Source organism: Lepisma saccharinum, chromosome 26, assembly GCF_977018435.1.
Source record: "Lepisma saccharinum chromosome 26, izLepSacc3.1, whole genome shotgun sequence".
Lineage (NCBI taxonomy): Eukaryota > Metazoa > Arthropoda > Insecta > Zygentoma > Lepismatidae > Lepisma > Lepisma saccharinum.
Window position 1 is genome coordinate 19,140,045 of NC_139254.1, and position 72,089 is coordinate 19,212,133.

At 38.0% G+C, this 72,089-nt stretch overlaps 1 protein-coding gene across 1 annotated transcript; it reads left to right on the forward strand.

Annotated features, from left to right (window-relative positions):
* Positions 1 to 2,826: 2,826 nt before the first annotated feature.
* LOC145979422 (uncharacterized) lies at positions 2,827 to 60,203 on the forward strand. The gene is made up of 5 exons (XM_083112307.1): positions 2,827 to 3,102; positions 48,699 to 48,816; positions 50,138 to 50,265; positions 52,713 to 52,961; positions 56,017 to 60,203. Exons 1-5 carry the CDS (start codon positions 3,030 to 3,032, stop codon positions 56,097 to 56,099), a joined length of 651 nt encoding a protein of 216 aa, XP_082968433.1. The 5' UTR covers positions 2,827 to 3,029; the 3' UTR covers positions 56,100 to 60,203.
* The last annotated feature ends 11,886 nt before the right edge of the window (positions 60,204 to 72,089 follow it).

The window sequence follows — 72,089 nt, forward strand, 5'->3', positions numbered from 1 at the left end:
CCCACCATGTTTCACGGTAGGCACTAAGCAGTCAATATCAAATGCTTCAGCAGGAGTTCTCCACACATAAACACGTCCTGTGGTCTGAAATAATGTGAAAGACGATTCATCTGACCATATCACATGTTTCCATTGCTGCTGTGTCCAATTCTTGTGCTCTTGGCACCACCTTCTTCGTGTCACTGCATTACGTGGAGTCACCAACAGTTTGGGGATGGCAACTCTGCCATGAATGTTCACAGAATGCAGCTCCCTTTGAATGGTTTTCGTTGATACAGGGTCCTGGAGGTGATTGTTCATCTCTGCGGTTATCTGGGACAGTGTTGTCTTGTGCTTTCGGGTCACTATTCGCTTCAACACACGTCGATCCCTGTTGGATAACTTTGTTTTTCGCCCACTATTCTCCTTTGCAGACGTTGTCTGTAGGCTGTCAGAACAGTTGACACTGTGCTCCGTGCTACACCAACAAGTGTAGCTGTTTTTGTCACAGATGCTCCAGCCAGGCGGGCTCCTATGATCATGCCTCTTTTGAAGTCTGAAAGGTCGGACATACCTACATATATGTGGATATCTGAATTATTCAGATACTAATTAAATAAATTACACAGATATCTATAATCTACAATCTAGATAACCTGTGTCTTCATGTAATAGACTGTCTTAATGAACGGCCTGCAAAATTAAGGGTTATTGTCGATTTTTTCTGACGCTGTTGCCACATTAAATTCACCTCAAAATGCTGTGGAAAATGTAGCTCTAGCGAAATTTTCGCTACAACTACAGGAATTTTGTAGATTCGCTACCGCTACAACTACAATTTTCAAAATGTAGCGTCGCTACAGCTACAAATTTTGTAGCTAGCTACAGTAGAGACGCTACAAGTAGCTCGCTACTTCTGACCACTGCTAAGTTGTTACGTTAGGTTAGCTAGGCTTAGTTCTCCTTTTCAGTTCTTACGTCGTGCGCTCTAGAATCTGGCAGCCACAGATTAGAAATAGCTGGCAGCATGGTAGATAGAGCTGGCAGGGGAAGTGGGGAGCGGGGAACATGCCGCTGACCAACCAGAGAATAGACCACCTAGCGGTGGAGCCGAGAGTTACGCAGTCGCGGGAGGAAGCTGCAGCGCTAACTTCGTTCTGCACGTTGCTGTGTTGCCAATTCACCGCGTTGCTGATGGTGTTTTGCCCAGTGTTGATTCCTGTTTGTTATGAGCGGAATGTAGGAATGACATACGTGGGAGTAATTGTTGTCGCGTCCTGTATTGCCTAACTGCATTGTTTCTTCGATAAACGTGTATATGGCATGTGATGTGACGTTTATTTGTACTCTCGTTGTTCCATTGCTAGCTTTGTATCGTACGATGGCGAACAGAAAGGAGGTAGTTCGTAGCCAAGGCAGGAAAATAATGTGTAGGGTTCATTTATATTTTCAAAAGGAAGCAGAAAACAGTGGTCCCTTGGTAAGTGTGCACAAAGTGCAACAGAGAGTGTCGGAAGCTTGTGGAGTGTCGCGAACTGTGCAGCATATTGTTAGGGAAGGCAAAGATAGGCTTGAGGCGTCGGGATCCATGTCATTTGAATCACCGCGCAAACGAATCAAAAGGAACAGTATCACAAAGGCAATCGACGGTTGCGATAAAGATATAATAAGAAGAATTATCCTCGGGTTTTATGTAAAGGGTTAATATCCAACACTGAACAAGTTTTCGTTGATTTGCATACACAAATAAGCTTTCAGTGGTGAGTTTCGTCGTTGTGGAGGATACTGAAGTCTATGGGGTTAAAGTACAAAAAGAGCAACGACGGCAGACGATTTCTGATGGAGAGAGCCGATATAGTTACAGCCAGAGTAACGTTTTTGCGAAAAATGCATCTTCTAAAAAATAAGGAACCTTTGCCCTATAAGTATTTCATTTAGATGAAACGTACATACATCAGAATTACGCTCCAACGAAAATCTGGCAAAATGAAGAGGGTACAGGGGGTTTAAAAGTGCCTGTGGGTAAAGGTGGACGCATTATTGTTTGTCACGTAGGTTCCAGTCACACTGGTTTTCTACAGGAATGTAAATGAGTTTTTAGTGGTTTTTGCAGTTTTTAGATACGCTTGACGAAAGGAACATCAAAGACGCAGTGATTGTAATGGACAATGCTAGCTACCATTCGATACAGTTGGAAATAATTCCTACAACGTATACACTTGATATCATACACTTATCGGTATTCTACTGGCCACAAGATGGGGATAATACGCATTCTCAGGCCATACGCGAACAATGGGACGTCTGTATTTCATGGTTCTTTCGATTTCAACTCGCCTTTCCCGCTACTCTGGCAACGCTGCAGTCTCTCTCTCTAACCGGCCTGTCTCGTTGCGCTGGATAGGTCGTTTCCCCGCTCTCCACTTCCCCTGCCAGCTTCTAGAGCGCACGCCGTAACAACTGAAAAGAGCTATAGCATAAATAATACATTTGCAGTGTATTGTATTAATGCTAAAAGAGCCAAACCTAACAGCTAATCTAACAACGTTGTTATTCCTCTTCTGACGTCAGAACGCAAGGTTGTCCTAGCGTTGTGCGATAAGGGAGACCGCGTTAAGTGGTGGTTCTTGTATTTCAGGAATAAAAGCAGGCAATGAAGAAAACATCGAGAATTGAGCACTTTTAAACACGATAACTTGGAATTTCCAGACTGTTCGGTGCCCTGAAAAGTCGAGTAATCGTTCTCCGAAGTCGGAACCGAGATGGGTAACTTTCCCCCTTTTTAACCTCCCACTTACTTCTACTCAAAGTTGGCAACTCTGGTCATGTGTATGTCTATGGTCTTACTCAGCTGATCGTGATGTCGGGCTCTCTGGTCACGATCAACTTTCTTCCTGTCAGGAAGTGCAAAAGGTCGAAGAGCAATGATCATGTGAATATATTTCGTCACGAATCGGATCTCTCTTGTATGTCGTCATTGTAAAGGACTGAAAGAAGAAAGTCTGAGAACATACCTGCCCGTGTATTTGAGGACTATTAATTATCAAATCATGGATAAGAAACAATTTTTACTCTGTGCAACAGCAGCGATATTAATTTGTACTGTCGCTGAAGCTAAGGATCGTAAGTAATCGACGGATTTTGCTTTAATATATATATTTTTAAAATTGTTCATGTTGAGAGACTTACGAGACTGTAGTCATCGTAATTTGGAGCAGTTTAACTGAATGTGCCGAAAGAATTGTAAGGTAAATAATTCGGTAGTACTTGCAATCAGGATATTCACAAAATCATCCGATAGCGTACGGTTTTTGTGTGTGTGTTTGTGTTTGTTTTTATCTTGTACGATTCTGCAGCACTATCCTGGGGAGACATACTGTAAAGTAAAAAAAATTGCATTTTTTTTTTTCTTTTTTGGAGTTCACTTTGTTCAGATAGGCACGTCCGTGAAGTTAGCACCGAACTGAAACGAGAACTAAGCGACCTGAACGCAGCTGAAGCTAAGGATGTAGATGGTAGCTCAGGGTTGCCAGGAGTGTAAAAAAAAGCCATCCAATTCGAGAGAGCCGGAAAATTATGCAAATAGCAGTTTATGAATTTATATTTGTTTTCGGGTGGGGGGGGGATACACGAAAGTCACCGATATTACAAAAATGTATGCACGTACGGATACAAATGCAATTGTAATGGGTAAATTGAAAAAAAAAACCGCAAAAAAAAAAAACGTAGGATTTCATAACTACAACATTTTTCTATAAGCCTGCATACTCAACATCATTCTTCCTACTATATTCTAGCATCTAGAGTACTCCCACCGAATTGAAATGTCACAAAATAACGTATACGAGGGAATAATGAAAAACTTAATGTCCCGCGGTGTCCAACCTGTGGCCCGCGAGGATTTGGTTTCCCAAAGAAATCAAAGCAGGTTCCTTCCCCAAAAATCTTGTATGCTCCATATATATCTTCGAATCGGATTCTAGGTTCTAGGGCATTTTCAATGGAATCCTACGTACCGAGTATAAGGGGGAAATTTTAAAATTCCCTCATGTCCAAACTGTGGCCCGCGAAGATCTGATAATCAAGGGTGTCGTAAGCACATCCTTTGTTTATCACCCTGTATAGTCAAAATATTTCTTCGAACTATATTCTTGGTTCTAGGGAACTAGCACCGAACTGAAATGTCACAAAATAACGTATACGAGGGAATAATGAAAAACTTAATGTCCCGCGGTGCCCAACCTGTGGCGAGCGAGGTTTTGCTTTTACAATGAAATCAAAGTACGTTCCTTCGGCAATCACCCTGTATGCTCCATATATTTCTTCGAATCGTATTCTAGGTTCTAGGGCATTTTCAACGGAATCCTACGTACCGAGTATAAGGGGGAAATTTTAAAATTCCCTCATGTCCAAACTGTGGCCCGCGAAGATCTGATAATCTAGGGTGTCGTAAGCACATCCTTTGCTTATCACCCTGTATAGTCAAAATATTTCTTCGAACGATATTCTTGCTTCTAGGGAACTAGCACCGAACTGAAATGTCACAAAATAACGTATACAAGGGAATAATGAAAAACTTAATGTCCCGCGGTGCCCAACCTGTGCCCCGCGAGGATTTGGTTTCACCATGAAATCAAAGTACGTTCCTTCGGCAATCACCCTGTATGCTCCATATATTTCTTCGAATCTGATTCTAGGTTCTAGGGCATTTTCAATGGAATCGTACGTACCGAGTATAAGGGGGAAATTTTAAAATTCCGTCATGTCCAAAGTGTGGCCCGCGAAGATCTGATAATCTAGGGTGTCGTAAGCACATCATTTGTTTATCACCCTGTATAGTCAAAATATTTCTTCGAACGATATTCTTGCTTCTAGGGAACTAGCACCGAACTGAAATGTCACAAAATAACGCATACAAGGGAATAATGAAAAACTTAATGTCCCGCGGTGCCCAACCTGTGCCCCGCGACGATTTGGTTTCACCATGAAATCAAAGTACGTTCCTTCGGCAATCACCCTGTATGCTCCATATATTTCGTTGAATCGGATTCTAGGTTCTAGGGCATTTTCAATGGAATCGTACGTACCGAGTATAAAGGGGAAATTTTAAAATTCCCTCATGTCCAAACTGTGGCCCGCGAAGATCTGATAATCTAGGGTGTCGTAAGCACATCCTTTGTTTATCACCCTGTATAGTCAAAATATTTCTTCGAACGATATTCTTGCCTCTAGGGAACTAGCACCGAACTGAAATGTCACAAAATAACGTATACGAGGGAATAATGAAAAACTTAATGTCCCGCGGTGCCCAACCTGTGCCCCGCGAGGATTTGGTCTCACAACGAAATCAAAGTACGTTCCTTCGGCAATCACCCTGTATGCTCCATATATTTCTTCGAATCGGATTCTAGGTTCTAGGGCATTTTCAATGGAATCGTACGTACCGAGTATAAGGGGGAAATTTTAAAATTCCCTCATGTCCAAACTGTGGCCCGCGAAGATCTGATAATCTAGGGTGTCGTAAGCACATCCCTTCTTTATCACCCTGTATAGTCAAAATATTTCTTCGAACGATATTCTTGCCTCTAGGGAACTAGAACCGAATTGAAATGTCGCATAATAACGAATACGAAGGAATAATGAAAAACTTATTGTCCCGCGGTACCCAACCTGTGGCCCGCGAGGTTTTGCTTTTACAATGAAATCAAAGTACGTTCCTTCGGCAATCACCCTGTATGCTCCATATATTTCTTCGAATCGGATTCTAGGTTCTAGGGCATTTTCAATGGAATCCTACGTACCGAGTATAAGGGGGAAATTTTAAAATTCCCTCATGTCCAAACTGTGGCCCGCGAAGATCTGATAATCTAGGGTGTCGTAAGCACATCCTTTGTTTATCACCCTGTATAGTCAAAATATTTCTTCGATCGATATTCTTGCTTCTAGGGAACTAGCACCGAACTGAAATGTCACAAAATAACGTATACGAGGGAATAATGAAAAACTTAATGTCCCGCGGTGCCCAACCTGTGGCGAGCGAGGTTTTGCTTTTACAATGAAATCAAAGTACGTTCCTTCGGCAATCACCCTGTATGCTCCATATATTTCTTCGAATCGTATTCTAGGTTCTAGGGCATTTTCAACGGAATCCTACGTACCGAGTATAAGGGGGAAATTTTAAAATTCCCTCATGTCCAAACTGTGGCCCGCGAAGATCTGATAATCTAGGGTGTCGTAAGCACATCCTTTGATTATCACCCTGTATAGTCAAAATATTTCTTCGAACGATATTCTTGCTTCTAGGGAACTAGCACCGAACTGTAATGTCACAAAATAACGTATACAAGGGAATAATGAAAAACTTAATGTCCCGCTGTGCCCAACCTGTGCCCCGCGAGGATTTGGTTTCACCATGAAATCAAAGTACGTTCCTTCGGCAATCACCCTGTATGCTCCATATATTTCTTCGAATCGGATTCTAGGTTCTAGGGCATTTTCAACGGAATCCTACGTACCGAGTATAAGGGGGAAATTTTAAAATTCCCTCATGTCCAAACTGTGGCCCGCGAAGATCTGATAATCTAGGGTGTCGTAAGCACATCCTTTGTTTATCACCCTGTATAGTCAAAATATTTCTTCGAACGATATTCTTGCTTCTAGGGAACTAGCACCGAACTGAAATGTCACAAAATAACGTATACAAGGGAATAATGAAAAACTTAATGTCCCGCGGTGCCCAACCTGTGCCCCGCGAGGATTTGGTTTCACCATGAAATCAAAGTACGTTCCTTCGGCAATCACCCTGTATGCTCCATATATTTCTTCGAATCGGATTCTAGGTTCTACGGCATTTTCAATGTAATCGTACGTACCGAGTATAAGGGGGAAATTTTAAAATTCCCTCATGTCCAAACTGTGGCCCGCGAAGATCTGATAATCTAGGGTGTCGTAAGCACATCATTTGTTTATCACCCTGTATAGTCAAAATATTTCTTCGAACGATATTCTTGCTTCTAGGGAACTAGCACCGAACTGAAATGTCACCAAATAACGTATACGAGGGAATAATGAAAAACTTAATGTCCCGCGGTGCCCAACCTGTGCCCCGCGAGGATCTGGTTTCACCATGAAATCAAAGTACGTTCCTTCGGCAATCACCCTGTATGCTCCATATATTTCTTCGAATCGGATTCTAGGTTCTAGGGCATTTTCAATGGAATCGTACGTACCGAGTATAAAGGGGAAATTTTAAAATTCCCTCATGTCCAAACTGTGGCCCGCGAAGATCTGATAATCTAGGGTGTCGTAAGCACATCCTTTGTTTATCACCCTGTATAGTCAAAATATTTCTTCGAACGATATTCTTGCCTCTAGGGAACTAGCACCGAACTGAAATGTCACAAAATATCGTATACGAGGGAATAATGATAAACTTAATGTCCCGCGGTGCCCAACCTGTGCCCCGCGACGATTTGGTTTCACCACGAAATCAAAGTACGTTCCTTCGGCAATCACCCTGTATGCTCCATATATTTCTTCGAATCGGATTCTAGGTTCTAGGGCATTTTCAACGGAATCCTACGTACCGAGTATAAGGGGGAAATTTTAAAATTCCCTCATGTCCAAACTGTGGCCCGCGAAGATCTGATAATCTAGGGTGTCGTAAGCACATCCTTTGTTTATCACCCTGTATAGTCAAAATATTTCTTCGAACTATATTCTTGGTTCTAGGGAACTAGCACCGAACTGAAATGTCACAAAATAACGTATACGAGGGAATAATGAAAAACGTAATGTCCCGCGGTGCCCAACCTGTGCCCCGCGAGGATTTTGTTTCACCACGAAATCAAAGTACGTTCCTTCGGCAATCACCCTGTATGCTCCATATATTTCTTCGAATCGGATTCTAGGTTCTAGGGCATTTTCAATGGAATCGTACGTACCGAGTATAAGGGGGAAATTTTAAAATTCCCTCATGTCCAAAGTGTGGCCCGCGAAGATCTGATAATCTAGGGTGTCGTAAGCACATCATTTGTTTATCACCCTGTATAGTCAAAATATTTCTTCGAACGATATTCTTGCTTCTAGGGAACTAGCACCGAACTGAAATGTCACAAAATAACGTATACGAGGAAATAATGAAAAACTTAATGTCCCGCGGTGCCCAACCTGTGCCCCGCGAGGATCTGGTTTCACCATGAAATCAAAGTACGTTCCTTCGGCAATCACCCTGTATGCTCCATATATTTCTTCGAACCGGATTCTAGGTTCTAGGGCATTTTCAACGGAATCCTACGTACCGAGTATAAGGGGGAAAATTTAAAATTCCCTCATGTCCAAACTGTGGCCCGCGAAGATCTGATAATCTAGGGTGTCATAAGCACATCATTTGTTTATCACCCTGTATAGTCAAAATATTTCTTCGAACTATATTCTTGCTTCTAGGGAACTAGCACCGAACTGAAATGTCACAAAATAACGTATACGAGGGAATAATGAAAAACTTAATGTCCCGCGGTGCCCAACCTGTGGCGCGCGAGGTTTTGCTTTTACAATGAAATCAAAGTACGTTCCTTCGGCAATCACCCTGTATGCTCCATATATATCTTCGAATCGGATTCTAGGTTCTACGGCATTTTCAATGTAATCGTACGTACCGAGTATAAGGGGGAAATTTTAAAATTCCCTCATGTCCAAACTGTGGCCCGCGAAGATCTGATAATCTAGGGTGTCGTAAGAACATCATTTGTTTATCACCCTGTATAGTCAAAATATTTCTTCGAACGATATTCTTGCTTCTAGGGAACTAGCACCGAACTGAAATGTCACCAAATAACGTATACGAGGGAATAATGAAAAACTTAATGTCCCGCGGTGCTCAACCTGTGGCCCGCGAGGATTTGGTTTCATCATGAAATCAAAGTACGTTCCTTCGGCAATCACCCTGTATGCTCCATATATTTCTTCAAATCGGATTCTAGGTTCTAGGGCATTTTCAATGGAATCCTACGTACCGAGTATAAGGGGGAAATTTTAAAATTCCCTCATGTCCAAACTGTGGCCCGCGAAGATCTGATAATCTAGGGTGTCGTAAGCACATCCTTTGTTTATCATCCTGTATAGTCAAAATATTTCTTCGAACGATATTCTTGCTTCTAGGGAACTAGCACCGAACTGAAATGTCACCAAATAACGTATACGAGGGAATAATGAAAAACTTAATGTCCCGCGGTGCTCAACCTGTGGCCCGCGAGGATTTGGTTTCATCGTGAAATCAAAGTACGTTCCTTCGGCAATCACCCTGTATGCTCCATATATTTCTTCGAATCGGATTCTAGGTTCTAGGGCATTTTCAATGGAATCCTACGTACCGAGTATAAGGGGGAAATTTTAAAATTCCCTCATGTCCAAACTGTGGCCCGCGAAGATCTGATAATCTAGGGTGTCGTAAGCACATCCTTTGTTTATCACCCTGTATAGTCAAAATATTTCTTCGAACGATATTCTTGCTTCTAGGGAACTAGCACCGAACTGAAATGTCACAAAATAACGTATACGAGGGAATAATGAAAAACTTAATGTCCCGCGGTGCCCAACCTGTGGCGCGCGAGGTTTTGCTTTTACAATGAAATCAAAGTACGTTCCTTCGGCAATCACCCTGTATGCTCCATATATTTCTTCGAATCGGATTCTAGGTTCTAGGGCATTTTCAACGGAATCCTACGTACCGAGTATAAGGGGGAAAATTTAAAATTCCCTCATGTCCAAACTGTGGCCCGCGAAGATCTGATAATCTAGGGTGTCATAAGCACATCATTTGTTTATCACCCTGTATAGTCAAAATATTTCTTCGAACTATATTCTTGCTTCTAGGGAACTAGCACCGAACTGAAATGTCACAAAATAACGTATACGAGGGAATAATGAAAAACTTAATGTCCCGCGGTGCCCAACCTGTGGCGCGCGAGGTTTTGCTTTTACAATGAAATCAAAGTACGTTCCTTCGGCAATCACCCTGTATGCTCCATATATATCTTCGAATCGGATTCTAGGTTCTACGGCATTTTCAATGTAATCGTACGTACCGAGTATAAGGGGGAAATTTTAAAATTCCCTCATGTCCAAACTGTGGCCCGCGAAGATCTGATAATCTAGGGTGTCGTAAGCACATCATTTGTTTATCACCCTGTATAGTCAAAATATTTCTTCGAACGATATTCTTGCTTCTAGGGAACTAGCACCGAACTGAAATGTCACCAAATAACGTATACGAGGGAATAATGAAAAACTTAATGTCCCGCGGTGCTCAACCTGTGGCCCGCGAGGATTTGGTTTCATCATGAAATCAAAGTACGTTCCTTCGGCAATCACCCTGTATGCTCCATATATTTCTTCGAATCGGATTCTAGGTTCTAGGGCATTTTCAATGGAATCCTACGTACCGAGTATAAGGGGGAAATTTTAAAATTCCCTCATGTCCAAACTGTGGCCCGCGAAGATCTGATAATCTAGGGTGTCGTAAGCACATCCTTTGTTTATCACCCTGTATAGTCAAAATATTTCTTCGAACGATATTCTTGCTTCTAGGGAACTAGCACCGAACTGAAATGTCACAAAATAACGTATACGAGGGAATAATGAAAAACTTAATGTCCCGCGGTGCCCAACCTGTGGCGAGCGAGGTTTTGCTTTTACAATGAAATCAAAGTACGTTCCTTCGGCAATCACCCTGTATGCTCCATATATTTCTTCGAATCGTATTCTAGGTTCTAGGGCATTTTCAACGGAATCCTACGTACCGAGTATAAGGGGGAAATTTTAAAATTCCCTCATGTCCAAACTGTGGCCCGCGAAGATCTGATAATCTAGGGTGTCGTAAGCACATCCTTTGATTATCACCCTGTATAGTCAAAATATTTCTTCGAACGATATTCTTGCTTCTAGGGAACTAGCACCGAACTGTAATGTCACAAAATAACGTATACAAGGGAATAATGAAAAACTTAATGTCCCGCTGTGCCCAACCTGTGCCCCGCGAGGATTTGGTTTCACCATGAAATCAAAGTACGTTCCTTCGGCAATCACCCTGTATGCTCCATATATTTCTTCGAATCGGATTCTAGGTTCTAGGGCATTTTCAATGTAATCGTACGTACCGAGTATAAGGGGGAAATTTTAAAATTCCCTCATGTCCAAACTGTGGCCCGCGAAGATCTGATAATCTAGGGTGTCGTAAGCACATCATTTGTTTATCACCCTGTATAGTCAAAATATTTCTTCGAACGATATTCTTGCTTCTAGGGAACTAGCACCGAACTGAAATGTCACCAAATAACGTATACGAGGGAATAATGAAAAACTTAATGTCCCGCGGTGCCCAACCTGTGCCCCGCGAGGATCTGGTTTCACCATGAAATCAAAGTACGTTCCTTCGGCAATCACCCTGTATGCTCCATATATTTCTTCGAATCGGATTCTAGGTTCTAGGGCATTTTCAATGGAATCGTACGTACCGAGTATAAAGGGGAAATTTTAAAATTCCCTCATGTCCAAACTGTGGCCCGCGAAGATCTGATAATCTAGGGTGTCGTAAGCACATCCTTTGTTTATCACCCTGTATAGTCAAAATATTTCTTCGAACGATATTCTTGGTTCTAGGGAACTAGCACCGAACTGAAATGTCACAAAATAACGTATACGAGGGAATAATGAAAAACTTAATGTCCCGCGGTGCCCAACCTGTGGCGCGCGAGGTTTTGCTTTTACAGTGAAATCAAAGTACGTTCCTTCGGCAATCACCCTGTATGCTCCATATAGTTCTTTTTCCATTTTCTGAACCAATATCTTCCATCTCCTGGTATTGCAAACCACTCCCTTCTTACTTATTTTTAATCCTGTAGGCACTGTGCCTCTCTCCAAACATTTTCTCAGAAACTTCTCTTGTTCGTCTTTGTGTATTTCTTTCCTCTTTAAGTCCTTCCAGTTGTTAATTTTCCTCATTGGTTCAGAAAATGGAAAAAGAACTGATATGGAATGAAATAAGGGCAAGAAGAAAGGAGATAAAAATAATAAAGGAGAACCTTAAAAGAATTGAAAGAGCTATTGAAGATGGTCTCACCATTTTTACGAGAGAATATACATTTTACGAAATGAAAAGCTGGCAGGAGAAATTTAGAGATAAAATACAAATAAAGTTGAAAAAGAAGGGAGAGGGACTAGGATGGAAAGAAGAAAGGGGAGAAGAGGAAGAAGAAGAGGATACCAGAAGAAGAGTTGTGGTAATAGGGAACGTTGACCTATCAAAAGAAGAGGAAGCTTTTTTAAAACTAGGAAGAGGTTTCAAAGTTAAAGAAAGAAATGTAGATTATGAGGAAGTTATATATGACATTGAAGAAGCAGTACTCCATATAAAAGAAGAACCAGCTAGAGACAAGATTAGAAGAAGAACAGCAGCCATACTGAAGAAAGAAATGGGAAAACAAAGAAAAGTAGATAATTTGAGTCAGAAAGAAAGGGAAGGGATAAAGAAAATCAAGAAAAGAAATGATGTGGTGATAGAGCAGGCAGATAAAGGAGGAGCAATTGTGGTGATGGAAAGAGAATGGTACGAGAGGAAGTTTGAAGACCTAAAAGAAAATGGATATGAGGAGATTTGTGGAACAGAAGAAGAACAAACTATAAAAGAAAGGGTCATACAAGACTGTAGGAGGAGTGGATTCAAGAAATGCATAAAGGAGACAGGAAGACTACCAAGTTTGAAGGGCTTTCCAAAGATACACAAAGAGGAGATAAAGTTAAGACCAGTAATGAATTGCAGAAACAATATTTTGGAACCCTTGGAAAAGAAATTAAAGAAAGTTATTGAAGTGTTAGTAACACAGCAAGAAAGCAGAGCAGTTAAGAACAGTGAGCAAGTAGTAGACCTCATAAAAGGACTTAAGTTAAATAAGATGAAGACGACAATGTTTAGCTTAGATGTAAAAAGTATGTTCCCAAGCATCAAGAGGGAACACGTTTTGGACATTATTAAAAAGAGAATGGGAAAGGAAATTATAGGAGAATGGGATAGTGAAAGGGTAGTGAAGGCGCTGGAAACCATTTGGAATAACGGTTACAGTATAATGGGAGATAAAATAATGTTAATGACTGAAGGACTGAATATAGGTTCTAGCCTAAGCCCAGCATTGGCTGAATTGGTTATGAATGAATGGGAAAAGAAAGTGATAGAAAAAGGAGGTGACAAAATAATTTTGTTTTGCAGATATGTGGACAATTGTTTTGGCATATGGAAGGGAACAAAGAGGCAGCTTGACATTTTTGCCAAAGAAATACAAGATGAAGAAGGAGGGATTTTATTGGAACTTGAAATAGAAGAAGAAGGCAAGTTAAGCTACCTTGATATATTGATGAAAAGGAAGAGAGGAGAAGAAATTGAAACCGCTTGGCATCAGAAGAAGTGTGCAGCAGGGGTATTCTGCCACAAAAGAAGTGATGTAAGTGAGGTGACAAAAAGAAATTTCATAAAGAATATGGAGGACAGAATAACGAAAATATGCACTAAGGAATGTGAAAAAGAAGGCAAAATAAATAGCCTATGGAAACAGCTGGAAAAGAATGGCTATGAAAAGCAGGATAGACTGGACATAAACAGAAGGAAGAAAAGAGGAAGGGGAGAATTGGAAAAGAAAGAAAAAGATGAAGAGAAAGAAAAAGAGAGGTGGTTTGGAATAAGGAGTATGGGGGAGACCACAGAAAAGATATGTAAAGTGCTTAGGAAAGCGGGCATTAAAACTTACAGGAAGGGAGGGAGAAGCATCTTAGGAATAGCGAAGAATGCAAACAAGAAAAAGGAAAACAGAGAAGAGGAAGAGGAAGGGATTATCTACGAAGTAAAATGTAAAGAATGTCAGAGTGTGTACATAGGAGAAACGAAAAAGAGACTGAAAGATAGGTTGAAACAACATAGGGATGATGTACGACTTAAGAGAGAGAGAAATGCGATATTTAAACACACGAGAGAAACAGGACATGACATAGAGTGGGATGAGGCTAAGCAGATAGGAAGGGAGAAGAGAATGCTAGTGAGAAAATGGAAGGAAGCCAAGGAAATAGAGAGGAAAGGTGAAGAAGACACAATGAACTGGAATGGGGGACTGAAGTTAAACAAAGAATGGAAGAAAGTGTTAGTAAGAGTGGAAAGGACAAGAGAGAAAGAGGAGAGGAGAAGGAAGAAAATGAAGGAAAAAGAGCGTGATATATAAAGCCCAATCCACATTCTATATGGAAGTATATATTTTTCGCCTTTTAGGTGAAAGTATAGTGAAAGCCACCTGCGAGAAAGTTCCAAAACAACTTTCTATTAGTCTGGAGGGAGTAATGTTTTTGTGTATATAATGCCCTGTTTTTGGTATCTTGTTACTTTTGTACTTGATACAGAGTCTGATGAAGACCTTGCTAGAAGGTTGAAACGTTACGTTTAGTTTATGTTTTTAATAAAATAAATTACTGCCTTGGTCAGCATATTTATATTTTTTCATGATCTCTTCAAGTGTAATTTAATCAAAAATAAAAAATAGCTGTTTTTCTAAGTGTAAAAAAGTGAAAATTTGCTTCACGCAAGAGTTCAACATTCAATTTTTTTAGATTAAAATCGCAAGATTTAGATAATTTCCCCTTATGTTTAAAATTTCACTTTTTTAAAATTCCAGTGTAAATAAATAACTAATTTTATTAAAAAATGTTATTTATTTGTTTTGAATAGGGTTGAATTTCAAAATCCTTTTCCTATTGCAGATTTTTCTAAGCTAATTAAATATCAACAGAAATGTTGGAAAGAATTCTCATGTAACCTAGTGTTTTTTTTTACTCAGACAAATCAATAGTCTCGTCACGATAATTCTTTGCATTCCAAACATTCCTGAGTGTGTGCGTGTGTGTAGAGATTGATGCACTTACGGGTGCGTGTGAACATTAAGACATTGACCTGTTAAGAATGTCACATCGATAATACTGGCTCGGGGAATGTCATGTGACTTGACATGCTGATTGGTTGGCTAAGGAGAATTTCCCATTAATAGTCTTGTCACGAGAATTCTTTGCATTCCAAATATTCCCGAGTGTGTGTGTGTGTGTGTGTGTGTGTGTGTGTGGAGATTGATGCACTTACAGCTGCGTGTGAACATTGGCCTGTTAAGAATATCACATCAATAATACTGGCTCGGGGAATGTCATGTGACTTGTGCTGATAGGTTGGCTAAGGGGAATTTCCCGATTAGTAAATTGAGCTTATAAATAGAGGTTTGCTATCTTAAATTATTATTTGTGAATTAGAGGTTCTAAGAAGAGGTTTGTTAATAATTAATTACCTAAAATTATATAGTTTTTGAGAAGAAACATATAAAAAGTAAATATTTATTGCAGTGTATAGTATATATATATATTATAAAATTTTCTATTTTCCTACGGATTTTTAATAATATAAATTCATAATTATTTTTAATTAAATATATTAACCTAAAAAATTATATATATAAAACCTAATTATAAAACAATAAAATGAATAACAAACAAATTACATTAAACCAAAAACAAGAAATTTTTACATCATGTTGTATATGATACAACAGATATAAATAATGAAGCATTAGATATTCCAAATTTTTTAGCTAATCTTAAATCCAAAATTAAAAATGAAGTCTGTAAAAAACTTACAGATTTTTCCCTCAAAATATATTTTATTTTATCATCAATGTATAAAAATCCTCGTAATGAAAAAAAATAATTTCATCCTACCCGTGTGTTACTTTTACACAAGGGTGACATTCTTAAATTAGATGATATTTATGATAGAATTTGTGAAGAACTCAAGTTAAAACAACAAGAGTCCCAAGGGAGAGGTTCAGGTTGGTCACTTTGTGACACAAACCATAAACTTGAATTGAAAATAGCAAAATATACCCCCCTTGGGGGTGGATCTAGTTATATTAAACTGCCTGAACAGATTGAAAGCAAAAAAGCTGTATTGAATATTAAAAATAATGATAATAAATGTTTTCTCTGGTGCATCGTACCATATTTTCATCCAGATAAAAATCATAAATACCGTGTCTCCCAATACAAAAATTTTGAAACAAAATTTAAAAAAGCCATGTCAGGAATAAAATATCCAGTACACATCTCAGCTATAGAGCAATTTGAAAAACAATATAAACAGTATAATAATCAATGGATAGCTGTGCATGTTTATTGGTATAATGAAAATCATATTAATATACTTAAACACCATTCACAACCATATGGTGCACATATTATAAGATTATTATATGTTAAAAAGGGAAACAAGAAACACTGTTGTCTCATACAGGATCTCCCAAAATTGGTAAGAAAACAAATAACATCAGTTCATTATAAAATTACTATATGTGATAGATGCCTGTCAATATTTTATGGAAGGGGTAACAAATCATGCGAACAGCAATTAGAGGAACATGTTGAAAAATGTTATCTTTATCCTCATGTAACTTACAAATTTCCATCCAAAAATATAAAATTTTCTAATTATAATTCATTAGTACAACATCTATTTGTAATCTATGCTGATTTTGAAACAGTACAGAAACCAGTGGCAACATGTATCCCAGATTCGAATGTATCAAGTACAACAAATATAGCATGAAGCCTGTAGCTTTGGACTAAAATTAGTAAAAACTTATGAAAAAGTATTCCACATCCATATATTTATCGAGACGAAGATGCACCTCAAATATTTATTCAAACACTTCGAGAGTGGATTGAAATTCTTGCTCCAGTGTTACATAAAGAAATACCAATGAAGGAACTTACACCACAACAAAATTGGGAACATAATAATAGTTTGTTGCAAATACTGTAATAGATATTTTATTTTTGATAGTGAAAAAAAGAAACACCACAACCATTTTAATGGAGAATATATTCATACAATTTGTAATTCATGTAACTTGAAAATACAGAAACCTAACTTCATTCCAGTATTCATTCACAATTTGCAAAATTTTGATACACATTTATTTATCAAAGGATTGGGGTATGATGGAGAGAATATTAATATTATACCACGCACTAAAGATAAATATATTGCCAAAGAGAAAACTATTAAATTAAAAAATGGAACAAAAGTTGTTCTTAGATTCCTGGATTCATATCAGATTCTTTCCAGCAGTTTAGCTACTCTGGCGAGTCAATTAACCAACGAAGAATTTGTTCACACAAAATAATATTTTGTTGAGGATAAGATAGAATTGCTGAAAAGAAAAGGAATCTTTCCATATGATTACATGGATAGTTTTGAAAAATTTAATGAGACACAGTTACCATCGAGAGATAAATTTTATAACAAACTTCAGGGTGAAGAATGTAGCGAGTTAGATTATCAATATGCACAGAGAATCTGGAAAACACTAAATTGCAAAACAATGGGAGATTATCATGACAAGTACTTGTTTCTAGATGTTCTCTTGTTAGCTGATGTGTTCGAAACTTTTCGAGAACGTTGTTTTAAATTATATGAACTAGATCCTGTATTTATGTACACAACACCCGGTTTATCCTGGCAGGCTATGCTTTTAAATACAAAAGTTGAAATTGGTCTTATTAACGATATCGACCAGCTCATGTTCGTTAAATCTGCTAAACGTGGTGGTATAGTCCAGTGTCCTTAAGATATGCAAAAGCAAACAATAAATATTTACCTAGCTATGATCCTCTACAACCATCTAAATACATATTTTACATCGATATGAACGCTTTATATGCGTGTGTCATGACTCAATCACTCCCAATTCGTAATTACGAATGGATGACCGATATAGAACTTGAAAACAGAGATTTCTTAAACTGGTCTGAAGATCATCCAAAACGTTGTCTACTGGAAGTTGATTTGGAATATCCATCAGATCTCCATGACAAACACCATGGATTAGCTATGGCACCAGTTTCTCAAAAGGTCCCAGGTACAAAGGAAACAAAATTAATATTATCATTTGAGAACAAAACTAATTATGTTCTTCATTATCGACTGTGAAAATTTTATTTGGAACATGGTATGAAATTAATAAAAATCCATAAGTGGTTAAAATTTGACCAAGAAAAATGGTTAGCTCAATATATTAAGAAAAATACAGACAATCCAATATAAACAAATTCGAAAGTTCAAAAACAATTATTATAAATTAAGGAGTAACTCCATATTTGGAAAATGTATAGAGAACAAAGAAAATCGAGTAAGGTGTAATTTGGTGTCCGATCGAAAAAACTTCAGAAACTTACTGCCGATCCCACATACAAAGGTTTTACAAGAATTACTGATAATCTGACTCTCATTGAAAGATCTAATACCAATGCAATGTGTGATGCACCAACAGCTGTGGGTGTTGCAATGCTTGAATTATCTAAATTAGAAATGTATAAATTTGATCATGTTATGAAACTTAGATACAAAGATAAAATTGAAATAGCATACATGGATACTGATAGTTGTGTGAATGTGATAGAAACACCTGATTTAAACAGTGACTTGCTTTCTATGAAAGAATATTTTGATTTTAGCAACTATCCAGAAAATAATTTATTATACAGTCTCGAAAATCAGATTATCCGGGGGAAAATGAAAGATGAGGCAGCAGGGTCTATAATAACAGAATTTACTGGTCTAAGACCAAAAATGTATTGCATAAATATTAAAGGCAAAGAAGAAATTAAAAAAAGGTAAGGGTGTAAGTCGACCATGTATAAGAAATTTTATAACGAAACATTTTAAAGAATGTTTATTTGAAAAGTAAACAATAAAGAGGTCTTCATATCATCTGTCTAGCAAATTAGCTAGTGTGTATACAATAAAATGAAACAAAATAGCTCTTAATGGGGATGATAATAAATTGCAAATATTAGATTGCAATGTCCATACTAGAGAATATGGACATTATAACACAAGTAAAAAGTGTGATAAATGTTTATGAATTAATTTTTTAAATAGTATTAAAATTGTTCTATCTTTATTATATTATATTAAATATTAATATTATATTTTTTAATATTTTTCTCATTTATTGTAATATCTATTTGCAGCGTTAGGTGGTGGTAGAGTAGCCCTAAGGCTAAATTTTTGCTCTAAAGTAAAAAGTAAAAATATATTGTACTATATTGTATCATATATATTAGTATTAAATAGTATAAAAATTAAAATTGTTCTATCACTCTCTCATTCTTTACATCATATATGTATGATTTCTCTACAATTAAAATTGCATTGCATATGGTATTTTCAGGTAAAGTTTCATGAAACCTACATATTAACTTAATATTTGTTCTATCATTAATAACTACCAATTTTCTTTTTGATGCATTTATTAAAAACATTGGTTTGTGAATTATAAACTCGTCTGGATTACAATACATAACGATATTTCCTTCAGTTCCCCTTTTAAATGTGCTTCATATAATTTCAAATAATCTTGATCTGCAATGTTTAAATTGTAATTTTCACGTGGGAATACATCATTTCGACCATTCTTCTGATATGCATTTTTAATTTTACAATTATCAAACTGGCTGCTATATTTTTCCTGATTGTCGCCTCTCCCTGTCTGAAACAATACAGCTGCAACTCTGGCATATCGTATTGTAGAGATTGAAACTGATTGGTAATATCGAATTCAAAGAATTTACCCTCCACTGACCTCTGTATGCATTGATATGTATAAAATTGTATAGGAATTTGAGGATTTTTCAAAATGTTGGCTTTGTATTTGAGAGCATAATTCGATTCATATTCAACTATAGGCATGCGTAACTCCATAGACTGAATCACACATTTTGCAGCTTCGGGTAAACTAGCATCATTGGCTGTTCCATCTGGATTCAAAGTTTTGTATCTCATTATCGAATTATGATCATTGGGTGATCTGCGAAATATGATACTTAAACCACCTTTCCACATAATTTCTTTATAATCAGAGAAAAAGCCAAATAGCAATCTCATGGGGAACAATACTGTGTGACTTTTTGCTTGAATTTTTGTTCCAGCCTCGAACCCACCAACTTTTTAATATACACTCTCTGATTTGGATAATTTTAATGTCCCCACTGTAGTGGACGTAATTCCAGGATAATCAATTCTGTCTATGACGGTACCATGCTTTCTGATTTCAATTTGTGCGAATAAAAATAAAACAAAATTATCTATAAGTTTTACATTAGCAGTAGCTGGATATTCTTCACCATTACTTTTCTTGACGATGTCAAATTTTATATACAAATCTGATCTATGTGGATGAATAAAACCGTCCCCTATTGTAATGTCAAATTGAATATCTTTATTCGGTTCATTGAGGTTAGCAAATGTCCTCCTGTTTGGAGGAATTGACTGCAACTCATAACTCTCGATATTTTCCATTGGTATTTATTTATTTATTTTAAATATTAATTTCTGTTATTGCAGTGGTATTAGCACCGGCAAAATAGATGATCTCGTTTTTCTCATTTGTAATTGTTATCTCTATGTAGTTCAGTTTCTCAAGAGAAACAGATAAATAGACTGGTGGGATTGGGGAATAGATGATAGGTTCCATAAATACTGAATTTGGCTTAAATGTAGCAATGGTACCTGTCTCTTTGTGCTACCAACTGAATTTTCTTCAGCTTTGATAATCATTTTTTTTGGCAATGTTGCAGTGAATATTCAATGTTTCTATAGCTAAGAACTTTGGTATAAATGTACCTATGTGCCTAATACCTACTTGTAATTTGCTATTGTTGGGGAAACCTAGAAGTTCGCCCATGTTAGAAAGGTCTACTGTTTCTTTGGTGGATACGATCTCCACTCTGTGTGTTACAGAGTTTTGAGATATCAATACAGTGTTAGGAAGTTCAGATTTTAAAGTAGATAAATTATATTATCCAGGAGAAATAATAATTTTTTCATTACCTACAAATATAGAATTGTTGTAGATAGTTACATTTGGCATCAGATACATGCTGTAGAAGGCTCTCAGAGCTATGGATTTTGGATAGATAATATCATCGTGAAGATGTAGTTTCAAGACCGAAGTCTCGCTGGAGAGATGAAAAATTCCCATATGTAATATTCCGCACTGCTTTTTGAAAATCTTGTAATTTGATGTTATGTATTTTATTTAATATTCTAAGCATCGTACTGCAAACATGACCACATATAATTTGATCGAAATCTTGAATACGTTCGTCGTTGTAATAAATCTTAACATGTTTTAAATAATGAATTAATGCTGTAGGGGGTACCCCTCGGAAAGAATCTAAAATAAAAGCATTGTTATTTTGTTTATAATAGCTTATCCAGTGGGTACCAATTGATGCACTTACAGCTGCGTGTGAGCATTGACCTGTTAAGAATGTCACATCAATAATACTGGCTCGGGGAATGTCATGTGACTTGTGCTGATTGGTTGGCTAAGGGGAATTTCGCATTAATAGTCTTGCCACGAGAATTTTTTGCATTCTAAATATTCCCGAGTGTGTGTGTGTGTGTGGAGATTGATGCACTTACAGCTGTGTGTAACACATGCAACATGCAAAAAGATTTTTTTTCAGATTTTTATGTTAACAGGCATAGATCCTGCACATGCTTGAATGTTACAGAGGGAGACAGTCTGGTGTTTTTTGTGTGAACTAGCCATGCTAAAATGTTAATCATGCAATGTATTGCAATATTTTGTATACCCCTGTTGATTATTTTTCTTGAGAACCAAGTAACGTAGAAAGGTGCGGTTTTTGCATTGTTTTTTTATGTTCTCTATCATTTGATACCAAACTCGATAATAATAACCAGAAGAAAGAAATAATGCCCATGAATGTGTTTGGTTTCAAGACGCATATTCAACCTGTAGAAATAAGAACTTCAGTAAACATGGATATCATTAGGGGTATTCATCGTAAACTAAGAGGTCTGGTTATCAACCATCTAAATAGTATCTGGTATGAAGTGTATGAAGATACAGGTAAACAATTGCATGTACTCAATAATAATTTATCGTGTTATAAAATTCCCGTCACAGGAAAAATTCAAATAAGTATCTCTCCATCCAATGCAGCAGTTGTACACATAGGTCGAAATTTGTACAGAATTAAACACAATAATATGATTCCCAACACAACTTACGATGTGGAAGCAGGTGATTATCTCTCTGCTGAAATAATTGGGGAATATGATAAATTAATTCCCCTCTTCATCGAAATAAGAATAATCTATCCTCTCATGAATATATATAGAAATACCAAACAAAAATAAAACAAATTAAAAATAAAAATAAATAAATAAAACAATGGATATATTTGGAAATAGAAGGCGACAAGAGATACCAGATAATTCCAGCGACATCGCCAGATTAGACGAGCGTCTTAAGAAACTTAAATCAGATTTATTAATTTTACAAAACTCACTAAATTTAAATATACAAGCTGAGATTACAAATCTCCAAACTGAATTAATTAATCCCATAGTGAAAATTGATGGAGAACTAAAATCCCTACTCCAAAAATATACCAACTTAGCCTCAATTGACAATGTTCAAAACAAGTTGAAAAATGAACTTAATAAATTCCGACAACTCCAAACAACTATTTCAGAGCAATTAAAACAAGAATTAAACAATCAAGCAAATAATATTCGTACCGAACTGCTTTCTATTATTCAAAATATCAAAACGCAAGAGCAGTACGAACAGGTCAATGATAGTATTCTCGAATTACGAGAGCAATTTCTATCTTTCTAAATTCCTACACTAGAAAATATTAAAATTGATTTGCAAACTGATGAGTTACACAGGGCCATAACAGAAGTTCAAGCCAAACTACAAACGTTGGAAGATTTTATCAATAATTTACCTTCATCTTCCGAATTAAATGCCATCGCACGCAGTGTTGCCAGTATCATATTACAGTTGGAGACTTATGAAGATTTCTGGAAGATACAAACTACCAAAGCTCATATTGAAGACACTTTGACAACCATGAGAAATGAATTGACAAATGTAGAGGAAACTCTGGAATTTAAGTTGCCAAGCATAACCGAATCTTTAAACATTATTCAAGAACAAATTACTAAATTAGAAAATCTGAATACCGAATCTGAACTATCCCATTTTCATCATCTTATAGATGACATACAGAACAAATTTGAAACACTGCAACAATCAACGCCTACACAAGATGACATACAAACACTTAAAAATGCTTTGAGCAATGTTGCAGATGCTACGGAGTTGGATGCTGTCAAACAAGCTTTGACCACACTTCAAAATACTGTAGCTAATTTACCCACTTCCCAGGAGTTAAGATCTGTTAAGAGAGCAGTAAGTCGAACACTCAAGTCAGAGGACATCAAGAACATTCAAGCGGAAATTGCTGTAATTCAAGACACCATCACTACTTTGCCTACCAACCAGATAGTCAACGAAGAAATCAGAAGTCAGGTACACGATCTTGCAAGCCAAAGTACTGAATTGAAACTTGTAGAAAGTTTACGAGATATTATTTCTAACATTAAGCTACAAATTACTACCCTCGAAAGAAGTCAAGAATCTGCTTTATCAAGTTGTACCTCACAACTTCATGATCTCAAAGAACAATTTAAACAATTGAATGTTGATGTGAAAATCAAACCCGGCTACGATGAAGTGGTACGCACCATAAACGAATATCAAGAATCAGTATTAAGCAGATTAGACGATCTTGAATTACGTGAATTTTCACTGTTGAGATAGTTAGACTTGAGAGTGTAGCAAATGTACGAGGGCACTGGACTTCTGTTAATGCAGGTAATGTTTACAAATTGTATCCCTATACTCAGTCTCATGATTTTTTTCTTGATGTAATTTTAGGTTTTTAAACTTTGGCTATGTAAAGAAGGGAAAACATATAGAAGTACCAAATTTCACCATACAGAGAAAAGATGGTGTGTATGGAGCACTTCAGAAACCTATTGCATATTGTGATGAATCTGTAAAGAAATATAAAATACATGAGGATGAACAATTAATTAGTTTTCATGTGGAAGCTGGTGACCAATTATTATTTGAAGTGAAACAATTATACCCTGAAAATAATCCATTTTATGTCATATTTTCTTAGAGAACCCGATGTCAAGACAAGATATAGTTAATGAATTACACAGACCAGCTCGTCGCAACTACAAACGATGGAGTGTGGTTACAAAAGGTGTAGATGATTTGTTTCAAGCTGATCTGATAGAAATGAGCATAAAAAAATTACATAAGATAAATCATGGTTACAAATATATGCTCACAGTTATTGATACATTCAGTAAATATGCGTAGGCTATTCCTCTCAAATCCAAGACAAGTACTTGTGTTACCGAGGCTTTAAAGTCGATATTTAGTGAGGGTAGGATACCAAAATATTTGCAAACAGATAGAGGAAAAGAATTTTACAATTCCACATTTACCAAGTTAATGCAACAACATAATATTAAACATTATTCTACATACAGTGATGTTAAAGCCAGTATAGTGGAACGATTCAACAGAACATGAAAAAATCGCATGTGGAGGCAATTTACTCTACAGGGTAACTAACTATAAATGGGTACAAACTTTACCCGAGCTAATTCATAATTATAATAATTCAGTACACAGAACTATTCACATGAAACCTGCTGAGGTAACCAAGTCTGATAAGTCTAGGTTGATTTCTACTGTTTATTGTCAAAAATATAAATACACTACCAAGAAACCAAAATGCAAAATAGGAGAACAGGTGAGAGTCAGTAAATTTAAACATTTTTTGTAAAGGGATTCCCCAAAAATTGGAGTACAGAGTTATTCACTGTAGTTCAAGTTTTAGCAGGGATAGAAATACATATATCATAAAAGATAGTTATAATAAAATATTGAAAGGGAAATTTTATGAAGAGGAACTTAGTAAAACAAAATATCCAGATACATATTTAATTGAGAAAATATTACGTAAGAAAAATAATAAATTGTATGTTAAATGGCTAGGATTGCCAGAAAGAAGTTGGGCAGATGCAAACCAAGTGATTCTTTGACACCAACATGGAATGTGGTACCGCGTTTACCAGATTTAATGAAAACTAGTAAAAAAAATGGGGAGTTGTTACCCGTTAATATAAGGTGCCTCTTTGTAGGTCCCTCTGGTTGTGGAAAAACCACTCTGCTGGTAGATAACTTCCTGCTCGCCCCTAATTGGCTAGATTAGGAAAATAGATACCTGTATGTATTCTCTAAAAGTTTAGAAAACCGAAATATCAACAACTCATGTAGTTGTACGAGGGACTTAACATAACTACATTTGCATCAAAAATAAAACCTCTCAATGATTGTTTGAAAAATTCTGTTGTAGTTTTTGATGACTAGACTGCTTTTATTTAGCTCAAACGTATTCCAAATTTCCTAAACAATTAGTACGAGATAATACAAACCTAATTTGTTTGTTTCGTCAAGATCATACTAATTTGAAACATGTATATGAAGATTACATGGGGGGTGACTTAAATTATAACCAATTTTCAAAATTCTGTTCATCCTGTTGGAACTGATGATTTTGGATTTGTTACCATCGACATGACTAGAAAACCTAACAATGGAAAATTTAGAAATAAAATCAATGACTTTTTGAACTTTCAAACTATATAAAATAACCTCTAATCAAAAATAAATATGTCTTAACATATAATTGAAGATAATTTGAAATTACGTGATTACCTAACCAAACGTTTCAAAAGCTGGAAATCTGAGAATCGAGGATTCTATGAACAACACAAAAGTTAAGACCAACCAATTATCGATGCGATCAGTGGTCTCGGTAAAGAGATTAAGGGTGTCACATAACAAAATAAAAATCTCATTAATGAATTGGTACCTGTTACTGCTAAAAATTATGCAGATTTTCTACCTAATCCTTTATCCAGCATTCACACACCTTTAATACTCAAGGAAGTACCTAAGTAGCTTTTAAAAACCAGAGAAAATGGAGTTGGGTCCCTTGGCAACAGATTACCGGAGTACTGGAAAATTTGAAAAAAGATAAAGTGTTTGGATTGTATCCGACCATGGAGTCAAACGAGGGTGTGGTTCGGAAAATTGGGAAATCTAGAGTAACATTCGAAGGGGACAACATAAAAATCAATTTGGGTGGGAAAAACAGCTGGTCCAGATATCCTGGTACTCCTCAATTATGGGAGCTCAACACCAAGAAACAACCAAAAAAATTTACAGAAGAAGATTATCAGAGTTACTCATATATTTTGATACTATCTGATGCCTTATATCAAAATAACGATGCCAGTCAGAATATAGTTAAATCGAGCAGTGGCGACAAATACAAGAATGTTATTAAACCTATCTGGAACCAACTCAAAACCGGTAGTGGTATCAAACAATACAATACTTTACCTAAAGAATTTGTGTGGGTAGATGATGTGAGAAAACTCATAGATAGATTGCTGGTTATAGCAGGGGAGGAAAATGCTGGGAAGAACAACTTTTACAACGAAAAAATGGATATTGTAGACATGATTAGCAATAAACTAGCTCATTTTGTTGTAAATGATCCCAAAGGTATAGGATACTTAATTGAAATTATCAATTCTCTACCCCCTAAATTCCTGAATGTAGAAGAGGGTCGAGATTTGGTAAATGATATTATTAATAAGCTCCCATTCGAGTTACATGTACCTGGTTACCAATACTGTGGTCCTGGGACAAAACTTGAGAAACGATTAAAAAGAGGGGACGGGGGATCAATCCTCTCGATGCAGCTTGTAAAGAACATGACATTGCATACAACACACACAAAGATCTGGATGCTCGTCATGTGACACACAGCTGTAAGTGCATCAATCTCCACACACACACACACACTCGGGAATATTTAGAATGCAAAAAATTCTCGTGGCAAGACTATTAATGCGAAATTCCCCTTAGCCAACCAATCAGCACAAGTCACATGACATTCCCCGAGCCAGTATTATTGATGTGACATTCTTAACAGGTCAATGCTCACACGCAGCTGTAAGTGCATCAATTGGTACCCACTGGATAAGCTATTATAAACAAAATAACAATGCTTTTATTTTAGATTCTTTCCGAGGGGTACCCCCTACAGCATTAATTCATTATTTAAAACATGTTAAGATTTATTACAACGACGAACGTATTCAAGATTTCGATCAAATTATATGTGGTCATGTTTGCAGTACGATGCTTAGAATATTAAATAAAATACATAACATCAAATTACAAGATTTTCAAAAAGCAGTGCGGAATATTACATATGGGAATTTTTCATCTCTCCAGCGAGACTTCGGTCTTGAAACTACATCTTCACGATGATATTATCTATCCAAAATCCATAGCTCTGAGAGCCTTCTACAGCATGTATCTGATGCCAAATGTAACTATCTACAACAATTCTATATTTGTAGGTAATGAAAAAATTATTATTTCTCCTGGATAATATAATTTATCTACTTTAAAATCTGAACTTCCTAACACTGTATTGATATCTCAAAACTCTGTAACACACAGAGTGGAGATCGTATCCACCAAAGAAACAGTAGACCTTTCTAACATGGGCGAACTTCTAGGTTTCCCCAACAATAGCAAATTACAAGTAGGTATTAGGCACATAGGTACATTTATACCAAAGTTCTTAGCTATAGAAACATTGAATATTCACTGCAACATTGCCAAAAAAAATGATTATCAAAGCTGAAGAAAATTCAGTTGGTAGCACAAAGAGACAGGTACCATTGCTACATTTAAGCCAAATTCAGTATTTATGGAACCTATCATCTATTCCCCAATCCCACCAGTCTATTTATCTGTTTCTCTTGAGAAACTGAACTACATAGAGATAACAATTACAAATGAGAAAAACGAGATCATCTATTTTGCCGGTGCTAATACCACTGCAATAACAGAAATTAATATTTAAAATAAATAAATAAATACCAATGGAAAATATCGAGAGTTATGAGTTGCAGTCAATTCCTCCAAACAGGAGGACATTTGCTAACCTCAATGAACCGAATAAAGATATTCAATTTGACATTACAATAGGGGACGGTTTTATTCATCCACATAGATCAGATTTGTATATAAAATTTGACATCGTCAAGAAAAGTAATGGTGAAGAATATCCAGCTACTGCTAATGTAAAACTTATAGATAATTTTGTTTTATTTTTATTCGCACAAATTGAAATCAGAAAGCATGGTACCGTCATAGACAGAATTGATTATCCTGGAATTACGTCCACTACAGTGGGGACATTAAAATTATCCAAATCAGAGAGTGTATATTAAAAAGTTGGTGGGTTCGAGGCTGGAACAAAAATTCAAGCAAAAAGTCACACAGTATTGTTCCCCATGAGATTGCTATTTGGCTTTTTCTCTGATTATAAAGAAATTATGTGGAAAGGTGGTTTAAGTATCATATTTCGCAGATCACCCAATGATCATAATTCGATAATGAGATACAAAACTTTGAATCCAGATGGAACAGCCAATGATGCTAGTTTACCCGAAGCTGCAAAATGTGTGATTCAGTCTATGGAGTTACGCATGCCTATAGTTGAATATGAATCGAATTATGCTCTCAAATACAAAGCCAACATTTTGAAAAATCCTCAAATTCCTATACAATTTTATACATATCAATGCATACAGAGGTCAGTGGAGGGTAAATTCTTTGAATTCGATATTACCAATCAGTTTCAATCTCTACAATACGATATGCCAGAGTTGCAGCTGTATTGTTTCAGACAGGGAGAGGCGACAATCAGGAAAAATATAGCAGCCAGTTTGATAATTGTAAAATTAAAAATGCATATCAGAAGAATGGTCGAAATGATGTATTCCCACGTGAAAATTACAATTTAAACATTGCAGATCAAGATTATTTGAAATTATATGAAGCACATTTAAAAGGGGAACTGAAGGAAATATCGTTATGTATTGTAATCCAGACGAGTTTATAATTCACAAACCAATGTTTTTAATAAATGCATCAAAAAGAAAATTGGTAGTTATTAATGATAGAACAAATATTAAGTTAATATGTAGGTTTCATGAAACTTTACCTGAAAATACCATATGCAATGCAATTTTAATTGTAGAGAAATCATACATATATGATGTAAAGAATGAGAGAGTGATAGAACAATTTTAATTTTTATACTATTTAATACTAATATATATGATACAATATAGTACAATATATTTTTACTTTTTACTTTAGAGCAAAAATTTAGCCTTAGGGCTACTCTACCACCACCTAACGCTGCAAATAGATATTACAATAAATGAGAAAAATATTAAAAAATATAATATTAATATTTAATATAATATAATAAAGATAGAACAATTTTAATACTATTTAAAAAATTAATTCATAAACATTTATCACACTTTTTACTTGTGTTATAATGTCCATATTCTCTAGTATGGACATTGCAATCTAATATTTGCAATTTATTATCATCCCCATTAAGAGCTATTTTGTTTCATTTTATTGTATACACACTAGCTAATTTGCTAGACAGATGATATGAAGACCTCTTTATTGTTTTCTTTTCAAATAAACATTCTTTAAAATGTTTCGTTATAAAATTTCTTATACATGGTCGACTTACACCCTTACCTTTTTTTAATTTCTTCTTTGCCTTTAATATTTATGCAATACATTTTTGGTCTTAGACCAGTAAATTCTGTTATTATAGACCCTGCTGCCTCATCTTTCATTTTCCCCCGGATAATCTGATTTTCGAGACTGTATAATAAATTATTTTCTGGATAGTTGCTAAAATCAAAATATTCTTTCATAGAAAGCAAGTCACTGTTTAAATCAGGTGTTTCTATCACATTCACACAACTATCAGTATCCATGTATGCTATTTCAATTTTATCTTTGTATCTAAGTTTCATAACATGATCAAATTTATACATTTCTAATTTAGATAATTCAAGCATTGCAACACCCACAGCTGTTGGTGCATCACACATTGCATTGGTATTAGATCTTTCAATGAGAGTCAGATTATCAGTAATTCTTGTAAAACCTTTGTATGTGGGATCGGCAGTAAGTTTCTGAAGTTTTTTCGATCGGACACCAAATTACACCTTACTCGATTTTCTTTGTTCTCTATACATTTTCCAAATATGGAGTTACTCCTTAATTTATAATAATTGTTTTTGAACTTTCGAATTTGTTTATATTGGATTGTCTGTATTTTTCTTAATATATTGAGCTAACCATTTTTCTTGGTCAAATTTTAACCACTTATGGATTTTTATTAATTTCATACCATGTTCCAAATAAAATTTTCACAGTCGATAATGAAGAACATAATTAGTTTTGTTCTCAAATGATAATATTAATTTTGTTTCCTTTGTACCTGGGACCTTTTGAGAAACTGGTGCCATAGCTAATCCATGGTGTTTGTCATGGAGATCTGATGGATATTCCAAATCAACTTCCAGTAGACAACGTTTTGGATGATCTTCAGACCAGTTTAAGAAATCTCTGTTTTCAAGTTCTATATCGGTCATCCATTCGTAATTACGAATTGGGAGTGATTGAGTCATGACACACGCATATAAAGCGTTCATATCGATGTAAAATATGTATTTAGATGGTTGTAGAGGATCATAGCTAGGTAAATATTTATTGTTTGCTTTTGCATATCTTAAGGACACTGGACTATACCACCACGTTTAGCAGATTTAACGAACATGAGCTGGTCGATATCGTTAATAAGACCAATTTCAACTTTTGTATTTAAAAGCATAGCCTGCCAGGATAAACCGGGTGTTGTGTACATAAATACAGGATCTAGTTCATATAATTTAAAACAACGTTCTCGAAAAGTTTCGAACACATCAGCTAACAAGAGAACATCTAGAAACAAGTACTTGTCATGATAATCTCCCATTGTTTTGCAATTTAGTGTTTTCCAGATTCTCTGTGCATATTGATAATCTAACTCGCTACATTCTTCATCCTGAAGTTTGTTATAAAATTTATCTCTCGATGGTAACTGTGTCTCATTAAATTTTTCAAAACTATCCATGTAATCATATGGAAAGATCCCTTTTCTTTTCAGCAATTCTATCTTATCCTCAACAAAATATTATTTTGTGTGAACAAATTCTTCGTTGGTTAATTGACTCGCCAGAGTAGCTAAACTGCTGGAAAGAATCTGATATGAATCCAGGAATCTAAGAACAACTTTTGTTCCATTTTTTAATTTAATAGTTTTCTCTTTGGCAATATATTTATCTTTAGTGCGTGGTATAATATTAATATTCTCTCCATCATACCCCAATCCTTTGATAAATAAATGTGTATCAAAATTTTGCAAATTGTGAATGAATACTGGAATGAAGTTAGGTTTCTGTATTTTCAAGTTACATGAATTACAAATTGTATTAATATATTCTCCATTAAAATGGTTGTGGTGTTTCTTTTTTTCACTATCAAAAATAAAATATCTATTACAGTATTTGCAACTTAAACTATTATTATGTTCCCAATTTTGTTGTGGTGTAAGTTCCTTCATTGGTATTTCTTTATGTAACACTGGAGCAAGAATTTCAATCCACTCTCGAAGTGTTTGAATAAATATTTGAGGTGCATCTTCGTCTCGATAAATATATGGATGTGGAATACTTTTTCATAAGTTTTTACTAATTTTAGTCCAAAGCTACAGGCTTCATGCTATATTTGTTGTACTTGATACATTCGAATCTGGGATACATGTTGCCATTGGTTTCTGTACTGTTTCAAAATCAGCATAGATTACAAATAGATGTTGTACTAATGAATTATAATTAGAAAATTTTATATTTTTGGATGGAAATTTGTAAGTTACATGAGGATAAAGATAACATTTTTCAACATGTTCCTCTAATTGCTGTTCGCATGATTTGTTACCCCTTCCATAAAATATTGACAGGCATCTATCACATATAGTAATTTTATAATGAACTGATGTTATTTGTTTTCTTACCAATTTTGGGAGATCCTGTATGAGACAACAGTGTTTCTTGTTTCCCTTTTTAACATATAATAATCTTATAATATGTGCACCATATGGTTGTGAATGGTGTTTAAGTATATTAATATGATTTTCATTATACCAATAAACATGCACAGCTATCCATTGATTATTATACTGTTTATATTGTTTTTCAAATTGCTCTATAGCTGAGATGTGTACTGGATATTTTATTCCTGACATGGCTTTTTTAAATTTTGTTTCAAAATTTTTGTATTGGGAGACACGGTATTTATGATTTTTATCTGGATGAAAATATGGTACGATGCACCAGAGAAAACATTTATTATCATTATTTTTAATATTCAATACAGCTTTTTTGCTTTCAATCTGTTCAGGCAGTTTAATATAACTAGATCCACCCCCAAGGGGGGTATATTTTGCTATTTTCAATTCAAGTTTATGGTTTGTGTCACAAAGTGACCAACCTGAACCTCTCCCTTGGGACTCTTGTTGTTTTAACTTGAGTTCTTCACAAATTCTATCATAAATATCATCTAATTTAAGAATGTCATCCTTGTGTAAAAGTAACACACGGGTAGGATGAAATTATTTTTTTTCATTACGAGGATTTTTATACATTGATGATAAAATAAAATATATTTTGAGGGAAAATTCTGTAAGTTTTTTACAGACTTCATTTTTAATTTTGGATTTAAGATTAGCTAAAAAATTTGGAATATCTAATGCTTCATTATTTATATCTGTTGTATCATATACAACATGATGTAAAAATTTCTTGTTTTTGGTTTAATGTAATTTGTTTGTTATTCATTTTATTGTTTTATAATTAGGTTTTATATATATAATATATATATATATAATATATTTAATTAAAAATAATTATGAATTTATATTATTAAAAATCCGTAGGAAAGTAGAAAATTTTATAATATATATATATACTATACACTGCAATAAATATTTACTTTTTATATGTTTCTTCTCAAAAACTATATAATTTTAGGTAATTAATTATTAACAAACCTCTTCTTAGAACCTCTAATTCACAAATAATAATTTAAGATAGCAAACCTCTATTTATAAGCTCAATTTACTAATCGGGAAATTCCCCTTAGCCAACCTATCAGCACAAGTCACATGACATTCCCCGAGCCAGTATTATTGATGTGATATTCTTAACAGGCCAATGTTCACACGCACCCGTAAGTGCATCAATCTCTACACACACGCACACACTCAGGAATGTTTGGAATGCAAAGAATTATCGTGACGAGACTATTGATTTGTCTGAGTAAAAAAAAACACCAGGTTACATGAGAATTCTTTCCAACATTTCTGTTGATATTTAATTAGCTTAGAAAAATCTGCAATAGGAAAAGGATTTTGAAATTCAACCCTATTCAAAACAAATAAATAACATTTTTTTAATAAAATTAGTTATTTATTTACACTGGAATTTTAAAAAAGTGAAATTTTAAACATAAGGGGAAATTATCTAAATCTTGCGATTTTAATCTAAAAAAATTGAATGTTGAACTCTTGCGTGAAGCAAATTTTCACTTTTTTACACTTAGAAAAACAGCTATTTTTTTATTTTTGAGTAAATTACACTTGAAGAAATCACTATAAAATGGTAAAAAATGGGGGCGGGTGGCCCAGAACGTATCGTTTACTCTACTGCTATTAATGTTGCTTTCCTATTGTTAAGTAACACGTTTTAGTCATTTTCACTAAAGCACCAGATTCTATTTCATATTTTCGTATACATTCCATTAAATTCTTAATCGCTGCCTGATTTTGGCATATGACTGTGACATCATCGATATAAGCTCCAATCGTAAGTTTTTCATTACTCCCTCGTATACGTTATTATGCGACATTTCAATTCAGTGCAAGTTGCCTAGAAGCAAGAATATCGTTCGAAGAAATATTTTGACTATTAAAGGTGATAAACAAAGGATGTGCTTACGACACCCTAGATTATCAGATCTTCGCGGGCCACACTTTGAACATGAGGGAATTTTAAAATTTCCCCCTTATACTCGGTACGTAGGATTCCATTGAAAATGCCCTAGAACCTAGAATCCGATTTGAAGAAATATATGGAGCATACAGGGTGATTGCCGAAGGAACGTACTTTGATTTCATGATGAAACCAAATCCTCGCGGGCCACAGGTTGAGCACCGCGGGACATTAAGTTTTTCATTATTCCCTCGTATACGTTATTTGGTGACATTTCAGTTCGGTGCTAGTTCCCTAGAAGCAAGAATATCGTTCGAAGAAATATTTTGACTATACAGGGTGATAAACAAATGATGTGCTTACGACACCCTAGATTATCAGATCTTCGCGGGCCACAGTTTGGACATGAGGGAATTTTAAAATTTCCCCCTTATACTCGGTACGTACGATTACATTGAAAATGCCGTAGAACCTAGAATCCGATTCGAAGATATATATGGAGCATACAGGGTGATTGCCGAAGGAACGTACTTTGATTTCATTGTAAAAGCAAAACCTCGCGCGCCACAGGTTGGGCACCGCGGGACATTAAGTTTTTCATTATTCCCTCGTATACGTTATTTTGTGACATTTCAGTTCGGTGCTAGTTCCCTAGAAGCAAGAATATCGTTCGAAGAAATATTTTGACTATACAGGGTGATAAACAAATGATGTGCTTACGACACCCTAGATTATCAGATCTTCGCGGGCCACACTTTGGACATGAGGGAATTTTAAAATTTCCCCTTTATACTCGGTACGTACGATTCCATTGAAAATGCCCTAGAACCTAGAATACTATTCGAAGAAATATATGGAGAATACAGGGTGATTGGCGAAGGAACGTACTTTGATTTCATGGTGAAACCAAATCCTCGCGGGGCACAGGTTGGGCACCGCGGGACATTAAGTTTTTCATTATTCCCTTGTATACGTTATTTTGTGACATTTCAGTTCGGTACTAGTTCCCTAGAAGCAAGAATATCGTTCGAAGAAATATTTTGACTATACAGGGTGATAAACAAATGATGTGCTTACGACACCCTAGATTATCATATCTTCGCGGGCCACACTTTGGACATGAGGGAATTTTAAAATTTCCCCCTTATACTCGGTACGTAGGATTCCATTGAAAATGCCCTAGAACCTAGAATCCGATTCGAAGAAATATATGGAGCATACAGGGTGATTGCCGAAGGAACGTACTTTGATTTCATGGTGAAACCAAATCCTCGCGGGGCACAGGTTGGGCACCGCGGGACATTAAGTTTTCATTATTCCCTCGTATACGTTATTTTGTGACATTTCAGTTCGGTGCTAGTTCCCTAGAAGCAAGAATATCGTTCGAAGAAATATTTTGACTATACAGGGTGATAAACAAATGATGTGCTTACGACACCCTAGATTATCAGATCTTCGCGGGCCACACTTTGGACATGAGGGAATTTTAAAATTTCCCCCTTATACTCGGTACGTAGGATTCCGTTGAAAATGCCCTAGAACCTAGAATACGATTCGAAGAAATATATGGAGCATACAGGGTGATTGCCGAAGGAACGTACTTTGATTTCATTGTAAAAGCAAAACCTCGCGCGCCACAGGTTGGGCACCGCGGGACATTAAGTTTTTCATTATTTCCTCGTATACGTTATTTTGTGACATTTCAGTTCGGTGCTAGTTCCCTAGAAGCAAGAATATCGTTCGAAGAAATATTTTGACTATACAGGGTGATAAACAAATGATGTGCTTACGACACCCTAGATTATCAGATCTTCGCGGGCCACACTTTGGACATGAGGGAATTTTAAAATTTCCCCCTTATACTCGGTACGTAGGATTCCGTTGAAAATGCCCTAGAACCTAGAATACGATTCGAAGAAATATATGGAGCATACAGGGTTTATGCCGAAGGAACGTACTTTGATTTCATTGTAAAAGCAAAACCTCGCGCGCCACAGGTTGGGCACCGCGGGACATTAAGTTTTTCATTATTCCCTCGTATACGTTATTTTGTGACATTTCAGTTCGGTGCTAGTTCCCTAGAACCAAGAATATCGTTCGAAGAAATATTTTGACTATACAGGGTGATAAACAAATGATGTGCTTACGACACCCTAGATTATCAGATCTTCGCGGGCCACAGTTTGGACATGAGGGAATTTTAAAATTTCCCCCTTATACTCGGTACGTAGGATTCCGTTGAAAATGCCCTAGAACCTAGAATACGATTCGAAGAAATATATGGAGCATACAGGGTGATTGCCGAAGGAACGTACTTTGATTTCATGGTGAAACCAAATCCTCGCGGGGCACAGGTTGGGCACCGCGGGACATTAAGTTTTTCATTATTCCCTCGTATACGTTATTTTGTGACATTTCAGTTCGGTGCTAGTTCCCTAGAAGCAAGAATATCGTTCGAAGAAATATTTTGACTATACAGGGTGATAAACAAATGATGTGCTTACGACACCCTAGATTATCAGATCTTCGCGGGCCACACTTTGGACATGAGGGAATTTTAAAATTTCCCCCTTATACTCGGTACGTAGGATTCCGTTGAAAATGCCCTAGAACCTAGAATACGATTCGAAGAAATATATGGAGCATACAGGGTGATTGCCGAAGGAACGTACTTTGATTTCATTGTAAAAGCAAAACCTCGCGCGCCACAGGTTGGGCACCGCGGGACATTAAGTTTTTCATTATTCCCTCGTATACGTTATTTTGTAACATTTCAGTTCGGTGCTAGTTCCCTAGAAGCAAGAATATCGTTCGAAGAAATATTTTGACTATACAGGGTGATAAACAAATGATGTGCTTACGACACCCTAGATTATCAGATCTTCGCGGGCCACACTTTGGACATGAGGGAATTTTAAAATTTCCCCCTTATACTCGGTACGTAGGATTCCGTTGAAAATGCCCTAGAACCTAGAATACGATTCGAAGAAATATATGGAGCATACAGGGTGATTGCCGAAGGAACGTACTTTGATTTCATTGTAAAAGCAAAACCTCGCGCGCCACAGGTTGGGCACCGCGGGACATTAAGTTTTTCATTATTCCCTCGTATACGTTATTTGGTGACATTTCAGTTCGGTTCTAGTACCCTAGAAGCAAGAATATCGTTCGAAGAAATATTTTGACTATACAGGGTGATAAACAAATGATGTGCTTACGACACCCTAGATTATCAGATCTTCGCGGGCCACAGTTTGGACATGAGGGAATTTTAAAATTTCCCCCTTATACTCGGTACGTACGATTCCATTGAAAATGCCCTAGAACCTAGAATCCGATTCGAAGAAATATATGGAGCATACAGGGTGATTGCCGAAGGAACGTACTTTGATTTCATTGTAAAAGCAAAACCTCGCGGGCCACAGGTTGGGTACCGCGGGACAATAAGTTTTTCATTATTCCTTCGTATTCGTTATTATGCGACATTTCAATTCGGTGCTAGTTCCCTAGAGGCAAGAATATCGTTCGAAGAAATATTTTGACTATACAGGGTGATAAAGAAGGGATGTGCTTACGACACCCTAGATTATCAGATCTTCGCGGGCCACAGTTTGGACATGAGGGAATTTTAAAATTTCCCCCTTATACTCGGTACGTACGATTCCATTGAAAATGCCCTAGAACCTAGAATCCGATTCGAAGAAATATATGGAGCATACAGGGTGATTGCCCAAGGAACGTACTTTGATTTCGTGGTGAAACAAAATCCTCGCGGGGCACAGGTTGGGCACCGCGGGACATTACGTTTTTCATTATTCCCTCGTATACGTTATTTTGTGACATTTCAGTTCGGTGCTAGTTCCCTAGAAGCAAGAATATCGTTCGAAGAAATATTTTGTCTATACAGGGTGATAAACAAAGGATGTGCTTACGACACCCTAGATTATCAGATCTTCGCGGGCCACAGTTTGGACATGAGGGAATTTTAAAATTTCCCCCTTATACTCGGTACGTAGGATTCCGTTGAAAATGCCCTAGAACCTAGAATCCGATTCGAAGAAATATATGGAGCATACAGGGTGATTGCCGAAGGAACGTACTTTGATTTCGTGGTGAAACCAAATCGTCGCGGGGCACAGGTTGGGCACCGCGGGACATTAAGTTTTTCATTATTCCCTCGTATACGATATTTTGTGACATTTCAGTTCGGTGCTAGTTCCCTAGAAGCAAGAATATCGTTCGAAGAAATATTTTGACTATACAGGGTGATAAACAAATGATGTGCTTACGACACCCTAGATTATCAGATCTTCGCGGGCCACACTTTGGACATGAGGGAATTTTAAAATTTCCCCCTTATACTCGGTACGTACGATTCCATTGAAAATGCCCTAGAACCTAGAATACTATTCGAAGAAATATATGGAGAATACAGGGTGATTGGCGAAGGAACGTACTTTGATTTCATGGTGAAACCAAATCCTCGCGGGGCACAGGTTGGGCACCGCGGGACATTAAGTTTTTCATTATTCCCTTGTATACGTTATTTTGTGACATTTCAGTTCGGTGCTAGTTCCCTAGAAGCAAGAATATCGTTCGAAGAAATATTTTGACTATGCAGGGTGATAAACAAATGATGTGCTTACGTCACCCTAGATTATCAGATCTTCGCGGGCCACACTTTGGACATGAGGGAATTTTAAAATTTCCCCCTTATACTCGGTACGTAGCATTCCATTGAAAATGCCCTAGAACCTAGAATCCGATTCGAAGAAATATATGGAGCATACAGGGTGATTGCCGAAGGAACGTACTTTGATTTCATGGTGAAACCAAATCCTCGCGGGGCACAGGTTGGGCACCGCGGGACATTAAGTTTTCCATTATTCCCTCGTATACGTTATTTTGTGACATTTCAGTTCGGTGCTAGTTCCCTAGAAGCAAGAATATCGTTCGAAGAAATATTTTGACTATACAGGGTGATAAACAAATGATGTGCTTACGACACCCTAGATTATCAGATCTTCGCGGGCCACACTTTGGACATGAGGGAATTTTAAAATTTCCCCCTTATACTCGGTACGTAGGATTCCGTTGAAAATGCCCTAGAACCTAGAATACGATTCGAAGAAATATATGGAGCATACAGGGTTTATGCCGAAGGAACGTACTTTGATTTCATTGTAAAAGCAAAACCTCGCGCGCCACAGGTTGGGCACCGCGGGACATTAAGTTTTTCATTATTCCCTCGTATACGTTATTTTGTGACATTTCAGTTCGGTGCTAGTTCCCTAGAAGCAAGAATATCGTTCGAGGAAATATTTTGACTATACAGGGTGATAAACAAATGATGTGCTTATGACACCCTAGATTATCAGATCTTCGCGGGCCACAGTTTGGACATGAGGGAATTTTAAAATTTCCCCCTTATACTCGGTACGTAGGATTCCGTTGAAAATGCCCTAGAACCTAGAATACGATTCGAAGAAATATATGGAGCATACAGGGTGATTGCCGAAGGAACGTACTTTGATTTCATTGTAAAAGCAAAACCTCGCGCGCCACAGGTTGGGCACCGCGGGACATTAAGTTTTTCATTATTCCCTCGTATACGTTATTTGGTGACATTTCAGTTCGGTTCTAGTTCCCTAGAAGCAAGAATATCGTTCGAAGAAATATTTTGACTATACAGGGTGATAAACAAATGACGTGCTTACGACACCCTAGATTATCAGATCTTCGCGGGCCACAGTTTGGACATGAGGGAATTTTAAATTTCCCCCTTATACTCGGTACGTACGATTCCATTGAAAATGCCCTAGAACCTAGAATCCGATTCGAAGATATATATGGAGCATACAGGGTAATTGCCGAAGGAACGTACTTTGATTTCATTGTAAAAGCAAAACCTCGCGGGCCACAGGTTGGGTACCGCGGGACAATAAGTTTTTCATAATTCCTTCGTATTCGTTATTATGCGACATTTCAATTCGGTGCTAGTTCCCTAGAGGCAAGAATATCGTTTGAAGAAATATTTTGACTATACAGGGTGATAAAGAAGGGATGTGCTTACGACACCCTAGATTATCAGATCTTCGCGGGCCACACTTTGGACATGAGGGAATTTTAAAATTTCCCCCTTATACTCGGTACGTAGGATTCCGTTAAAAAAGCCCTAGAACCTAGAATCCGATTCGAAGAAATATATGGAGCATACAGGGTGATTGCCGAAGGAACGTACTTTGATTTCGTGGTGAAACCAAATCCTCGCGGGGCACAGGTTGGGCACCGCGGGACATTAAGTTTTTCATTATTCCCTCGTATACGTTATTTTGTGACATTTCAGTTCGGTGCTAGTTCCCTAGAGGCAAGAATATCGTTCGAAGAAATATTTTGACTATACAGGGTGATAAACAAAGGATGTGCTTACGACACCCTAGATTATCAGATCTTCGCGGGCCACAGTTTGGACATGAGGGAATTTTAAAATTTCCCTTTTATACTCGGTACGTACGATTCCATTGAAAATGCCCTAGAACCTAGAATCCGATTCGAAGAAATATATGGAGCATACAGGGTGATTGCCGAAGGAACGTACTTTGATTTCATGGTGAAACCAGATCCTCGCGGGGCACAGGTTGGTCACCGCGGGACATTAAGTTTTTCATTATTTCCTCGTATACGTTATTTTGTGACATTTCAGTTCGGTGCTAGTTCCCTAGAAGCAAGAATATCGTTCGAAGAAATATTTTGACTATACAGGGTGATAAACAAATGATGTGCTTACGACACCCTAGATTATCAGATCTTCGCGGGCCACACTTTGGACATGAGGGAATTTTAAAATTTCCCCCTTATACTCGGTACGTACGATTCCATTGAAAATGCCCTAGAACCTAGAATCCGATTCAACGAAATATATGGAGCATACAGGGTGATTGCCGAAGGAACGTACTTTGATTTCATGGTGAAACCAAATCGTCGCGGGGCCCAGGTTGGGCACCGCGGGACATTAAGTTTTTCATTATTCCCTTGTATACGTTATTTTGTGACATTTCAGTTCGGTGCTAGTTCCCTAGAAGCAAGAATATCGTTCGAAGAAATATTTTGACTATACAGGGTGATAAACAAATGATGTGCTTACGACACCCTAGATTATCAGATCTTCGCGGGCCACAGTTTGGACATGACGGAATTTTAAAATTTCCCCCTTATACTCGGTACGTACGATTCCATTGAAAATGCCCTAGAACCTAGAATCCGATTCGAAGAAATATATGGAGCATACAGGGTGATTGCCGAAGGAACGTACTTTGATTTCATGGTGAAACCAAATCCTCGCGGGGCACAGGTTGGGCACCGCGGGACATTAAGTTTTTCATTATTCCCTTGTATACGTTATTTTGTGACATTTCAGTTCGGTGCTAGTTCCCTAGAAGCAAGAATATCGTTCGAAGAAATATTTTGACTATACAGGGTGATAAGCAAAGGATGTGCTTACGACACCCTAGATTATCAGATCTTCGCGGGCCACAGTTTGGACATGAGGGAATTTTAAAATTTCCCCCTTATACTCGGTACGTAGGATTCCATTGAAAATGCCCTAGAACCTAGAATACGATTCGAAGATATATATGGAGCATACAAGATTTTTGGGGAAGGAACCTGCTTTGATTTCTTTGGGAAACCAAATCCTCGCGGGCCACAGGTTGGACACCGCGGGACATTAAGTTTTTCATTATTCCCTCGTATACGTTATTTTGTGACATTTCAATTCGGTGGGAGTACTCTAGATGCTAGAATATAGTAGGAAGAATGATGTTGAGTATGCAGGCTTATAGAAAAATGTTGTAGTTATGAAATCCTACGTTTTTTTTTTTGCGGTGTTTTTTTTTTCAATTTACCCATTACAATTGCATTTGTATCCGTACGTGCATACATTTTTGTAATATCGGTGACTTTCGTGTATCCCCCCCCCGCCCCCCCCACCCGAAAACAAATATAAATTCATAAACTGCTATTTGCATAATTTTCCGGCTCTCTCGAATTGGATGGCTTTTTTTTACACTCCTGGCAACCCTGAGCTACCATCTACATTCGAGTCATTCCATGCCAAATCAACACAGATATGTGCAATTTTTAACCTGACCATCTCCGATTTTCATGAAATTTGGGGAGTTGAAACTATGCATAGAACTTAGTAACTATGAAAATTTTTAGTCTCGTGCGTCTTGTAATTGTTAAATTATTCAAGGTCAAAGTTTGCAGAAATTGCCTTTTTTGAGCCCGCTTAGCTATACTAAATCTGCTGTAACTCCGCCCCTATTTCGCCTAGGAAGCTCAAATAAAGCTTATTGTACAGGGAATTGAAAAAGCTTTCCAGTGATATATAACAAGCCTACCTTTGGATAAAAATATAATTTTGTCACGTGACCTTGACTTTTGACCTTGAATATCTCAAAACATGTCATCACCAAAAATCGTGAAAAAAATATATTTGGTCCCTCATACCGTACTCTAAAACACACCAAAAAATCATTCTGGGACTGCAATGGAATCAGAAGATACAAAATAATATGTGTAACTATGTGACTGATAAAAGTCCCATTACATGAACTATGAAGAGTCAAATGTCCCTTAACACTCCCTACAAAATGTGAAGGAGTTATCCTGGGTATAATTGGTCATGAAAGAAATAGGTTAGGCACAGGGAGATTTCTAGCCGTGTGTGTCAAGCGCAGGTCCGGCATATTGTTGACCGCCATATTGAATTTAACGCAAACATTTCAAAGGAAAGGGGGTGATGTGATACGCGTATATCAAATCAGGCTAGAATTTCACGAGAAATGATGTGACGAAGGATTTTCCAACATATATTTAACCAGCAAAAATTTATTACTGCATGCTTGTAACCATTTTCTCCTTTTCGAGGTGTTAGAAACAAAGCATTGGAATGCTCCTAACGTGTTAGGAACTCATCGAGATCACGCTGACATCTTGGGAGAGAAAGAAGTATACGCACCATTGCATATGATTTTAATCAGCTACATTCACCAAATAGTTGAATAGTGAAGAATATTGGGAAAAGTATCTCAAACAATTACGTGACACTTCCTTTGGAATGAAAAATTCTTCAGTGACGAGGCAAATTTTTATGTTCACGGTGAAGTTAATAAAAATAGTATGCAATACCTGTGATTTGCTCAGTCGAATGGTTGTTGCTGGTAAGCTAATTATGTGGTATAATGTATGGCGAACGGAAATGGTTGGTCCATATTCAACAACGGAACCTTAAATGGTGAGGGCTTCTTGGATTTGTTAAGTGAACAGGTTTTTTCACCCTTGCTTACGGGATATGGCACTTTTCGAGAGTTTTGAAACAGGACAGAGTGTGATCACACTATGTTGGACATTGTAGCAATTTCTTCATGGTAAATTTCTAGGTAGATTGATGGGCAGACGGGGATCTATTAAAAGGCCTGCACATTCCCCAGATCTAACATCTTAGGAGGACTTTTACCTTCAGAAACATTTGAAGAGAATGGTGCATGCACTAAAAGTCCCTGATATTGACCATCTGAGAGAAGGCATAGTTGTTGCTTGCGATGTTGTTGCACATGCTACATTACCAAATGTTCTATGCGAGTGTGACAGACGTCAACGAGTGTGCTCACAGGAACATTGACAACATTATAATGTGCATATATCGTAAGTGAAAGATATGTGTATAACTTTTTGATGGCGTAAGATACGTTGGAAAATCCTTCGTCACTTCATTTCTCGTGAAATTCTAGCCTGATTTGATATACGCGTATCACATCACCCCCTTTCCTTTGAAATGTTTGCGTTAAATTCAATATGGCGGTCAACAATATGCCGAACCTGCTCTTGACACACACGGCTAGAAATCTCCCTGTGCCTAACCTATTTCTTTCATGACCAATTATACCCAGGATAACTCCTTCACATTTTGTAGGGAGTGTTAAGGGACATTTGACTCTTCATAGTTCATGTAATGGGACTTTTATCAGTCACATAGTTACACATATTATTTTGTATCTTCTGATCCCATTGCAGTCCCAGAATGATTTTTTGGTGTGTTTTAGAGTACGGTATGAGGGACCAAATATATTTTTTTCACGATTTTTGGTGATGACATGTTTTGAGATATTCAAGGTCAAAAGTCAAGGTCACGTGACAAAATTATATTTTTATCCAAAGGTAGGCTTGTTATATATCACTGGAAAGCTTTTTCAATTCCCTGTACAATAAGCTTTATTTGAGCTTCCTAGGCGAAATAGGGGCGGAGTTACAGCAGATTTAGTATAGCTAAGCGGGCTCAAAAAAGGCAATTTCTGCAAACTTTGACCTTGAATAATTTAACAATTACAAGACGCACGAAACTAAAAAATGTTATACTTACTAAGTTCCATGCATAGTTTCAATTCCCCAAATTTCATGAAAATCGGAGATGGTCAGGTCAAAGGCTGTGTTGATTTCGCATGGAATGACTCATTCTTAGCTTCCGCTGCGTTCAGGTCGCTTAGTTCTCGTTTCAGTTCGGTGCTAACTTCACGGACGTCAGATAGGCTAATCATTAGGTCTGGTGTGTCAGGTTTAGGGCTCTTAGTGTTAGAATAGCTTCTCGAAATGCTTTTGTAGTTTCTGCTCTACCAAGAAGAGGACAATCGGTATCGGTTCCAAATGTTTCATGGTTTTTGCAAGTTTTACAGGAGTAGTAGCGAGTACTTTAAGAGTGCTGGTAACGATTGTGGGAGGAAGTTCCAAGCTTTGAAAAACTAATTAGGACAGTTTATAGGTTTACTAGTCTTTATTTACTGGAGAAATTATGATTTGAAATGTAGCTTACGTCAGCAGACGTTCTTGGTTTGGTTGACATGGACGTGAGTGTTTGCTGATTTTTAGGCAAAGCTCATAGGAAGTGTCATGCTCGGGACCAGATATGTTATGTGATCAGGTTTACAGACATTGTTTTAATGCTAAGGCCCCCAATTTTAATTGACATTAGATATTTTATGTAATATGAACACAAATAAAAGTTATTTGATCCTGAACATAGCCTGCTTAAGTAAAAACCTTCCATCTTGAAAGTGTTTTGCAGCTTTTTATTAGTAAAAGCCAGTTGTATTCACACTCAAGTAGCTAAAGAACATGTGCGAAAGATCACACCTCCAAACTTACCTAATTATGTAAAATTATAAACACCAATATGTAACACTCCTAACGATAATTTCACTCCTATTTTGGTTTCGTAAGTTGTCAGTCCTTCGTGTTTGATTTACTTTTTGATGATACATTTATAAAATGGTAGCCAACATTCAGTCTGCTGCTGTTGCGGAATGCCATTTTTTGTGTGCTATATTTACTTGTGCGAAGCCTTTTGGGGCTGTTCTGCTTCAAGCAAAGGCACATCTCCACAAGATAAAAACGGTAAAAGTTTACTATCCGTCGGACACCTATAACTTCTGAGTTTTGTCAATTTTTGACATTCGTACTTACCTATCTGCTTCGCGGAAATTCCGTGAATGGTTTTTGGGGCTATCCATCCCGGAATTGGAAATTTAAACAAAAAAAAATATTTTAGTTTGAAATTTTTGACTGAAATTTCCCACCGATTCCGGGCTCCGCCCCTGGGGTAATTGACTTACCGCCCCCAGCTGCTTACGCAGCCCTGCCCCCGCTCTGCTCTGGCTCCCCGGCTTTTTCTATAGACTCTCTGTTAAAGGCATGTTAGAAATTGGTCGGAGTCACCTGCCCCTAAATGACCCCCCAAACTTTTAAATTTGAAGAAATCCGTTTCGAGGATACGGAAAAATTACCTGAATTTCACACAAAACACCTTCACGATGTTAGACAATACTACAGGAACTTATTACGGTAAGTGGTTTCTTATGTAGAAATGAAGAAATTTGTCCGACTGATAGTAAACAAGTACCATAAAAAACAGAAAAGAACCTCATAAACAACATAATCTTTGTAAACCATGCAAGACTTTCCACTTGATAATCGTGGTACAGAGGATCAAAGGTACCCAAAATTACATGTTTCCACTAATAGAAAAGCATTAAAGTGTAAGTTAAAATGGTACAGAGTGGTTTGGAAATTTATTAAAAATAGGCTTGAAGTCAGGGAATTCATTTTGGCAAAATTTTGCACTATAGATTGAGCATAAATATTTTCATTCATTGACAGCAAACATTCTAATTGAATGGTTAGTTAGCACTCTTGCTTTTGGTGCAGGTGGTCCACATTTGAACCATGTGGAAACTAAACAGTGTGTTGTGTTCATGTAGTATCATGAGGACAATTGGGGAGGTACTCGAAAGCAATGGACTGTGGCCTCAAGAAAGAGATAATAAAAGTGGCAGAGAAATGAAAATTTCTTAAGTGGTCCCTTGACTAGCTTGTCCTGTTATCTTTGTTCTAAGCACAGCTGTTTTGTTCAGTTGCGCCTCCCCGATGGTGCAGTGGTTGCGTCATCGCCTTGTAATCAAGGGGTCCCGGGTTCGATACCCAGTGGAGGCACAAGTGGTTCGGAATCCCACTTTAAACTGTAGGTCCAGTCCCGATTAGCCTTAATGTGCAGAAAGTGGACTTAAAACATAAAATCAATCAATTGTTCAGTTGCACTTCTAGGCCATGTAATATTATAAAGTTAATGTCGGTTACATGCTTGGTCACTCAATACATAACAAGGAAAATATCAAAACAGAAAAACTGAGCACATGGCAGAATCAGATGTTATATGGAAATAGGTTATTTAGGACACGTGTGTATGTGTTAGTGACGAAAGTGAACATGTCACTGGTTTGGTTATGGTAATTATGCGATATAGCCCGAACACTCTCACTCGTTTATTTCGTTCATTTTAGCATTGATACATACCTATTCTACATTGCGCAAGATTCTTTGAGGTGAAGTTATGCCTTTTTCCATAAAATAGTGTCAACTTTTCATATTACGAGTCATTATTTGTCTTCCTTGTTCCGCTTGGGTAACAGACGTATTGGCGTGCACTCGTCATGGATCATTGCATCTCGCGCTTGTGTTTTGTCGATTTGGAGTGGGTATGCAGTGTTTCAACCTTCTTAACTGAAAAATACCTACTTTCGTGTTCATTATGTCATCCCAAACCATTGATGGATAGCCCTAAAAACCATTCACTATAGCCCCACAAACCATTTACGGATAGCCCCAAACACCATTCACGATAGCCCAACGAACCATTTCCGGCAAGGTTAGGTTAGGTAAGCATAGTTAAAAAAAGAAAAAAAATTCTTGTAAAAAAAAAGGCACGTTTGGAAACACTGGCGAGACCGTGCGACTTTGGATGCTCGCTCCATCTGCAGGTACATAATGGAAACAATGGCAAAATGTTGTCGCTTTACAGAAAATGCAAGTTCCTTACATAAAAAGTGATTATTTCTTGTTCTGCAGCATTCTATGGTGAAGTTTTCAGTTTCTGCGAAAGAATATACCTCTATGAACTTCGATAATGTTACAGAAAGTGATTTCAGTAAATAGTTTCTCCTGTAAATTTGAAGAAATCTCTTCGGGCTATATCGCATATTTACCTTAAATCACTTAGAAAGTGCAGCTGATGTTAGAAAAAAAAAAGAAAGAACGTTCAGCGTGCAAGCGTAGTAAGAGTTATTTTTTTAAGTAAGGTTCGTTTTGCAATAAAAATGAAGTAAATGTTTTTCAAAAAAACATTTATTTTCTGAATTTACATCACTTCTGTATTTTTCTACATAATTTCCTTACCAGTTTAAACATTTATCGTAACGAACTACAAGTTTTTGGATACCCTCCTCATAGAACTCTCCCGGAACAACAATTAACTCAGCTTCCGTGAGTAACTGGTTATCATCACAGGCAGCATACCCTCGTATAATCCATGGTATATTTCATACTTTAAAGATAGTAAAAGGGTTGGATGCTACAGAAAATCTAACACAGGATTAAACATGGTATTCGAGTAGATTTCAGCAAGATTTGCTATGCATTCCATTCTCTGGATGCTGTTACGGTACCAGTTCCATAGATCAGATACACATTAAAATCGGATATTTTGTGTTTCGCATGGTTCGTACTTACCAATTGTGTATTGCGGAACATAGTTCAAGGTGCCATTATGCTTTTTACACCTAAACAAACACTTTTTCTACTAAAATAACTCATATTTGTAAGTGCTACCGAACGCACGTAACGGTGCAATATCGCTTACTTTGTGAATGATATTGCTTCTTTTGTTTTCGAATATCAGTGTTTCCAACTTTCTTCACCGAAAAATACCCACTATCGTGTTCGTCACGTGTGCAAATTGTACATTATGCACGACTAGCTGACGGATAGCCCGACGAACCGTTCCGATAAGCTTAGGTTAGGCAAGGATAGTTAAAAAAAAAGGGGGAGGGTTCGAAACACTTGACATGATTTTTCGGTCAAATAGTTTCCGTAAGTAGTTTCTTCTGTAAAAATGGAGAAATGTGTCTCCGATGTATGAAACTGTTACCTGCTGTTACTGTCAATAATTTGTTGTAAGACTGGCATTGTATGTAGCGACAATGAGAACAAATTCTTTTGTCTTGTTTAACATGAATGTGAATTGGAGTTAATTGTCTTGAGTTTGAAATAATTTAAGTATTTCTTCTCTTTTAAGCTGTGACATGTAGTAAATTTGGTCCCGCTGGCATTAAGATCAGTTTGATATGTGGCAAAGACCAATACTGCTGTGGTGATGGAACACCAGATGCTCATTGTTGTACTCCTACCAGCACGTTAGTATCATTATCCTATTCATGTTTTGTTACTAACATTAGTCATACCGTATATTAACACAGAGATCCCACTATCCTGGAAAGGTAAGTGAAATCACTATAGGAGTGAAAAAGGGATAAGAAAATGAGATTATTTTGTAAAAAAAAATGAAAAAAAAAGTTGGGGATATTGAAGGTTTACCATATTTTACTGCATAACTGTAATAGATTTCTTGGCAGTTTTTTTTTTGTTTTTTTTTTTTTTTGCAAAAAAGGGTAGCTCCGCCCTTTATGTGAAGCTTAAAAATAAATGTTAATTATTAGGTTAACTGTAGGGCTGAGGCCATACCGATACTTACATAATTCCAAATTTAAAATATCAAAGGTTATATTATATAGATATGTACATATAATATATACACACACACATATATATGTGTTTCAATATATATAAATTAAATGTTTGAAATTATTATTACATTTTATACAGATGCATTTCTGACAAGGGCAATGAATAAATTAAACCCACCAAACAATGCTCTGTTGCAACGACTCATCTCACATCAAGAAGCTCTTGTAGTGACGCAGGTAAAGCGGGAGATGTGAAGTTATGTGATCTTGCCATCTGTGTAATATCAAAACTGTACATTTCCGGACGTGGGTTCCTTATCAAAACTTGATCTACTAAGTCCCCTCCACAACTCCTAGAAGTGTGTAATAGGAATTCTGAATCAGCCTGTATATTCAGTGTTTGCTTCATCTGCTATGATATTATATGCACTTATACTTACATGCATATTGAGCATGAAATAGTCACCTATATTTACATCTAGATAAATGGAATCAAACTGCATTCAAAGTTACACAGGAAAAATAAAAATTAGATACCTAATGATAGGGCAGTTTCATTTTATGTTATGTTGTTGTTATTCCTGCCATTTACGGTGTCGATGTACTCTTGTATTGTGATGTACTACGTAGAAATTTTTCAGCAAAAAATGCAGACTCTTCTGGGACTCGAACCTGGGTCTTTGCCTTACTGTGCCATTGCTCTACCACTGAGCTACCAAGCTGACCTGGCCTCGCCTGAGACGATTCCATGGAGGTAAAACGGCAACAGCGAAGAATCAGGCAAGGCCAGGTCAGCTCTGTAGCTTCGTGGTAGAGCAGAGACTCGGGTTAGAATCCTGGTTGAACCTGCAATTCTTGCTGAAAAATTTCTACGTAGTTATTTAAGATGACCTAGAAAAGTCAGGTAATTTGGAAATTTGCAACACGAGTGGGTGTCCTGTATTTTATTCCTACATGCAACCATTAAATGTTTTTATTTTTGCCTTTGCAGGGTGAAGCTCATTGCTGGAATTATTGGTGGAGTCATAGCTGCTATAATAGCAGCATGCTGCATCTGTTGCATATGTTGTCCATTTTGTATATTATACAAAAGGAGGCATAGAGGAACAGTCTATTCAAGTAAGTCACAGGATCATGATAAATATTTTTTTGTTGTAACATCTTTATAATATTCAAGTAAAAGAACGTTAGACAACAATCAAATCAAATTACAAAGGAAACAGAATAAATTGAATAATATGTCAAGACACATGTAATCAATATGACTTTTCCTTTGCCAAAGAAAGGGGTGCACTTGATGTGCTTTTTTAGTTATAGCTGCAACCGCCCTTCCCCTCCCCATACACATCCATGGATGTCCTGCTTTTTGTTTCAGAAAATCTGGTCACCCTAATATATGTGGTTAACCCTGGAAAGCTAATGGTGTCCTGTGCCATACGTTAAAGCTAACCATTCCTCTGCTGGACTACTGATTTCTTCAGAATTAAAACACAGCCTACATTTTGCAAAAACTATTCTATCTACTACAAAAGTTAAATTACTTCCAAAATACATGAATAGCGTGGCAGGGATGCAAAATTACATTTTTATAAGTCTCGTGTACACTCAAAGCAACACTTTGATTGGTATTCACCACACATGGCTTTGGAGCAACGTCAGCAGAAGAATCTGGTCATCCTCATCTTGCTTGAGGGACAGAATGCACAAATTTTCCTTCCTTGTTGTTGAGCATCTAGATTAGTTTTTGGCATTTTCATGTTCAGGATGATTTTACGTAGACACAATATTAAAAACCGTTAAAAACACACTGAAGGAACGTTTGTAAAAAGACACTGACACTTCCCTGTCAGTCTCTCCGATCCACATGAAGGTAGATGGGACTGGGAGCTGAAGATTATACTAGAAGGGGGTGAAACAAGAAAACTGCCCCACATGCATAATCTGTCAGGTAACGCATTAGCTTTCTAGGGTTAAAAATTTCAATTTTTCTTGTAATTATGATTGTTGGGAGGAAAGAATGAACATATTTCACATTCCCACATGAGTGTGGTGTTTTTCTAAGAAACAAAACAAACTTCAACTCTTTGCGGTACATATTCAGTATTTTTTGAATCGCTGCACATTTGAAAAGTGTGTACTAAAGTCTTCACAACTGTAGAAAGTTTGCAGCAATTGAAGGTCCCATTTGCCAATGGTAAAGAAGTTTTGTATTATCAACAAACTCTACAGTATTATTAATAAAACAAATATTTCATAGCTTTTGCAAGTTGTATTTGATTTTGTAATTGTATCATTTCATAATTGACAGCCTATTTTTCCTTGAACATTTGTGACAAAAACTTGTAACGTTTCTACAACTTTTGCAGATCCCATGGGGGTTCATGGACCACAAGTTATGACAACATATTGTATCACAAATGCTTTGTGTGCTTCTTGTTTGATATGTGTACTCTCAAGTTTGAGTTCAAATGTCTTGGAAATAAGGTTCAAAATTACAACTGAAGTCACACCATAGTTATAACTTCCCAGGTAGAGCTGTTAAAATCACTTCTCAATGTTTAATCGTCCATAAATTTCTTTCATTCGTGCGAGTTTGAGAAAATTATGGACAACCGGAATTACTTGCAGAAACTATATGGAAATTCACATGTAATAAGAACATTCCCAGCTCTTGAAGGCTTTAGACTTCTAATCGTGGGTAACCATTTTAATGATTACTGCTTAAGCTTTTGTATACTTTGTGCAGTCTTGGGCCCCCTTCAGATGAAAGCATTTCCTTTTTTATCTAGCATAAATGTTTCCAAAAATCTTATAGCATTTTTGTAGCAGACAGTACTTTACAGGAAAGCATTTCACATAACATTACAGTTAGCATTAGAAAATATATGTAACATGAAAGGCATAGAAGTTATGCAGTTTTCATTTAATTGCTAATACATTTAAATAGGAAGAGGTGTGATTTAAGAGGAAAGGGCTATTTAATTGATGAGATATTGTGTAAACACACTGAAAATACACCTCTTTTTTTAATGTTAAGTAACCATCGATCTCACCTATATATTGAGATATTTCTGTCCATCAGTCAGTGCCGAGTGTTTACAATTGAAACAACTAATTTCTTCTTCCATTTGTGTGCACTGTAAAATATGTATTTAAGTGTGTATTTGTACTTAACACCTTTTTATTGGAACCATTATTCCTCTCGTTTGAATAGTTTGTCTTTTAAAAATGTGAAGTGATAAGTTTACAATCTCGCTTGGCTGCCATTACATCTTCACTCGTGACCTAGAGTTCGCTTCTGATTGGTTATGCTATGCAAAATGCTAAGGAAATTAGGACCGATTATATTTTTGAAAAATGCCATGGAATATGCTATGGCATGAAAATGCGATGAGAGTTTTATATTTTGCATGGTGGAATTTAATCAAAAATGTTGGGGAAAATGTCTTCTGAGGCAGGCCTTAAACTCAAGAGTGTGTTTACAAGGAGGTCATTAAATTTATTTGGTAATAATGTTAGTAAAATGTGCTATCATTTCTAATGTATTTATTTTATCTATCTACCAGATGTCCCACCTGCTCAGTCAACACAGCCAGCACAACCGCAACCCGAACAGCCATCAACATATCCCGTTCACCCGTATCCACCAGAGCAACCACAGTATCAACCCCAACCATACCCTCCTCAACCGTATCCTCCACAACAGACTCCATACCCTCCACAGCCAGTACCATACCCTCCTCAGCCTTATCCTCCACAGCAGGGGCTATATCCATCTGTAGAGATGCCAAATGCACCATTTTACCCTACACCAGGTAAGTGATTACATCATGCTCCTGAAATAAGGTTAAATTTAGAGCTGGGCTCATTTTTTTGTATGTCACTATGTCATTGACAATGATCAGATGGATGAGAAACTTTATTGCACTGATGCATAAGTTTGCATTGTTTTTTTCGCTGTGGTAAAAGTTTTTATTTTATACTAATTTATGATGACCAGAAGACAGAAACTATACTGTTTTGTCTCACATGCTTTTTAGCTAGAGTGGCATATCTCTACCATTTATCCTTTTTGAGACGCACTGCCATCTTCATCGCAGGTGCTGTAACCCCAGTTAATGAAGGCAGTGGTCCTTCAAAATTAATCAGAAAAAAATGATTCAATTCTCAATGCGGAAACACGAAACATCACTAGTACAATACTGAATCTGCATTTCCTGCACCCACCATAAAGTTGGGGAATTTGTATTGCCAACTTGAGTGAGAACCTGTTCCGCAACACTCCACCCTTACCTGGTCGTTCCTGGCAGTAAAAACCCAAATAAACAACTAAATAGGCTCGTTAGTCCTGGGTTCCCATCCCGTTCCTCACCAGAGCGCTCAGAACCAAAAAATCAATCACAGGCAAGAACTTCCTGAATTAATGTTGCAGGGTGATTGAAAACTCGCAGAAATGGGCTTTATACATTTATTTACACATTTATTTACAATTCAACAAAACAAGGCTCCATTAATTCTCTAATTTACATTTCTATAATTTGAACACCACAACAGAACTGCAGCGTGGAAGCTAGCTAGGATCGGTGGAACCGCCTCGGGATGTTCTTCCTCATGGGAGACCACTGAAGACCGAGGATCACTCTCCCTTCTGCTTTCCATTTCACACACACACACACACACACACTGTGTCCTGTCCTCTGTCAGAGAGGCCATATTTATACTTCCTTCCTCGTCGCATGGGGGAGGGCTGAAAGTTCAAATCTTATTGTCTCTTTTAAACTACACAGAACCATGGAAGAAACCCAAGCATACAGATTACACACAAACACAAAAAAAGAAACAAAAAGCAAATACTGTTTGTAACAAACCCTGTAAGGGTTTAAGAAACAGTGTATTAATACATGATTTTTCTTTCAACAGTAACAAAATAATGGAATTGTGGAATCTAATTACAGACAACAGTGATACCCCAATTTTACATGCTCAGATTCATTTTCCTGCAATGTTCATTCAATCTTCATGTTCCAAATAGGGCAAGATGTTATAAAATTTTCCCAGATTTTTCATTCTCATACATTTCAAGTTTTTTTCATTCCGGTCCCCTGAAGAATGTAAAATCGAGGTTCCACTGTCTTTACGTACATATATCATAAAATATTCAATTTTAACAACACACCATTACAATAATTACTGATTCCAATAAGCTGAATCTAATTTTCTAATTAACTGTATAGCTAATTCTCGACAGTAACATAATATAAGGATTGATTGGTTTTATTTTCCTTTGCTTTCCTGCCACTTTTGGCTAATTGCTAATATAAGAATGAATGGTGACAAGCTGAAATGGATGGAAGGACAATCATAAACACAACACAAATCTTATAGGATTATACTAGCTGAGAGTCCAGTTACCAGAGTGCACTATGTGGAACTGAGGCTGACTTTTGTGTCAGCTTTTGAGGTTTGACCTTTAGCAAAGGTTACTCTTTTTACCCTCATAAGATTAGGAAAAAGCATGGAATTAATGGTGCACTATTTTACTTGGAACTAGAATAGTCCAATTGAATCAGACTACCGTGTGGGAGATTCAGGTCCGATTTCCAGGAAAGGGGGGAAGGGGTTGACTTCTGTGATACTTTTATTGGCAATGCCTCTGCTTAAAGTGGCCCTGCATCTGACCCAGCCTCTACTCACAATGGGTACCTGAGAGCAATTTTCAGAGGGGAACAGTCAAGAAGGCAGCCAGAGCATGGTGCTGATCATACCATCTCCGCTGTGGCAGATATAGCGTGCCTTCATGGCATTGTGAGAATATACAGGCTCCATTCTGAAAGTATCTGAACTTATTTATTTGCAAAAAAATTATTGATGACAATTACAACTGCTGTCAATATTCTTCAATGTAGGCACCTTCAGCCCCAATACAGCGAGTATAGCGACTTTTCCACTGTTCACAGCAGTCCTCGAAGTCCTTGACTGACACCCTCTTTAATGCTGCGGTCGTGGCAGCTTGAACCTCTTCAATTGACGCAAAACGCTTCCCCTTGAGCACCCTTTTGAAATTTGGAAACAAAAACAAGTCTGCTGGTGCCAAGTCCGGGCTGTAAGGGGGATGAGGCAGCGTTGCCATGCGTACGTTGGCCAAAAACTCACCTACAAACTGCGCTGTGTGAGCCCGCACGTTGTCGTGATGAAGCACCCACCTGTCGGCGATGTCAGACCGGACGCCCTGGACCCTCTGTCGGAAACGCTGAAGCATTGTTTTGTAGTAAGCTGCATTCACAGTGGTCCCGGCAGGTACAAACTCTTTGTGCACGACCCCCTTCGCGTCGAAAAAGACAAGGAGCATTGTCTTCACCTTTGATTTTGACGAGGGGACGCAGGGGTGTGCCATTCTGAACTTTGTCTCTTGCTTTCGGGGTCGTAAGCCTCCCGTATCATGGTTAAAGTCTCCGTAAAGTTTTTTTTTTTTTTCAATTTAACACAAAATTTCACAGCGTAGCACTGTTTCAAAGTGCACTCCATTTTCACCAAATCCACCAACTGCAAATTCTCGATGCGACGTTTTTTCTGTGTACACAACACGAGCGATTGCTCGCAGGCAACTGAGCAAGGACTTGTTTTGAACATTAAGGTCCCCACTGCCACCTGGTGCAGCTTACCCGAACCCTCGACCGATTCTCGCGCTGTGCTGTGGACAGTTCGGATACTTTCAGAATGGACCCTGTATAGCAGATAGGCTTACTTCTTTTTAATATACTCCATCTAGAAACAGTGGATATGAATGAGGGTTTTGCAAATATTCTTGTCTTGACATACATTGGGTTTGTGTCTATGAATGTGACTGATTTGTCGTATTTTTGTTTGTAGCACATGGAAATCCACCCCCATATAGTGAAGCAGTTGGAACTGAAATGTATCAAAAACAGGCACCTTACAATCCGAATTATTAAATGAAGAAAAGGGACTCTGACCAACCTGTACAGTGAAACTGCCATGCATCTGGTTCAATGTAGTACACATACAGGACATATGTTTTCGTAAATACATACTTGTACAAACATTGTCTCTTGAAGAATTGTGGTGTGTGTATATGTAAGTGTACCAAATGCATTTGTACATAAGTTGTGTATAGATTTTTATATATATGTATATGAGGTCTGTTGGACTGTAGCTACCAGGGTGGCAATAAAGTCTTCAACCAATGGGGAATTGATGAACAGCACATTTCCTTAATGCAAAAATATGCTACATATGTCTGCCATCAGTTGCTCAAACATTTCAACATGTGTCCTTTAACTCTCTTCAAAATGGGAGGCTCGAGAACTTCATTGAAGTGGTTATCTTTTCTCAGTGATCCTGGTTTATCAGAGCCTACACCTCAGAATTAAAAATTCCCCATGTGGTAAAGCCATTGGGGTTGAGATCAGGTGACTGTGGTGAACATTCCACAGGGCTTTGTCTCCCAATCCAGCATTCAGGAAACAATACTGTCATTGGTTCCAGACCTTATGGCCATCTGGTATTCTTAGTTTGTCATACATGCTGTCCATTAGAACGATGTCTTTCATTTGCTGTCATTAATCATTTTTGCTTGAAGCTTTGATAAATGCTATGCACTCCCTCCCACTCAAGTTTCCAACCAATGTTGCATTTATATTTTTCAGATATTTAATGCTATTTTATGCTTTTATTTTCATCACATTTCTGCCCTTTTTATGTAGATTTAGTCTATTTTAAAATTTTGTACGTGTGAGTGTGCCATCGTCAATTTCATCTAATCATCCTCATTGTCAAGGTTACACTAAAGAAGCAGAGACTGTGCAAAGAATTTTGGTAAAAATAAATAATGCGTAATGTTGCTATGTATAGAACACTATTTTTCTGCACAGTCACCATAGGTATTTTTTTATGTGTTTGTTGTCCGAATGCCAGTTTTTGTATTTGTTGGTTTCTCAGCATAAATCATTCCAGTCTTGTATTCATTGTAACAGATTTGTTAACGTAAATTTTAGCACAGAAATAATCATAAATTACTCTCTGTGGGGGAGGGGAAATTACATCTTTGAGGAAAGTTTACAAGTGTTGCAGGGGTAGAGAAGGAATAGTGTGGTTGTAGAGCATGACTCCACAAAATCCTTCTTCTGAATTTTGATATTTTTAGGTATTCTGACATAATTAGCATTTTTCCTTGCATTTTTGAAGTTAAAAAAGTGTAAGATTCTGTTTAGCAAATCGTTGAATTCGTTGTGTTTGTAAACCTGTCCATTTATATTGCATTGATAATCTATAAACACATCACAAATATTAACCTTCACAAGAAACAAGATATATTTTTTGTAAAGATATTTATCTATAACCTAGGATATGTACACATGTTAAAAGTGATAGGAATTGAACATACTAATATCTGAATATTTGTTTATACATCTCAAATCATGAAGTGGTACATATTTTTATGCCTGTGTTGTCACTATGTTGCTTTAAAATTTGTTCAAATGCCCTGACATTTGAATAATTTTCCTTCCAGTCAAAATTGCGAGCTAGAATATATGTGTTGTATATGCAAACTTGAGATATTATATAAGTTATGCATTAATATTCATTTTAAAGGTTTTAAAACAATTATTTGTGTAAATTTAGAATTACAGTGGGTTTGTTACCCTTTTTTAAACATGAAATGTACAAAGTACTTACCAGTGATTTGCATGGCATGCTGCATGCATCTTTTCTTCTTGAGCTAATATGTGCATGTCATCGAGTGTTCGAATATGTGATGATGGATGCTTTTGTTAGTTTTGTTACCAGTTTTGGGCATAGGAAGATTTCTGTCTTTCACTCTGATTTATCATATTGTTAATTTTCATAAATGAATATGCTTTTGTAAGTTTGTTGTAGAATCATGCTATCAATGCAACCATCATACCAGCAAAGTTAATATCTGAATATTAATGTTCTGTGTACATTTATGATCTTGTGTAATGCAATGGTAGGCATGTGTGTGTTTGTGTACAGTGCTTTGTTGGTGTGCTGTATCTGCACTTTTTTTCATAATGAGAATAAAAACTAGTAGCTTATCGTGATTTTTAAAGATGTATAAATATGATTAACTTTGGATCCTTGTTGTTTGCATCAACACAGCAAACTGAGTTATGAAGGATATCAAAAAATTTTCTCATGAGAAAAAGCAGTGAGAGAGGAACTTTCAGACTGAAGCAACAAGCAGCAGGTGACACACAACATGTGACAAGTGATATGAGTAATTCACACCGAAGTGATGAGTGACATGGGGAATTCACACTGAAGTGACGAGTGGCATGGGGAATTCACACTGAAGTGACGAGTGGCATGGGAATTCACACCAAAGTGACATGGGCAATTCACACCCAAGTGACAAGCAACATGGGCAAACATTCATTGTGCATGCACGATCAACAGACTGAGGTGACACCATGCATGGTATTGAGAAAATAACCCAGTCTGAGTGTCAGTCAGTGATACCACAACTGGATCTGTTGCTTTTGAAACACTAATGATATCGATGGTGAATAGAATCTCTCAACGTGGAGATGGATGTTAACTTATGATTTGGCACACTGGAGATGTTCAGTCACGGACACTTGTGGGTTGGAGCAATTCTATTGAAATAATTCCTGAAGTGTTCCTGGTGGTGAATGAGGATGAGATTTTTTCGGGATATCAAACAGCTTTCGAAAACTAACGTCACTCTCATTTTCAGGGATTGAAGTGCAGAGATGTGTCACAGTGATGTTATATGTATTTGGAGTGGGAGGGGGTCAGTGTACATGGTGGGCTAATCAGATGCTGCCTCTCCGATGCTCGCACTCTGTCTATTATTGCTAACCAGGTTGGGTCCAGTTCAAGTCCTGTGTGTCGGTTGGTTTTCATTTTCCCCGTGGATGGGTATTGCTGCTTTGATGTTTTGTTTCCCAGTTGTTGGGCGACTTATTGATGATCGTGGTGGTTGTGAAGTCAATTCTATGGCCCTCCTGGATGGAATGTTCTGCTAACCCTGATTTTGCACAGGTCTCCTCCCACTCCCAAATACATGTAACCTCACCCTGACACATCTCTGCACTTCAATCATTGAAGATGAAAGTGACGTTAGCTCTCGAAAGCTTGGAAGTCTATCTGGAAATCACCTGGTTGATATGCCGAGAAAACCTCTTCACAGTTCTATTGAAAGTCAATGATATCATTACAATCCAGAAGTGTCAGTGACTGTATTGGGAGAAATTTAAGTAAAAAATGCAGGCTCGGTTAGGACTCGAACCAAGGTGTCTGTTAAAGCAATGGTATGTTAACCTGATATCTGGGTTTGAGACCTGATCAAGCCTGTTTTTTTTTCTTTCCTCACTTAAATGTCTATGAATAAACATTCTGGTTACAAAAAACAAGACTTGTATAGGTGGTAAGTTGTCTGTATGTCATTTTTTTTCCCCAACGAATTTATTCAAAGACTGTCTATGATGGTATGTTATCATTTGTGATATTCAGGAGCTGCCTTTGCAACTCTTCCATTAATACTTTTCTTCCTATATTTCAAATGTATAAGTCACAATTTATACTAATAATTTTGAATGAATTAAAATTTTCAAGAACTAAATAACTTTGAGTAATATTTTGTAAGATTTCTACTAACCTTATTTTCTCTAAAAGTCTTTTTAGAGCATGAAGGGTACAGGTTTTCTAAATGCAAATTATCTTGTGAACTACTGCTGTTGTGAAACATTGAATATTTTAGTTACTTTAGTGCTAATAATGGAAGAATATACGTGATGTTTCTACTTTTACACATTCAATATGTACAACTTCACATCACGAGTACCTTATTTGTGATATTTTTATTTGTGAATGAATTTATTGTGTTTTGTATAGAATTGTAAAATTTCCTTAAGAATCTCATAAAATATTATTTACACATATGTTAGATATATGATATATTATCCATCTACCTTGTCAAAGTGGACAGAACAGTTTTTATATAAGAAAATAGTATATAGTTTTTTTAGTGTTATACATACAAATATACAATATGTGTGTAATAAAGTTGTATTGTTGGGAAATACTAGTTGTTTGTTTATTGCAGAGCCTTAACTGATAACAGTATTTTAATGGGTTTTTTTCTCTACATGTGCACTAGAGTACGGCATGGATTCACTTTCACTCGCTCAAACTCCTTCCAGTCTCGCACCTATTTTCAGCCGTCAATCATCCATTTCATTTTCATATATCACCCTGTATTGGTAAGATAGACTGAACTACATTTCAACTTGGAGGTGATGACTATGCTTACGAGGGTCACTATTTATATTTTGAGCCTAACAATGAAAAAACAGGAATTTGGCATTGAAAACTGCTTTATTGTTTTTCGAAGTATTCTCCTTTATGGTCAATACACTTTTGCATTCGTTCGAACCATTTGTCAAAGCAGTTTTTCCAATCTTCTTGAGACACCTCTATAATATGGTTTTTGAACGCATCAACGGCGTCTTCCGCCGACGAAAATCGTTGTCCACGCAATTTATTCTTGACATTCGGGAACAAGAAGAAGTCATTGGGTGCCAAATCAGGACTGTACGGCGGATGACCCATCAATTCGATTTTTTGACTGTTCATAAAGTCTGTTGTTAGACGAGATGTGTGACAGCTGGCATTGTCTTGATGAAGAATGATCCGACGGCATTTGTTTGTTTTCCGTATTTGACCGAAGACCTCTGGCAAAAAAATTGTTGTGTACCATTCAGAGTTGACCATTCTACGTTCCTCTAAAGGCACATTTGCCACATGACCAGTTTTCCCGAAAAAACAGGCGACCATTTGTTTCGATGTGCTTCGAGCACGAACAACTTTTGTTGGATTGGGTTCATCTTGAAACACCCATACAGTCGACTGCTGTTTACGTTCCGGCTCATATGCATATATCCATGATTCGTCACCTGTTACAATCTTATATACGTCCTTTGAAGCACCACGATTGTATTTATTGAGCATTTGTTTGCACCAATTGACGCGAGCGTCTTTTTGAGTTTTTGTCAAATTGTGTGGGATCCAACGAGAACATACCTTTCTCACAGCTAAATGATCATGTAATATTTTATATATGCTGGTGGAACTAATGCCTATGGTTGCCTCAATCTCACAGTATGTCACATGACGATCTTGCAGTATTAGGTTTTGCACAGCATCAATGTTTTCTTGAACAACAACTGATTTTGGACGACCTTCGCGAATCTCGTCGATGAGCGAATGGCGGCCACGATTAAATTCGTTATACCAGCATTTCACAGTGGCAAAGGATGGGGCTTCATCGCCAAATGTGGAAGTAAGTTGATCGATGCATTCTTGTCTTGATAATCCACGTCGAAAATCGTAAAAAATCATCGCACGAAAAGTTAATTCCATTTTGTTGTCGTGCAATCTCCAAGGCAACATAAACAACACAAATGAAGCTATTGACAAAACATTTGAAGTACGTTATGGTCAATAATGCCAGACGATTCCGTGCAAACGTCAAATCGTGCCTAACTTCAATCAGTGTTGCCAAGGCTCAAAATATAAATAGTGACCCTCGTACTTAAGTTATAAAAAAGACGTTAAAATATTAACATTAAAAACTGTACTTACGTATGAGAGTATGTTGTTCCTATTTTCCTTTCTTTAGAACTAAGTTTCGGGGACTAACTATCCCCTTCTTCAGTTTTGTGCGAAAAACTAGGTACTTAACATGGTACCACTTCGAAATGTAATAAAAAGGGCGGGGGAGAATAATCTTAACGGGGATGAAAAATTTAAAAGGGTGGATCAATTTTCTCAAAAAAATGGGATAAAACCAGGATGATCGTACCCAATATCGGTTTCCACGTCACTCAGGAAGTCTTCCAAGCTGCCTGAGAAGAACGGGAGTTTACTTTGGAATGGTGAGGCGAGAGTGAGGGGGAAATAAAAAAGGAGAGGGGAAAACATTCCTGAAGGAGTGACCTCCACATAGATTAGGAAGCCCAGTTGAGCAGGAAAAGAAGGGGGAGCAATTGCCCCCCCCCTAATCATGGACATCCACAGGGTATTTTTCCATGGGGCATATTACCCCGATAAAAGTGTTGCCCCCTCAAAAAACACCACTTAAATTTGAAATTATCGCATTAATATAAATCAAATTATAAGTGTGAAACATACTTTTGTGCTGACATTCAATTTCTAAGGGGGAGGTGTAGCCATCCTTGCCCCCCCCCCTCCAGACATGTATGTTTTTCCCTTCTACATTAATGTACTTTCACCTAGAAATTTAGTGGACAGGAATCTTATCGCCGTTATTAAACAATTAAGTATTTTCAAGACCATTCAAGTTCAAAGCAGGTACTGGGGAAGGGGGTGCAGTGGTACAACTACAGGAGACAATGGGCATTGCATCTCCCCAACCTTGGATGGAAATCAATTCTAGGGGGGCATGGGGGGCAAGCATTGAGGTAAAAGAAAGCTAGACTAGTCAAATCTAAGAGTAGCAGGACAAAAGGATACTTAAGATGGAATTAGATTTCAAGTCTCTTGCATTATTTCTTCACGTCCAAGAGCACCTGTAGGGGAACACAGAGGGTCAATTGCTCCCCTCTATATCAAATTTTATACAAATAATACATTTCATAAAATTTTCTTGCTCGCTTCGCTTGCAATGTCTGCTTTTCTTAGTTTTGTTAAGTCTATAGCCATAGGTAGGGTGCGGTGGGAGTTGGCCCTCAGCCCCGAACTATCTAAATGAAACAAATTGTAGAGGGAAATGCCATGGCGCCCCATGAATTTTTTGGTGCCATAATAAATCAATATTGTTTTCAGTTTGCAAAAAATTTGGAACAAGATTTTCTTGCTTGCTTCCCTCGCAATTTTATTGTTTTCTGTAATGCATTGTAAATTACCAGAGAGAAGTTATAACTACTAAGTACTTCAGACTCTTGCTGCTAAACAGTCTTGTCTTAAATGTATGAACACAATTATTTGAATGAAAAGGAGCACGGCACATTTCAGAGAATTTATTTATTCGTTATGCAGCCTCTATGTTGCTGCATTATATACAGGGTGTTTCTAAAGGTCGTTTACAACGCTTGGGAGGTGATTCCTCACACGAAAACAAGCAAAAAGTGAGAGTTCCATTTTTACAACTGAGGCTTCGTTTCCGAGATAGGAGCCTCGCAAAAGGTGACAAAGTGAACGTCACACCTAACTGGGACGAATACTATCACAGATAGAGAGGCGGTTCCAGGGGAATCATCAAGGAATCGTATGTGTTCAGTCAGGAAGTCACTATGAAAAGTTCACTGCACGCATGTGCAATGGAGTCCTCAAAGGAATTGGGGATTTCCAGCAAGAACAATGCATGGAAAGGATATGTAACGCAGCAAGAAGGACCGTGACAATGAGAAATGCGTGAAAGACAACACATCCCGACCTCAAACATCAAAACATGAGCACGGAACACAAAATCCGAAAAGTTCAGCACGGTTGCATAGCCCAGTTACACGCGAGGAATGAACGAATCATGTCATGTGGCATACGAGAGACACATTACTCCACCAGGAGGAGGGAAAGAAAAACACAATATCAGATGATTGCGACAACGTGTATTTTTACACACGACAACTATGTAATATCCCCTCCCCCCTCAAACACACAAAACAAACAACAAATGCTACAATGTCTTATGATTGATTGATTGATTTAAAATTTATGGGTGCGTCGGCACTTAAGGCCATTTTGCACCCTTCTATGTATATGGGGAAATATCCCCTTATCTAAAATTCTGACTGAAAACTAAAAAAGGGGGGTAAATAGCCCCTTGGGAAAAACTAAAAGTGCAGGTTGTAAAAAGACCTGCACAAGACAAACACAACACATTAAAAAGTCAGAACAAACAAACTAAAAACCTCCTCACAGACGGTGGAAGAGTCCAGCTCTTCGCAGAAAACTGAAAACATTTGATAAAATACTGCTGTCATCACCCAAGAGGGATGACATACAGCCGGAAAGGTTAAAAGTCTGCCGGAGGTAAGCAAGATCGACACATTCAACGAGAATGTGTTGAATGCTTAAAATAACATTACAAACATGACACAACGGAGCGTCCATCCCTTGTAGCAAGTGACTATGCGTAAGACGGCTGTGTCCTAGATGCATGCGGGTAAGAATAACTTCTTCTTGCCGAGAGGGGCGGGATGAGGAACGCCAAGCACCTATGGTGGGCTTAACAGCGTGAAGCTTGTTCCCCGTTTCCGTATCCCACTCGGCCTGCCATGTGTCAAGAAGGCAACAATGGAACACATTCTGCAGGTCGCTAGCTGGCAAAAGGTGGACGAGAACGTCGCCATCTGCATCAGCAGACTTGGCGGCAGCATCAGCTGCTTCGTTCCCCTGGATGCCCACGTGGCTAGGGACCCAACAGAAGTGTACATCCGCACTGGCAGATAAGGACACAAGCTGTCTGAATATGCGTTGCGCTACCGGATGCCGGGAATACCGCGAATCCAGAGTCTGCAACACGCTGGTCGAATCACTGCACACAAGGACTTTCTTCAGACCATTGACGTCTCCAAAGTCCAGTGACTTTAGAATGTCGTACAACTCTGCCGTATAGATGGAACAGGCAGGATGTAGCGAGTAACTGGAACTTTGAGAGTCTAGGACGAAGGTACATCCAACTGATTCGACTGTCTTGGACCCATCCGTGTAAAACACATTAAAATTGGGGTGCTTCGCACGAAGTTCTAAAAACCGTTGCTGGTATACAATCATTGGTGTTTCTGCTTTTGGAAGGGCAGTCAGAGAAAAATCAATGGAAGGTGCAGGAAACTCCCAGGTAGGGAGAGGCGGAATGAGTGGAGAGATGCCAGGAAGTTCACTGTCAACACCAAGTGCTGACAGGATCTCGTCTGCATGAACACCAAATGGTCTAGTGACACTAGGGTGGAGCCGATACCTTGCCAGCCTACCCTCGTCTGACACGGCATGATAGGATGAATGTGAGGGCATCGAGCGAAGATGGAGGAAGTAGTTCACTACCAGCCGCTGTCTTTGCAGAGACAGCGACGACTCAGATGCCTCTACGTATAAACTGGCGACTGGACTGGTACGAAAGGCACCAGAGCACACACGTATACCAGCATGGTGCATGGTGTCTAGGATGCAAAGTCTAGATGGGCGGGCAGAAGAATACACAACACATCCATAATCAAGCTTCGACCTGATGAGTGCACAGTACAGGCGAAGCAGTACCGTCCTATCAGCACCCCAAGAAGTATGAGATAAAACGCGTAAAAGGTTGAGAACTGGAAGACAAGTGAACTTTAACGGCGAAGGTGAGGTAGCCATGTTAATTTCTTATCGAAAATGAGGCCCAGGAAGCGGACCTCATTCACGAAGCACAGGGGAGATTTCCCCATGTACAGGTCAGGATCTACATGACATGTACCTGACGACAAAAGTGGACACACACGGATTTCTTGGATGAGAAGGTGAAATCTGTTTGGGAGGACCACTCAACCATACGGTTTATCGTCAGTTGGAGTTGACGAGAAGCTGACGCGAGATTCCATGAGCGACAAAAGATCGTGAGGTCGTCTACATACAGAAGACCATGTGCAGGGGCAACAATGCTTGCCATAACACTGTTCACTGCTATGGCAAACAAAGTCACACTAAGTACGCTGCCCTGCGGGACACCGTTCTCTTGTTTGTGAAGATCCGAAGAGGAGTTCCCAACACGTACTTGGAAAAAACGATCAGATAAAAAGTTTTGAATAAAGTACGCCATATGGCCACGTACGCCCCAAGAATTGAGCTGCTTTATGATGCCAAAGCGCCATGTTGTGTCATATGCTTTTTGGAGGTCAAAGAAAACTGCAACTAAATGTTCCTTGGTGAGGAATGCATCCTGAATGTGTGTTTCCAGCTGAACCAGATGGTCCAGTGTGGAACGGTTGGAGCAAAAACCACTTTGAAAATTACTTATCAAACAGTTTTCCTCCAAAAACCAGGTGAGACGCTTGTTGATCATGCATTCCATCAAGTTGCACACACAGCTAGTTAAGGCAATAGGCCTATAACTCGAGGCTGCAGTGCGTTGTTTACCTGGTTTCAGGATGGGAACGATAATTGCTTCTTTCCAGGAGGTAGGGAAAGAGTCCTCCAACCAAAGCCTGTTGAATACCGCCAGAAGGAAATGTTTTGCTCCAATGGGCAGATGACGAAGCATCTCATAGTGGATCTTGTCCACTCCAGGAGCTGTATTCTTAGAATCTCGAAGCGTCTGATCGAACTCCCATTCAGTGAAAGGAGAGTTGTATGGCTCGGTGTTATGACTTCGAAAAACTAGACGGCGTCGTTCCTGACGGTCCTTCTCATGGCGGAAACGTGGTTCATAATTTTCCGAGCTAGACGCATCAGAAAACTGTGTGGCCAAGATATTAGCTATGTCTCCGGAATCTTTGTACAACGTCCCATCGTGCTCCAGAGCACTCAGAGGAGTAGATGCACCCCCTGGATGCGACGTACTTTGGTCCAAACGGCTTTCGACGAAGCCTGCTTCGTCAGAGAAGACACGTATTGGACCCAGCATGCCTTCTTATTGGCTCGAATGAGCCGACGGGCACGGGCACGTTTAATGCGGAACTGCTCGAGGTTTGTGGCAGTGTGGTTCCTCTTGAATCGATCTAGGGCATGATTGCGGTCCTTGATGGCTGCACTAATCTCCGCAGTCCACCAGGGGACTGGGTGTCACCTCGCAGGTCCACTGGGATGTGGAATGGAGGTGCGTGCAGCATCATGCACTCGTGACACAAATATATCTAAGGCGTCGATTGCTGGCAAAGTCGACGCAAGATCGACTTCAAGGTCCACTGCATGCTCGAAGGCACTGAGATGCCAGTGAGGGTGTTGTTCACGTGAGTGCTGAAGGTGTTCGAAAGTTAGAAAGAGTGGGAAGTGATCACTCCCACAGAGATCATGGTGAAGGCTCCAAGATGTGGTAGGAGCAAGGCTGGGACTGCAGAAGGACAAGTCCAACGCAGAGTATGTGCCTGAGGAAGGACTGAAATATGTGGGAGTCCCATCATTCAGCAATGTTAAAGCTAATGCCTCACGGAATTGATCAACAATTTGACCCCGGGGCTCTGTACGAACGGAGCCCCACAAACGATGGTAGGAATTAAAATCGCCCAAAAGAACTACAGGAGACGGAAGTTGTTCAAATATAGAAAGGAGGTCCTCAAGAGAGAATCGCTCCTCCCTTGTGATGTAGACACAGCACACAGATATTGGCTGTGGTAGATAGACCCGCAGGGCGACAGCTTGGAGCGGGGTGGTGAGAAAGATTGGCGTTGAGTGGATGGTATCTCGAACACTGATTGCAACACCACCGTGTGCACGACGACCCTTAGGAAGCTTGTCGGTGCGGTAAAGCGTGTAACCATTGAGAATCACTGATTCATTTGGACGAAAATGTGACTCTTGGAGACATATGATGGCAGGGTCAAATTCAGATGCGTGTCACTGTACACCAACTGAAGATGTCACTTTCACCACACCAACGGGGTGGGGAGCAATACCAAGAGTGTTCTCACTGGGATTTGCCGAGGGCGATAATCACAGACGGTTTTCAAAATGTCAGCCGTTCACTTCTACGCAGAGATGACAGCGACGAATCAAGGATTGTCGAGTACGAGCAAACAAGCCAGGTGTATCTGCTACTGTTGCGGCGGTGACGTTGATGCGAGCAACGAGGTCCTCAGCTGATGTGACAGGTGTGTCGTATACGAGGGTTTTCATTTCTCCACAGAAGAAACAGTCGAGAGGGTTGAGATCTGGCGACCTCGGTGGCCAAGGCACAGGCTCATCCCTACCAATAAACCTATTGCAAAACACGTCATGCAGGAAATGTCGTACATTACGATTGAAATGAGCTGGTGCCCCATCATGTTGGTACCACATTTCTTGCCGCAGTGCCAAAGGTACGGTCTCCAACAGTTCAGGCAGAACCTCTCTAAGAAATGCATGATATGTGCGACCATTCAGGCGAACAGGGAGAATGTATGGTTCAATTAAATGGTCATGTACTATCCTGCACCACACATTCACTGAAAACCTGTGCTGGTGATGGGCCACAAAAAGTGCATGTGGGTTGTCAAAGTCCCAGACATGACTGTTTCTAATATTGAAGACATCCATCCTGGTGAAAATGGCTTCATCTGTCCACAATACCTTTGCCCCAAAGTGAGGGGGCAACAACCATTGGCAAAACTCCATATGAGGGCGAAAGTCACGAGGTAACAGTTCTTGTACTTTCTGCAGTTTAAAAGGGTGCATTCCTTCCTCTAACAACACTCGCCAAACATTCACATGAGACGAGTTTTGTGCCTCCACTCCACCGTCGTTGACGTAGACAGGCACCAGCACGGCGAGTGGGTTGCAGAGAACGACAACATTTCGTAATGTGCATAAATTTACCCATAATGCTAACTGTCTCTTCAGCGGAGAGATGAGACTCCATAGTTCTCAGAGATCGGGTGTTAAAAGAGCTTCTCCAAAGATTTCAGATGAAATGGGACCAATAACTTTTACCTCAACAGAACAACAGGTGATGAAAGTTTATATTCCAGTTTATTTCCTTAACAAAATAATAATATATATATACACGTTTTAAAAACAAAACTACCCAGGGTTAACAATAATAAGTATCTTGAGAAGGTTACTCATTAATCTTACTAAAATTATTCTATACATATATACAAGTAGGGAAATGGAAAAACACATTTCTTACCTCAGCCGGTTTCTTACAAAGCAACCGAGATACTTTCCCATTATTAGGTGGGAGTAAGCCGAAACTAAATATTATAAGGGCCTTTTATCTCATTCACCAGAAGGTGGAGTTTAACTTCTCTATGGTGCTTGGACTCTCGCCTTAGCGGAGAGCACCTTCTCTTGCCCGAAAGGGGATTGGGATTCCTCTATGGTGCTTGGACTCTTGCCTTAGCGGAGGGCACCTTCTCTTGCCCGAAAGCAGAGCAGAAATTCTCCTCGGTGCTCGGACTCTCGCATAAGTGGAGGGCACTTTCTCTCGTTCAGGTGTTTGGTCTCTCGCAGAAGCGGAGCACACCTTCTCTCGCCCGCAGGCGGAGTCTAACTAACTTGCCAGCCAAGCTTTCGCCCTTATATAAGGTCGGCGATGCTAGCGTAAGCCATTGGGAAAATATTGAACTACCTATATTAACATTAAATAGTTACAAAAGTTGATTATACGTAGAGATGGATCTGTCTTTACTTGTGACGATCCGAGATCGTTACAATCTAGAACTAACAATATTTACATTAAACAGTTACAAAAGTTGATCATAGAAGCTAACAAACTTAGAGGTGGTTCCGTCTTTACTTGTGACGATCCGGGGTCGTTACAACCTCCACCCACATACATTCAGGGGGTAGGCGCTTAGTGCCCTGGTGCCTTTAAAATAAACCAGGGCGTAAGATTCGCGGAATTTCGGTTCCCCCATTTTTCTTTTCTCCTCCTTTATTGATGCTTTCAATTACACATGTTTAAGGCGATAACCCACAACTGGTTAACGTCTTGTAGATATTGTGGACCAAGATTGTTTCGGTGTACCAGAAACAAATTTTGAATTTGAATTTAAAATTGTGGGTGCGTCAGCACTAAGGCTATTTTGCACCCGTCCCATGATACGGGGTCCAGCCCCTTATCGTTACAAATAACAACTCTAACGTTGCAGAACTAAAATCATAAAATATTAAAATCTTCTGACTTTCGTTAAAAGTTGAGGCCGTAAAGGGGCACTCAGCACAAATAAGGAAAAAAGAACAGGGCAATACAAAGAAAATTATACTGGCCATGGGGCCAGTCGCCAGAGCCTCGTTAGTCTTCAGTCCAGGGTGTACTAATGTGGAAGTGAGGTTGACATTTGGGTGTACTACGTGAAAGGTCACCCCTTACACCACTGTACCAGAAACAAGCTTGGTTTACAGTTAAGATAATGTTTTCCCTGTTCATTGCAGTGTGGTTCGCAAGCCTTAGTTACGATGCGAATTCTTTGAATAATGTCTACTGCAAGCAACATTGAAGTTTCACACATAGTAATGTTGCTAGTACGAGGGTCACTATTTATATTTTGAGCCTAACAATGAAAAAACAGGAATTTGGCATTGAAAACTGCTTTATTGTTTTTCGAAGTATTCTCCTTTATGGTCAATACACTTTTGCATTCGTTCGAACCATTTGTCAAAGCAGTTTCTCCAATCTTCTTGAGACACCTCCATAATATGGTTTTTGAACGCATCAACGGCTACTTACGACGACGAAAATCGTTGTCCATGCAATTTATTCTTGACATTCGGGAACAAGAAGAAGTCATTGGGTGCCAAATCAGGACTGTATGGCGGTTGACCCATCAATTCTATTTTTTGACTGTTCATAAAGTCGGTTGTTAGACGAGATGTGTGACAGCTGGCATTGTCTTGATGAAGAATGATCCGACGGCGTTTGTTTGTTTTCCGTATTTGACCGAAGACCTCTGGCAAACAAATTGTTGTGTACCATTCAGAGTTGACCGTTCTACGTTCCTCTAAAGGCACAGTTGCCAGCCACATGACCAGTTTTCCAACAACTTTTGTTGGATTGGGTTCATCTTGAAACACCCATACAGTCGACTGCTGTTTACGTTCCGGCTCATATGAATATATCCATGATTCGTCACCTGTTACAATCTTATATACGTCTTTTGAAGCACCACAATTGTATTTATTGAGCATTTGTTTGCACCAATTGACGCGATCGTCTTTTTGAGTTTTTGTCAAATTGTGTGGGATCCAACGAGAACATACCTTTCTCACAGCTAAATGATCATGTAATATTTTATATATGCTGGTGGAACTAATGCCTATGGTTGCCTCAATCTCACAGTATGTCACATGACGATCTTGCAGTATTAGGTTTTGCACAGCATCAATGTTTTCTTGAACAACAACTGATTTTGGATGACCTTCGCGAATCTCGTCGGTGAGCGAATGGCGGCCACGATTAAATTCGTTATACCAGCATTTCACAGTGGCAAAGGATGGGGCTTCATCGCCAAATGTGGAAGTAAGTTGATCGATGCACTCTTGTCTTGATAATTCACGTCGAAAATCGTAAAAAATCATCGCACGAAAATGTTCACGAGTTAATTCCATTTTATTGTTGTCGCGCAATCTCCAAGGCAACATAAACAACCCAAATGAAGCTATTGACAAAACATTTGAAGTACGTTATGGTCAATAATGCCAGACGATTCCGTGCAAACGTCAAATCGTGCCTAACTTCAATCAGTGTTGCCAAGGCTCAAAATATAAATAGTGGCCCTCGTAATTTAGTGTAAGGTCAAATGTAAACTTTAGTATAAATTATTTATGAAAAACAAAACAAAGAAAAACAACACTTTCTCAGTCACATGGTATCATTGTTTTCAAGGCACCTTACCTTCAAGTGGTAGCACAAAAACTTTCTAGAGTTTACTTAGTTTTCCACCTTTCATAGAATTTAGTCTGCACATAACATTGTTTAACCACCTTCACAGTAATACCTGTAAGAATGTTCTTGTTCTACTACAGCTAAGGAGACAAACAATAAGCAATTACCAACACATCTTTCATCCTTGGGGGCTGACAAAGGACTGGTGAGTGACTGCAAGTTAAAAATAGCTTCTATTTTCATTAAAAATCTTATTATATTTCCAGTATGGTCTGTGACTGAAATATTTGAAAAGAAACACTGTTACATGTCACTTACTTTACACTCTAGAATTTACAGCATACTCCTGAAAGTTGTCTCAGGTTGAATTGTTTCAGTACATTTCCGAGAGAGACAGTAGAGTACAATTGATAACAATAGATTT

Coding starts and splice junctions, on each gene's coding strand:
- LOC145979422 (XM_083112307.1), top strand. CDS start 3,030: ATGGATAAGAAACAATTTTTACTCTGTGCAACAGCAGCGATATTAATT. Junction 3,103..48,698: donor TGTCGCTGAAGCTAAGGATC/GTAAGTAATCGA, acceptor TTCTCTTTTAAG/CTGTGACATGTAGTAAATTT. Junction 50,266..52,712: donor TAGAGGAACAGTCTATTCAA/GTAAGTCACAGG, acceptor TCTATCTACCAG/ATGTCCCACCTGCTCAGTCA.